This window comes from Protomyctophum parallelum (genome assembly GCF_964188405.1).
Source record: "Protomyctophum parallelum genome assembly, chromosome: 16".
Lineage (NCBI taxonomy): Eukaryota > Metazoa > Chordata > Actinopteri > Myctophiformes > Myctophidae > Protomyctophum > Protomyctophum parallelum.
Window position 1 is genome coordinate 29,341,999 of NC_139711.1, and position 72,089 is coordinate 29,414,087.

General features: G+C 42.6%; 2 protein-coding genes across 2 annotated transcripts; one reads left to right on the forward strand and one right to left on the reverse strand.

Annotated features, from left to right (window-relative positions):
• Positions 1 to 41,823: 41,823 nt before the first annotated feature.
• Positions 41,824 to 42,486, reverse strand: LOC310873707 (syntaxin-12-like; the record flags this gene model as incomplete). Its single annotated transcript, XM_083786256.1, has 1 exon — positions 41,824 to 42,486. The coding sequence occupies one exon, from the start codon at positions 42,484 to 42,486 to the stop codon at positions 41,824 to 41,826; it is 663 nt and encodes a 220-aa protein (XP_083642382.1).
• A 4,036-nt stretch (positions 42,487 to 46,522) lies between these two features.
• LOC310873643 (exportin-4-like) lies at positions 46,523 to 49,975 on the forward strand (the record flags this gene model as incomplete). The annotated part of the gene is made up of 1 exon (XM_083786192.1): positions 46,523 to 49,975. One exon carries the CDS (start codon positions 46,523 to 46,525, stop codon positions 49,973 to 49,975), a length of 3,453 nt encoding a protein of 1,150 aa, XP_083642318.1.
• Positions 49,976 to 72,089: the final 22,114 nt, after the last annotated feature.

The window sequence follows — 72,089 nt, forward strand, 5'->3', positions numbered from 1 at the left end:
AGAGGAACATCACATTGACAATGTGATTTAGTGTGCACGCGTTTGTGTCTGACAGGGTCTGCATGTAGTCTGAAATGTAGTCAGACCACCTGCATGTATGCACATTGCACACACACACACACACACACACACACACACACACACACACACACACACACACACACACAGTAAGCTGGGTGTCAGCACTTTTAGTGGTCGGCTAATAAATATAACCACTGCCTGCCAGTGCTGTCAAAGTTACTCTTAAACTTATTACTTATTACTTAAAAAAAAAAGTAATATAGTTACACTATTTATTACTCCCTGCCAAAAGTAACTAGTTACTTATTACTTTACTTGTTACTTTTTTTCTCACCCCTAGTAATTTTGTCCCCAAAAGTCTTACATAGCATTTTCCGATTTGATTTTGAGACATACAGATACCGATCTTTCCCGATCCGATCTTTATATTATAACACTTACTATATGCCATATCACAATAGAAAATATCCTAATGTATGTCATTTGAATTATTGAAAGGCAAAATGTGACTATACTTTACTCATTGTGTTTTTTCTTTCTTTCTATGAAAGCATGGAATCAGATTTGGATGTTATAAGCAATTCTGTTGCAGGGATCCCCTGGAACACCCTCAAGGACCCCTTGAGAACCCCTGGGCTAGGGTGTCAGTACATCCAGAAACGCCACTGCTGAGGACCATTAATAATATATTTCTTCCATGCCAATGAATTACCTGATTTTAACATACCATGATGAGAGCTGGGTTTCCCTAATGCCAATTGACATTAACACTTTGATAAAGACACTGCCTGACAGGTATCCAAACCTTGTTAAACAGGTACCAAACAGTGGCAGATACAGAACATGCCTATGACAGCACCTGGAAAAATCTCACTGTGTCTCGTCTGTGTTTTAGATATTATAATGGCCGGTGGATGACGTCAATATGACAATTGAGCAGTTGAGACGAATAACCAATATATTGTGCATCTGCTTGCATTCGCTCATTTGTTTGTCTGTGCGCGTGCTCATGTGTGCTTGTGTAGTGTTACGGAATTATAGACTTACAATCAAAAAATGGAAAGAAGTCGAAGTCCAAATCAAGTAAGAGGTCAAAAGTGTTGAGAACACAATCACTGGTTTATTACAAGACCGGTCCTGGAGCAGCACAACACCTGAGCATCATGACAACTCCCAATTACAAGTTTTCATCCTCTCTTATACACTCCGAGAGGCTTCAAAGAATAAAAATACACATGGCTGAGAATACAACAAGACACTTCTTCAACACATAGCCTTATATGGTTTAACACATGTCCTTGTATGCTGTTGTTGCAGTCTGCTAGTCTAAACACAAATAGGTTGTTGACTGCTGGTAACAGGTGGAAGAGTATTTTCTTAGTTCTCAGTTAGCTCACATATACTGAAATGTCATTTTCCCATTACAGTCCCCCCTCTGGCCATATGTCATGGCCATTTGGTAGTATGACATTTTAAACAATTTGAGTTTATTTATCTGACGACAAGTCTAGGCGAAAACCTTCTTTATTTTTCATTTATTTTCTTTAAGGAAATTCCTAAACGGCCCCCAAGAGAAGTGTACTTAGTTTCTTTCCCTCTCTGTTTTTTCTTTTTGAGCGACCACCTTCTGGCCTGAAGTCAGATAATTACAATGTGTTTCTATGACGTAGCAACAAATGAAACACTTTAACTCGGTTAACATAAATCTGTTAACTTACACATTCTTCCTTTTTCATCTTTAAATAAAATCAACTCACATCTATAAAGAAATATATCTCCAAACACCACTCATAAATCCCAAATAAAATAAAATCAACTCACATCTATATAAGAAATATCTCCAAACACCACCAGTTTTCTAAATGAAATTAATCCTTATTAAAAACTATAATAAGGTTAAACCATCTTCAGGAATACTTTCGAACACTTGGGCACCTCTAGAAAGAAAGGTCAACATATCCAGGAATATATATATATATTTTTTTAGGAGTTTGAGACACATTCAGAATTTTATTTTTGAGAGATAACCACATCTATAATTAAAAGAAATTGAAAACTAGACACATCTAGGAATACTTTTTAGAAGTTTTTAAAACACATCTAGAATTTAAATTTGGGAAAATACCACCTCTACTATCCTCTTCACACGATATTACTATTGCTAAAAGGTGGTACCCATCTTGGTGTTATCGGTTGGACTACCTCAGGTGCTGGTCCAACAATCCTTGATATCACTGCTCGAATACATGCTGAAATACAGACGAACACTAGCAGTAATACGATCACAGTTACAACAATTAGAATTAATGTGTGTGCCCATGAGTTTTCAATTTTCCCGAACCATCCTTCAAAGACTCCCCAAAACATCCCTCCATGATTTTTGTGCAATTCCTGTATGCCAGTCTGGGTATCATTATGGAGTGCGGCGAGTGCTTTTGAGGGGTCAGACACATAACTACAGCATTCTGTCCCAATAACCCGACAAGCTCCTCCTTTGCTGGCTAAAATTACGTCCAAAACCATCCTATTCTGTAAAGTTATAGTTCTTATTTCATTTACTTCAAGTGCCAAAGCTGACACAGCTGTGTCTGACGCATTCATGTGTTTCTCTAGGACGTTTGACAAAGCGGCAAGTTCGTTCTGTGTATTGTAGACTCCATAGTTGGGGATTATCACACCTAGCACTCTTTGCCACCATGTAAGCGTCCGTTTTTTTCTAGTTTTCCTCATATGTTGAGAATATAAAGTTTGGATCTCTGTCTGATTCACTCTTCTAATCATTGGGATCACATGGGCCAGATAACACAAGCCTTGGCTATTAACAGGGAGATGTGTGTACGCCTTTGCTCCACACACCGCATAAATTTTTTCTGGTAAATAGGAAGGATGCCTCAGATCTGTTACCATTATAGATTCACTTTCACAAGAACTTCTACCTATAGGTACATTAATTTCGTTCACCTGTCCTGTAAAACAATACTTCACATTTGCTGCCTGTAGAATGGGCATAGTTTTGCATGCAGATGAAAACCGGAAAGTAACATTATTCTTTTCATGCTTAGATGTTTTTCCTGTAGGGTCAAATTCCCATAGTACATTGTTATCACCTAGATTTTGCCAATTATATTTTATCCATTCATTCCTTGACAGTGGGACACTCATCCACAATGGTGCATTTGTACTTTGTGGAAGATGTTGACATATCCAACAGTTTGTGTAATTCATTTCTACTGCGAAACTCAGCGTCATTGACATAGCCAAGTTAGGGTGATGGATGTCCCGGCCGACTCTGTACAGTACTGACCCTGAGGGGAGCTGTCGTTCTGATCCCGGATCCTCCCCCCTCTTCCACACCCACACTGCCAGGCACAACGTGAGGCCGGCTGCCCTCATGATCCAGGAAACCTTGGAAGGATTATTTGTGGATGAGTATATGGGTGTAATTGTCTTTGCATCCCCAGTATACTCACAACGCAGCCCCATACTGGTCAGTGTGGGTTAGTGGATGGGTGTCGATCGAATCGTCTACAGTGAGAGGCGTGGACCCAGGTATCCCTTTCTGCAACCTTTACTGCCGTTGGTGTGATGAGAAGCACTTGGTACGGGCCCAACCACCGTGGTTGATACCAATGTTGACGGCGAAGGTCCTTTATCACCACCCAATTGCCTGGCTCCAGGTCATGCAACTGGCCTTCTCTGGGGTCCGGTAGCGCCGCTTTCACCTTTGGATAAATATCCCTTAGGACTCTGTTAAGTGCGAGACAATATCTAATCATCTCATCATCAATATTCATTAACGTCATTTTACTCTGTGGAAAAGGCACGTTAGTCATTCTCATTGGTCTTCCCATCAAAATTTCATAAGGGGACAGACCAAGTGTTGCATGTGTACGTCCTCTCATGTACATCAAAGCCAGAGGAAGTAACTGTACCCATGTCAGATTTGTTTCAGCCATCAATTTAGTCAATTTACCTTTCAGAGTCTGGTTAGCCCGCTCCACTGGGCCAGCTGATTTTGGATGATAAGAACAATGTCTCTTTAAATCAAATTGAAAATTTTTTGCAAGACTATCTATCACCTTGTTTACAAAGTGAGATCCATTATCCGACCCTAGTTTACTACAAAGTCCCCATCTTGGGAAAATATGTTTCAATAAGATATCGGCCACTGTTTTTGCACTTTCGTCACGGCATGGATAACATTCCACCCACCTTGAGAACATGTCCACAATAACTAGAGCATATTTGTAATGCTGACATTGGTTCAATGTGATGAAATCCATCATGAGATATTCAAAAGGACCATCTGGTTTAGGTTGAGCTGACATGGGTACATTTAAACCGCGTCCAATATTATATGTCATGCAAATTACACATTTTGAACAAAACCGGTCAGCGTAGGTTGTAAACCCCGGGGCAAACCAGTATTTGTTTACAAGGTCAGTCATCTTAGTTTTAGATGAATGATCTTGTCCATGTGAAAGTTTAGCTAAATAAGGGAACACGCTTCTTGGCATAGCGGGGAGGCCAGAAGCGTCCACCCATATCCCAGTGTCTGTGTCCAACATGCACTTCCTCTTCCACAGTGCTTTTTCTCGTGCATCTGCTCCTGTCTGTAACAAAGATACATCGTTAATAGAAAAAGGGTCCACTTGAGCTGGGAGTGCTATCATTTGCAACACAGGCGCCACTGGGGATATGGCGGTAGCTTTCGCAACTTTATCAGCAAATGCATTGCCCCGTGACACGGGATCTGATCTTTGCGTGTGAGCTTGGCACTTACATACAGCTATTGTCTTAGGTAACATAATGGCTGCTAACAAATTCCTTACCAACACATGGTGTGCAATGGGCTTGCCTGCAGATGTGAGGAATCCTCGGTGCTCCCATATTGCATGGAAATCATGACAGACACTAAAACAATATTTACTGTCTGTATAAATGGTCACTGTCTTATCCACGGCGAGAATACATGCCCTAGTTAACGCAAATAATTCTGCAGCCTGACCTGATAAGTGTATGGGTAGTTTAGCACTTTCAATGATCGAGATGTCTGAGCAAACAGCATAGGCCACTAATGGCACTCCAGATTCTCTACACCGCTGTGCCGAACCATCCACATACAAGATGATGTCTGAATTTGGTAGTTCACTGTCTGTCAGGTCTATTCTCGGTTTTGACATGACATCCACTAATTGTATGCATTCATGCGGGTCTCCGTCTTCATCTGTAGGAAGGAGAGTAGCAGGGTTAAGGACTGTACATCTTTTCAATGTGACATGAGCCATGGTTAATAACACATTCTGGTAGTGTAACAGGCGTGCCGGCGTCAAATGTGCAGTTCGTGCCTGCGAAATCAATGCATGGACTGCATGTGGAACATGGACAGTCAAAGTATGCATTGCGACTATGTCAGCTGTTGCTAATACAGCTGTAGTTGCCGCCTCGACAGCCCTAAGACATGGGACTAATCCCCTTGCCACACTATCTAAACGTTTAGAATAGTACCCTACTGGCCGCTGCCTGTCACCATGCGTCTGAGTTAAGACTGCAGACATGAAACCATCTCTCTCTGCAACAAACAAATGGAAAGGTTTGTCATAGTTAGGCAGTCCAAGGCATGGGGATTTCGTTAAAGCCTGCTTAAGGATTGTTAAGGCACCTGTGGCCTCAGGTGTCCATTCTAGGTGGTCCGACATAGCTAACTTCTTCCCACCATAGATCAAGGCAGACAATGGTTCTATTATTTCTGCAAAGTCCTGGATCCATGGCCGACAATAACCTGCAACACCCAAAAGGGACATCAGCTGTTGTTTATTTGTGGCTCGTGGAATAGCTAAGATAGCACTTACCCTCTCTGGCCCTAAACTGCGTCCATCTGGTGTAATAATGTGACCTAGGTATTTGACCTCCTGTTTTACTAGCTGGAGTTTATCTTTGGAAACTCGGTGTCCGTTTTCAGCAAGGAACTGTAACAGAGCAATAGTGTCTTGCTCACATGCTTCCTTTGAATCACTACATAAAAGCAAATCATCCACGTAGCCTATTAGAATGCTTCCCTTAGGGGGCACAAAAGCCTCAAGATTAGTTGACATTGCCGCTGTAAATAGCGTCGGACTTGCTGAATATCCTTGTGGCATCACAGTCCACGTCCATTTTTTACCTTTAAAAGTAAATGCAAACCAAAATTGGCTGTCTGGGTGAACTTTCAAACTAAAATAAGCATTAGCCAAGTCACACACAGTGAAATAACATGCTGTAGCTGGGACCTGTGACATTATAGTCACCACGTTTGGAACCACTGGGGCTGGTGCGTACACTGCCTCATTAATTATGCGTAAATCCTGTACAAATCTCCATGCCCCGGACGGTTTCCGAATCGGAAGAATTGGACTGTTTACTGGGGAATCAGGACATTCTATGATTGCCCCTCTAGCCACTAAGGAAGCATGCACCTCTGCTATGCCTTCTTCAGCGTCTTTAGGTAAAGGATACTGCGCCTTGTATGGCCTATATGTTGATTTAGGAAAAACAACAACAGGCTTGGCATTCTTGATACACCCTATGTCATATTTGTCTTTTGCCCACAGAATGTCTGGCACTTGTGCAAGTAATGAAGATGTCCACTCTGTGGCATCTTCTAACACCAATAATGTCCCTGACTGCTGCTGTGAATCAGTACTGGTTGATGTCCTAGTCAATGTGCAGTTTATATTTATAGGGGTACAATATGTTTTCATGCTAGGTGAAAATAATGTCTCTGTGATACTTTCCTGCCAATCTTGAGCTTCAAACACTAATTGCATCCATGGGCCTATGTCACTCCATAGCCCTTCTGTAGCCTTTCCTAGTGGCATGTATGCGACTCTTCCTGTGTAATACAACCTCTGAGTCTCAGTTAAATCTAAGCACACAGCACTAAACTGGCTACTAGTATATATGTTCCCTAAGTGTATGTCATCTTGATTCTTGTCATTGAACCAGAAATTCTCATAAGTCAGATCTCTTGTAAATGGTGATAAATGCGCAATGCAACTCAATAGTGCCGGCCTGGTGAAACCTTCTGGTATCATATTGTGTAACTTGTTAGACAAGTTTTCGTCAAAAAGGTCCCAACAATAACTATAATCAGTGGGCTTACCCCTTGTGACGGATAAATTGTAGAGTCCCAAAGCTGGGCATGACAACAGCACGCCATCACTGGAACACTCCAATTTAACACCAAATCTGCAAAGAAGATCACGTCCCATCAAGTTAACAGGGCATACAACAGATGACAAAAATTTATGCTCTATTGTAATGTTACCATGCCTTACTGATAATGGGTTTGTTATTGCTTCTATACATGGTTCACCAGAAGCCCCAATTGTAGTCATTGAGTTACAGGAAAGGGATGCATTAGGCATCTCTTCCCTTCTTATTACTGATACACTGGCACCGGTGTCAACAAGAAAAGTCATACACTCACCATTGACAAGTAGATTCAAGACTGGCGCCTCATCTGGGGTGACTGAAAGTTGCATGAACTGACTAACCTTTGATGCTACCTCCTCCCTAGTTCCCCCTTCAGCCCCCCCTTCCGTATCCTATAGGCGGTTTGGATTGGTGACTGTAACATTGTCACCTGGCCCATGTTGCCACTGACCGCGGCCTTCTTGGGCCCTCCCATTGTCTCTCTCTTGTCTATTCCAGTTGTCACCCTGCTGTCTTTCTCTGTCACCTCTCTCCTGTCTATTCCAGTCGTCACCCTGCTGTCTTTCTCTGTCACTTCTCTGGCGGTCGCTCCTCCTTGTGTCCCCATTGTCACTTGAGCTGTGCCACTCAATCTGTCGCTGTGGACCCTGCATGTCACTGTCCATATAACGAGACTCATTGCTTCTCGCATTCCAGGATGGTCCCCCCCTCTGTGAGGAGTCCGCACCTGGCTTGTCACCCCGTTCTAATTCAAGCAACCATGCTTTCATGTGGATAGGGCACTCTCGTGTTTGGTGCCCCTCCTCAGCGCAGTAGCGGCAAACAAAGTTCGTGGCTCGCCAGCCCCTTTGCTTCTCTCCTTTCTGGTCTTCTTTCCTCGATCCTCCTTTTCCTTGAACCCATTTTCGGCCCTTGTCAGTCTTTTTCTGAGTCTGTTGTCCCCCCTGTTGGGTATACACCATCAGCTGTGCTGGCTCCAATTTCTTCTTCCTCCCTTCATCCTGAGGCAACGCATACCGCTCAGCATGCTGAACGTGAGTCCACACATCCCCCAGGGGGCTAGTCTCCCAGCCGATACAGGAAATCATCACCCGATTGTGGATTGAAGGGAGCAAGCCATTTACCAGTGCAGTCTTTAGTAAATCACTGTAAGAGTCATTGTCTTGGGGCACTCCACAGCACTTCTGAAAACAATCCTCCATCCGACTCCTGTAAGTGTCACAGGACTCATCAAACAGTTGCTTTGTACCGTGAATTTTCGGCCAATCTGTACGCACAGGGAAAGCTGCTCTCACTCTGCTAAAAAGGCCATCTTGATTTTGTAACTGTCCAGTGACAATGTCATCACGTTCCCCGTTCACATCAAAATTTCCCCGGAGACGCTGCCATTTCAGACCAAAGTTCTTGCGGAATATTGACTCCATCTCTCTTGCTGATGGGCCATACATGTCAATCAAGTCCAATATTGCTGTGCACCATTGTTCCACATCAACCCTAGGGTTCGGCAAATCGCGGACCAAATCCTTGAACTCATCTGGAGTCCAGTTCCGTTGAACCTGTACTAATTCAGAATAAGCTGCTATCTCTGCTGCGTCTGCACCCGCACCCGGTCTTGGATGAGGGTTTGGGTACGGGATTAATGGTAGCTGCAATTGCTGGTGTTTCGTATCACTCCGAAGTGTCATTTTAGTGTCTTTCTGCAGGGTGAGACCTTCCACTCTCTTCTCCAACTCTATCACCTCCTGCTGTAATCTGCCCATCTGTTCCCCCTTCTTGAAAATGTCAGCACCCGATAGACCTCCTGCTCCATTCTCCCCCACACCAGGGTGACCTCCTGTTGCTCCCCCGACCCCTTTCTCTATTTCAAACCCAGGGTCGGGAGTCACAGGACTAGCTGCTGCATTGTCTGCTAAAAAGCCTGCTTCGACATACAGGTCCCCTGCTGGGTTAGGGGGAGGTTGCGGTTGTGGTCCAGGAATAGCTGGGGGTTGTTCCGGTTGCAGTTGGAGTAGGGGCACACCTGGGAGTTGTTGGTCGGCTTGCGGCAGGACAGCTGGTGGGTTCTGCTGGGCTGGCAGCTGGGCACAGGCATATGGTGGGGGCTGGAGGGTGTCCTGTCTAGTCTTTTTTAATCTTTTACGTCTGCTCTGTTCCTCATTCCCCCCTTTATATAATAAAGCTTTGATCTGCTTCCCCTCTCTACACTCAGCCTCTCTTTCCCATTTTCTAAAACTATCCCAGTCTATGAATTCTTTTTTCTTTCCTGTCGTTTTATCATACTGCTCTAAAAAGTCCCTACACTCCCTTAATTTAGAGGTACTCAAAGTCCCCATCAGTGGGAATTTCTCTTTACTTAATCTGTGCCACAGTAAGGTTTGTTCCAGGATTCCCAATCCCCATTTAGCCACCATAAATTCTGCCGGGCCTGAAAGTGTCTGAGGCATGGACACCCCCCCCTGCTGATTGCCCATGTCACCGTAGACTCAGGGAAAAACACAAAAGAGAAAAGAAAAATAAATTAGAACAGAGTCAACTATCACTCAACACCAACTTATTTCTCCACAAAAGAGAAAAGAAAAGGAAATTAAAACAGAGTCAACCACTACTTATTTTTCTTCTCTTTCCACACTTTGTCATGTGCGAAATCACAGATATCTGCAGCCCTAGTGACTCGCAGTCCTAAATACAGATTTGTTTGTTCAGCCGTAGCTTTCTACAAGATGACCTCGTTCATTCCATGCATCTCAGACACACGTCATCCTTTACAAATCCTATAGTTCAGTTTCTCACACGTATAACACACTTCCCAATCTACTATATATATATATATATTTATGCTCTTTTTTTTTTTTTTTCTTTCAGGAGATAAATACATACATATATATCCTTTAGGATATTTTTATGTTAATACTCCATTCCTAAACAAGCTTACGTATCAGTGTATGTCCACAATATTTACGTATTCCCAAAACCTTAAATCAATACCAGGAATTCAATGAAATTGAATACAACTCTTAATTTTAACCAAAAAAAGATTATTCGTACCCGCAGAGAGTACACGTTGGATTTGAACCACACTATATTCGAACGCACCTCAGAGAGAGTACACGTTGGATTTGAACCACACTATATTCGAACACACCTCAGAGAGAGTACACGTTGGATTTGAACCACACTATATTCGAACGCACCTCAGAGAGAGTACACGTTGGATTTGAACCACACTATATTCGAACGTACCTCAGAGAGAGTACACGTTGGATTTGAACCACACAATATTTATATCAATGCAATATTGACAAAGGAAATTTCCACCATTTTTGATTATTAATACTATACGGCCTAAGTCTATGGATTGCAATCTCAACACTTTTTCTTACCTTAAAAGTCGTGGTCACTGTCCCTCCGCACCCTTCAATTCCACGGAACGGCACGTCACTGTATTTGAATAAGTACGTATTTGCCTGCTGCAGCTGATTCTATGAGAAAAAAGGTGTGCGATCGGACAGACTAACACGACCCTGCTCGCAGCGCCATATTTGTTACGGAATTATAGACTTACAATCAAAAAATGGAAAGAAGTCGAAGTCCAAATCAAGTAAGAGGTCAAAAGTGTTGAGAACACAATCACTGGTTTATTACAAGACCGGTCCTGGAGCAGCACAACACCTGAGCATCATGACAACTCCCAATTACAAGTTTTCATCCTCTCTTATACACTCCGAGAGGCTTCAAAGAATAAAAATACACATGGCTGAGAATACAACAAGACACTTCTTCAACACATAGCCTTATATGGTTTAACACATGTCCTTGTATGCTGTTGTTGCAGTCTGCTAGTCTAAACACAAATAGGTTGTTGACTGCTGGTAACAGGTGGAAGAGTATTTTCTTAGTTCTCAGTTAGCTCACATATACTGAAATGTCATTTTCCCATTACAGTAGGCGTTCCTGACTGAGCGCATGCACACACACATGCACATGTCTGCGCACGCCTGTTTGTGTCCTTTGTTACAATTCAATTATTTTCATTTATACCACGGCGTGGCATGATCAATCATTCACACAATCCAATGCCATTCCACCAGAATCAATCATTCACACAATCTGACGCTGTGTTTCAAACTCATTTTCCTCCAAATCAGAGGGACTGAGCAGCATGCACTGGAGAGCAGCTGCAGGACACGACGCGTCGCATGTGGAGAGACATGCAGGCTGCAGCCATTCCTCTAAACAAAAAACAAAGAAAAAGCAAACTAAACGTAACTAACAAAACCGAACGGGTGACAATAGATTTGTTCTTAGCCACTTGGAATTCACTGTGACAAGTAGCTGATCTCATATCGCATAGTGGATCAGCAGTTTTGGCTGTCTTTCAAATGTTTTAAAATGTTTCACCTATAATAACATGCCTTAAAAAGGGATGTCAGTTTGAAAAGTGCATAATGGAGATTCATTGTATAGTGCAGTGCTTGACATGCTCCCATGGCCAGAACAGACGTCATGTTTTGTACAGTACATGAGGAACCTGTACCATCACCATTATTAATATTTCTGAATCATTACCCATGAATGTAATGGCCTTGGAGGAGGACACTTTCCTCAGATTCCTCTGTACAGAACAGATGTCAGACAGAGCACAGAGAGAGTACGTTCCTTATTTCAAAGAGTCTTTGACAGCACTGTGGATTTTGTGAAGATTATGAACCTTCAGTCTTTTTTTGTATTGTTCAGTCCTGCTGAATCAACCTGTCCTGAGCTCGCTCGTTAACACATCTGACAACCATACTGGAAATGCATCTCAAATGTCTCAGGTTGATCTTGTGGTTCTTCAGACTCCATTTTAGCCCATAGCACTTGCCTAGCCTCAACTTAGATAGCATTCTATGTAGACTTAGATAGCAGTTTATGTAGACTTATAACATTTTATGTAAACATAGCACTATATAGTATATACTGTATGCATAGTTTCATTATATATATATTCCACTGTTACGTTCTTAGCTTATACGCATGATTCATGATAACTACTTTAGTATGTATTTTGTATGTATTGCCATGCTTTTCTTGCTTAACGTAAATCGCTCTGGATTAAGAGCATCTACTAAATGCCTATATTGGAAATTGTTCTCAACATGGGGAGGGCTGGGGGAACCACAGCTGGTCCTTAAGTGGGTTCCAGGGTGTCCCAAGCTAAATTCGTAAACATAGCATCAAATATAACTACTTTATCCCGATGTATAATCAGAATGAGATTTATTTGTCACATCAGGTGTAAATAAGTGGGTGGTTTATTTAATTTTTCAGGGAAGAAAGAAGCGGTTGCTGCTACTTAAATCTACAGTACATGAATGTACAGTAGGCTACATGAGGTTCTGGTATTGAATCTACAAGCTCACAACGTGCTGCATCACTACAGTATGTTGTGTACACTATGTTGTGTACATCTGCACATTTCTACAAGTCATGTTGATTTTTGGTAGAAAATTTTATACTTTTTGAGCATTGAACAACAGCTCTTCTCTTCTGGAAGTCCCTGGCACATAATTATCTTTTCAAATGGGGGTCAGTGGCCAAATATACTGTATATTCTCAATGTTTGAGAACAACAGAGGCTAGGACCATAGCACCAGTGTGCAATTGATCCCAATTGATATCCAGATGAACACGTGACATTAAACTAGCTTTGAAGTGTTCTCTCTTCTCCACACATAGGATACTATTAGTATCCTAAATTGAAAATATATTTACTATTTACTGAAGAGCTGGAGACACAGGAGTTAGCTCTGTTGTTAAACAAACACTAATACAGTATATCTAACTTCATGTAATGTACACACCTGTTTTGCACCTTATGTTTAACCTCATGTACAGTGACTGCTAGGTTTTGCACCTAAATCTTTTTTTTTTTTCAATTTTCTTTTTATTGAAGTTTAATCAGTTTAATTATGTCTAAGCTTATGTACAATACATAACTGTTGCTTTTTATACTCGCTTAGACTTAGAAAATTGGAACACTCAGTGGTAGAAAGTACATTTACTTAAGTACTGTACTTATTTACAATGTTGAGGAATTTGTATTTTCAATTTCCAATACTTTTACTTTTACATTACATCTCAGAGGCAAATATTGTACTTTTACTAGACTACGTTTATTTTAAAACTTACTAGTTAGTAGTTACTAAAAACATGTATGCATTACCCACTTCAGCCCTACATTTCGGCCATTTGAAAATAGCCGATCACAATGTGTCGCATTGTGAGCTTGTAGATCACCTATTTTCAAAAGATTTCTTATAATTTTATACATTTAAAATTGAAATATGACATTCTGCATAAAGAGTAACTTTCTACTTTTGTTAATTTAAGTACATTTTGATATACCATACCAATACCTTTGTACTGGACTTTTATTTGTAAAAAGTAGTATTGCAGTAGTATAATCAATATTGCAGTATTGATACTTTTACTTAAGTGAAATATTTGAGTACTTTTTCTACCACTGGGAACACTGCGCCATTTAGATGAGAGAGTTGTGACAACTCGTTCACTTCATGGGGCCATGCAGTCCAATGGAAGCTCCGTGCGGCTATCAGGGTTGGCTATGGGGAGCCGAATAGTTACAAAGTCCTGGACCGGAAGTTGACAGAATGCACTGAACTCAGATCGTTTTTAGTATAACAAACATTACGTTTATTATGTTAGTTGTTACTGTACAATACTTAAAAACAGTTGTCATGTTGCACACAGGCCTACAATTGCTGATATCTGCACCGCTCTCATTGAAAACAATGTATTTCAAACTCCCACTTGTCACTCTCTAGGCTGCATGACCAGCACTCGAGTAATGTTTTCTGCCCCCTCCTAGTCTACACCACTCTGCCCCCTCCTAGTCTACACCACTCTGCCCCGTCCTAGTCTACACCACTCTGCCCCCTCCTAGTCTACACCACTCTGCCCCGTCCTAGTCTACACCACTCTGCCCCCTCCTAGTCTACACCACTCTGCCCCGTCCTAGTCTACACCACTCTGCCCCGTCCTAGTCTACACCACTCTGCCCCGTCCTAGTCTACACCACTCCGCGGTCTCCTGGCGACCCTCCTTGCGCCATGCCAGCTGACACCCATCTCATTTAGGTCTTCCTTGAAGGAATGTCTCCCAGGTCTTCTTTAGCCTCCATGTCTTTGTTCTGCCGCCCTCTGGCACCCTGACCTTGGCCACACTCACTAGCGGCTCTCTTGGCAGTCGCCGTATACATCCTTCTCCTTTCGGAGACCATGTCAGACAGCAGTGTCACCCCTGCCATTCCCATCACCTATTCAGTGGCAGTGGTGGGTAGTAACTAAGTACATTCACTCAGTGCTGTACTGAAGTACAATTTCGAGGTATTATTTCTTACTTTACTGGAGTATTTCCGATTTTCAATCATTTAACTTCTACTCCACTACACCTCAGAGGCAGAAATTGCACTTTTTACTACACTAAACATTTGAAAACTTTAGTTACTAGTTACTTTTTGATACATTTTACATTACATACATTTGGTACATTTTGATTATTATTACAAACTTACATTAACCACTTCAGCCCTATGGATACTTTGGATATTTGAAAATACAAGCTCACAACGCGGAGGGCATACGTTAGTCAGACATACCAATAGTCTGACATACGTGGCCGGTTAAGACACCACCCGTGGCTCCGACATACATGGCCCGGTTAAGACTCATGTGGCCGGTTAAGACTCACCCGTGGTTCCGACATATCAGGCGCAAACAAATTAGTCAGCTCCATATATGGGCACCAAACGGGGCCTGCCCATATATGGGCATGTACTGATGACATCAGGGATCTCTATATGGGCATATAAGGGACAAGGGCTGACAGATACAGATCAGTCGGTTGGCAGTGTGAGCGACACATAGCACTCCAAGGGGTCGATTTAGGACTTCTATTTTACTTACTTCTATATTACTAATCTAATTACAGTATTATGATCTGGGGGCGTGTAGTATGTCATATTGCAATTTTGGGCATGTTAAGAAGCGCTTTTGACACCCCGCGGAGTGCGCAAAACGGCCTTGAATTAGTCATGGGTGTGTTTAAGGCGTGTTTGAGACGTACCCAATCAACATGTCCGTACTATTCTCTTTACCAGTCAGCTGATGTCACATACGGAATGCGCACTTTGGGGATCGTGGTATGACATTTCTTCAGGCTGGCACCATAGAAGACATGACATGCCTTTGTCACATTTGGGTTAATTATTCCTATTGCACTGCATGCTGTCACCTTTATGCCTCAAAAGAACAGACCCACCTTTCAGATCGGAATGGAATTGCGAGTAGATAGCAGCATATTGACAAATTGGCAATCCATGCGTAATTAATTAATTCGATAACGATAGAACCATGTACCATACAGCGAATGAAAGCAAGATTCCTAAGGAATATGGAGATTTTTACATTTAATAAAACGGTTGAGAAATGAGAGAACCATGAGTGTTTATAGGCTAATATCAACGTTTTTTTATGAAAGACCAAACGGGCTGTGAACTTGAAGAGCTCAATCACCATCCCGACACGGAAGAAATATAGCCTAGTGCATGCATGTATATGCACTGTTGCACTTGCACACAGTAGCCTACACACGCTCTTTATTTGTTTCTATTGAAAAACACCAGTAAAATAACGTTTATTATATTTTATTTCATTCAAGTCACGACGAAGGAATGAGTTGAATGCGTGCTGCGTAATGCTGTGGCCCCGATGGTATGGTCTTCGCTGAGTTCGCTCGTAGCATTTTATTGAAGAAGACTTGAATCGGGTGTGATACAGCATATGAAAGCACATTTCCCACGGATTATGGAGATGTTTTTATTTATTTTTAAGGTTGAGAAATGAAAGAATTATGGCCGTTTCTAATCTCAACATTTTTTTTAAAAAGACGCAAAACTGCCATGTCTCATAGAAACAAGTAAATAGGTATATAAAAATAAGCGCATATAACAGGGGTCTGTAACCTATTTTAAATGAAGTGCCATGTTTTTATTTTCTAAATGGTGAGTCTGCCATATCCAGATTAATTTGAATGACACCACATTAAAATAAAAAAACATATTTTGATTGTCCACAAATATAAAGTTCTTCCTTCTTTTTAAATATGTTCTTGCACATTGTTATAATGATCATTATATATCCCCCTGCAGTCAGAGTTCATAGTTTTAATGAATGAATGTGATGCATTGTGAGCTGGTATAGATCTGCTATTTTCAAAAGTAATCTTTTTATTTAATTTTTGGATTAGCTGTCCTTAGTTGGGCAAATGCATTCATCTGGGGATCATTGACATCGGAATGTGCTGTGTGAGGATCACTGGTTTAAACAACATTAGGAGAAAAGCCCAAATAACCACTTTAGAAACAAGAAAAACAACCACACAGAAAGCAACTTTACAGAAAAATAAGCCGCTTATAATAAACAGACATGGCAACACTCTACCAGCCTTCCAGAGCCGCTCAAGTGTCAAATCAAACAGTGCTTTTTGCGTTTATGAGGTGGTCAGACCCACGTCTAATCGTTATGCGCTGAGTGTCTTTAGGTCAAGGGGCTTAATAGCAAATTGCGCAAAGCGAAAATAATTAACATATGGACACTCCCACAATGCTAAAATATTCAGGACCGCGGTAAGCCATAATGTGTGTGCGTTCTACACGGGTCAGTGCGTTCAACACGGGCCGATATGCCTTTCATAATACGAATGTGCGCAGAGCGAGGCCAATTTATGTATTTCCATTGGTAAAACGCACCTTCAAAATCTACCCACAAATCTCCAGTGGCATAAAAAAGCATTTACATGCTACTGCTTTTTATGCTATATCTTATTATTCTTCGTTTGACCTGCAAATGACATATCTCATCTCATTATAAAAAAATATGTTTTTTCTCCCTGGCTTTTAACTCCCTAGTTTTCACCACATGAAGAAAAAATGAATTCTATGATGTGACAATATAAAGTTGATACTCATTCTGAGAAAAGAGGATGAGATAAATGACCCAAAGTGGTTCCATTTAATTTATTATTGACCGTTCTCTTTTGAGAGGCTGGTTGGCAGCCTGGTAGGATAAAAATTAATTTTATGTTTAGTGTGAACTTAACTCGAGTTCAAGTTCTTTATTGTCTTGTTGACACAGTACAGCCGTTAGCAGTGCAGACATTCACATTATTTTTTAGAAAAAGAGGCAGGTGTGCTTCCTCTGAATGCCTTTCTGTTCAGGTAGTAGGTGCTCAGCTATAAATATAACTAAAGTAGGTTCAAAATGCCACCAAAGTGGAAAAAGTGACACTCTAAATTGGCTCAGATACACATTCTTATTTAATGAGAACACTTGCTGCTCTGCAGCCGAAACACGTGGGGTTGAAGCACCGAGTTTTCCACATGGAATTTTTAACCTATTCACATTATTTTATTTGACCTTTCCTTGACTGTATGCACCCACTATCTCCAGTTTTACCTTAGTCTTATTTTCTGTCATTTGCAGCGGAACCGCTACAAATAGGTTAAATAACACATAACAACATTAACGCTATTGTCCTTAGGGCAAAAATAACCGATCTACAAGCCCGCAACGGACGGACAAACACACTTCTACGGTACGCCTGGTTCGCCATCTAGGCATAGTGCCGTAAAAGAAAAAGTGCCAAACTAAGATATTTAAAATGTTCGCTGTGTTTAATCAGCCCCTCTGCATGCAAAAACATTGCAAAATACAGAAGAAACGTATACTTTGACCATATGGGACCTTTATTATAGCACAATTACCCATTTCTTGTTATAGCTCAGATTGATGCCTCAGGCAGCTGCGATGTCTCTGTAGACTAGAACGCACATACAGACACAGTACAAGCATGCAACCTTAAATATGATTACCTAGCATTCACAGAGTGCTCTTAACGGTCCACTTTTAAATGAGCATATCGTCTCTGTCATGTGGAAACCTCATGATAATGTCCAAATCTGTTACCTTTCCAGATTCAAATTAGCTAGCTAGCTAGTAGTAGCTTCTGCTACTTTTGATGCTTTTGTGTCACACTGTAGTATGATCAATGTAGGGCATAGGTCATTTACGAAAAAACACAAAAACTGTAGATAGGATAAGGTTTCTGCCCGACAGCAAAGATAGCTTCTATATAAACACTTTTTCCCAGAGGGACTACACTACAGTACAAATAACACATTTCCAAATGAGCCTGACATAGATGTATTAGAAGGGTGCAGAGGTTAAATTGCAAGACAAAGTGCAGTTTGCAGTGCGTGAGCACTAAACAGTAAACAGTCATAGCGTTGGTGTAGCAAAGCAGATCAGGGGGTTGTGTGTCTGTAGACACCACCCAATGGTTATTAATGAGCACACATGGTTGCTTAACCTCCAACACAACATACTCACACACTATTAATATATGTTGTGACATCAACATTTCAGGACAGCAATGTAATGCACTTTTAGTTTTTGTTTCTACACATTTGTCATTTTTACGGTAAACCTAAAGCCTAAAAATAGCAGATCTACAAGCTTGCAGCGTGACATGTTGTGAGCTTATAGATCAGTTATATTTCAGTGCATGACACTGGCACGCAATACATACATCTTGTTTAACGGCTGGCACACCAGAGAATGTAATGTGCGCGTGATGCACACACGATGTGCATAACGAGCGGACTACACAAGGCTTTTCAAAGCGTGCGCATGCATGGAATCATTGATATCAATAGGATCTTTTTAGATGATTAAAGAAGTCTTATAATGGTCTCCATCCAGTCATTATAGCTACTGCAGTTCATGAATGAAGCCACAAACCACCAGTGGTGGAAGAAGTACTCTGATGTATTTTACTGAAATTAAAGGACTTACTAAATACATGACTTGTACTAAATACATTTTATTTTAAATGCAAAGGTATTGGCATCAAAATATAAATCAAATACCAAAACTAATAGTATAATTATGCAGAATGTCTGTCTCACAATTTTGTTTGGTCAAAATTGTGAGTATAAAATAGAATTTCAGACTGAACTTAATTTTAACATCACAGGTGGGTGGATTTATTTTTTGTGCGTTAATTGGTTAAAAAAATCTTCGAAGTAACATAATTGCACGTTTCTTTCCACTGCTGCAATTCACAATGTGGAGTTCAAGGCAATCAGGCAATCAATTAATACAGTTGCAACCATACTAACTATATTAATGGCAAGTATTTCATACAGCTTAAGTAAAATAAATCTGAACTATCCCTTTAATGCCAGAGCGATTTACAGTAAGCAAGAACAAAAACATGGTAATACTGTACATCAAATACATAAACATTGTAAGCTAAGAACCATGGAACAGTGGAATATCTGTATAATGTAACTATAGAGTGGTATGTCTACATAAAATGCTATTTATATGCTATAAACAAAACAACGCTATATACAAAATATAGGAGGAGAATATACGGTAGGAATGATTAATTCCTGGTACAGTCATTGCAACGCATCGTGCATATTGAAGTTATTTGTCATATCTGCACTGTGCAATTTATGTCCACAAAGCCTAAAAAGGGAAACAGAAATGTAAATTGTATTTATAAAGTATGTTCCAATGTCAAATGCCCAAAACACAATTAAATTGTTAATCAAAACTATTTGTGACAATTAAAGTTTGTGATCGTGACAGCCCGGCCTTGCACGCATGCAACACGTTATCTGTCTGATCTGTCAATGCAGTCTGCAGTGTTTGGTTTAATAAGAGCCTGTGATCCACACTTTATTACGTGCTGCTTTATATGAGCCATGCACTCACTCATCTCCCTCAGTCCCTCATGAATGTGATCAATTTCCCCAGGAGGATTAATAATAAAAGTAACCTCTAATCTTCAATCAATCGTCTCACGCAGATAGTCTAATTACCTTCTGTCAGTGACTCTTCAACCCTTAACCCATTAAGACCTGAGGCCATTCCACAAATGCCTGGCTTCTATTTTTGTGCCAAGGAGCCACCAAAGTGATATGCATTTGGCCCCCGGACCCTCCCATCTGAATATTAAGTTGTGGCTCTGGTGAGGGGCCCGGAATGAGTGCAGGACTGAACACATAAAAACTTCCTTTAGGAAGAACAAATGTATGGGGCACACAAAATAGTCAATTCTGTGCCCCATACGTTTGTGCTTTCCAAACGGGGTGTTAACACCCAGAACTCCCGGGGTTATTTAATCCATTAAATCAGAGCGCCCAGCGATTTATAGCAGCGGAGCACATTTAGCGATGGACTGGATGCTATCCCGGATGTAGCTGAAGTAGCTTGATGTAGCCAAAACCCTCCCGAGGCAAACAACAACAACGGGACGTATGATTAATTCTAACGTGACTGGCGACGGGACCTCGATGGGCCGTCTAACACACAATCTTTGCTTCGAATTGGACGGAATTATTTAGATCAAGCGTTATTCACGTTTTAAGATTTTCAATCTCATCCGCTAATATGGGGGGGGGGGGGGGGGACGACATTTCCGATGACGTCCCACAGGAACAGACCCTCCCAGCCTGTGGAGCGATGCAATTGGTTTTGATATCAATAATCTCTGTCCTTTTTATCGATCTCCGTCCTGAGCGCTGGGCGTTACTTGACAACGTTGACTTTGACAACATGACATCAGACCCTAACAAACTGTGTCGTCATCATAGACTGGTCGTCATCAAACAAAATACAAACAAACTGTGTAGTCAATGAGTGGGATTGGCGGTGCAACGTAGGTGTGAGGGCCACATACTGTAGTGGCCCAAGATCTAGATAGAGAGAGAGAGAGAGAGAGAGAGAGAGAGAGATGAGTACTCTATCACCCTTGAGGCACCAGCTTTCTTCAGATAAACAAGGCTGCAACTGGTAATTGTTTTGTGCACGAGACTCCCCAAGGCTTGATGGGCAAAAAAAATAATCAGCATAAAAACATAATTAAAAAAGTTCCTGTGAATGTGCTTATTTACATGATGAGAGAGAGAGATGTACAGTATAGGATAAGATAAACTAGTGTAGTGAAAGTATAGCCTGAGGTGTAACATATGGTGTGGATGGCTCTCTGTTTCTGGCACAACAGCGCCCCTACTGGTACTAATAGTCATACTGGTGCTCATTATCCGGGTCGAAATACCCGAAAATGACCACACCCTTTTTAAAATGACCGCTAATTAAAAAAATAACAGCTATTAAAATAATAATCATTGAATAAATAATCTTGAATATAATTATTTTAGCTCAATTATTTGGTTCTGGGAGTTCCTGGAACAAAATATGTCGAGATGGGGGCCGGCGCCCTAATACATAATTTTGGCGGTCCTTGACAAAGATTGAGAACCACTGATATACCGCTATAACAACGTTCGTTTTTCTGAAAACTGTCATAGACGTATAGAATTGGCTTCAGATCTTAATAGTATAAGACCATAACACTGTGACACACTCAGACATCGTCAACAAGATGCGTAACACTGTCCGTGTTTCCTGGCCTGGACCACAAGGGCTCACTTAAAAGCAGTGGTTCTCAAAATTCCAGCAGGAGAGACCTTCTAACAACACCCTTTTTGTTTCAACCAAAACATATCAACTCCTCTACCTTTAAGACACAGTGCCATATTTAGTATGCCACAGAAAAAAGGGGAAAAAAACTGTCCTTGAGTCTGTAAACTAGATCTGTAGCATTATGGTTCCAGTTTCTGTTGATGGCTATAAGTGTGATATCTGCAGGGCTGTGATGGGGATGATTATACTGTACCAGCACGTCGTTGGAACAATTTCTGAAAAAGTGTCTAAAAATGTGTGTTTTTGTGTATCCGTCCTTTTCAAGTGTGTTCTTACATGGCCACAAGCAGCCAGTTGGTCAGTGTCCCATTTCCTCCCCCCTTCTGTGGCTTTCCAGCAGCTTTGCCAATTGCAACTGATTGTGATTTTTGAGGCTTCATTCATTCATAAACTGCACACAGTAATGTACTATCTATCTGTGTTTAGTACGTCTGGCCATGGATTCTTCTTTTTATTAGTTTTTAGATTTAGATTGTATATAATAACAGCACCACTTGCAGCCAGAACAGGTCAATTGCAGCTGATTTCTTTCCTTTTAGGTGACAACCTTTTTAATAAACAGACAAAACAGACAAACTGACATACAGTATACTCTTTAACAACCCATTAAAGACCTGAGGCCCATTCCACAAATGCCTTCTAAATCAGTAGAGACAATCAGCTGACAAACATTAATAATACAGGGGTCATTGACTGCTTTAAACAACAATAGGAAGCAAGCCCAAATAAGAAACTACACTTTAGAAACAAGACTCCAGGCCCAAACCCTGCAACCACCAATATTTACAAACAGCAAGCCCAATGTCGCTTATAATAAGCAGACTTGGCAACACTGGCAGTGAGGTGCAAAGCCTGGACCAATAAGACACTGATTGAACTGATGAAGCATTTACTGTAGGTGTTATTGCCTTGTGGCTCAGCTCTTATTGTGTGTGTGTGTGTGTGTGTGTGTGTGTGTGTGTGTGTGTGTGTGTGTGTGTGTGTGTGTGTGTGTGTGTGTGTGTGTGTGTGTGTGTGTGTGAGCTTGTGCGTGCGTGCGTGCGACATGTGGCTGTGATCAGCCAGCCTGCCACCTCCAGCTCTACTAGCATCTGCATCGATTCTGTCTCCCGGCAACCGACGTGATGAACACACACGTGTACATACACGTACATGCACACGCATGCTGGCACTTGTGTTATACCCCTGAAACAGGGGAGAATAGTATGAAACAATACGCAGACGTGTTCTCTCATTCAAGGCTTTGTATTGAATCAATTATAAAATAATCAAACAATAGATAAACAACATACAGCATCTTCACGATCAAGGTACGTACGAATCATCATCACCACTGAAATGAATAGCGTGGGGGCTAGTGCTCCGGTTCGGTCTCTATCCTGTATAGCTCTATGGAGTAAATACTACAAATGCTATTCATGTTCTTTCCCCATCAAAACACATAAAACCCTGAGTGCAGAACTAGCATGAAACGGTATGTATCCACAGCAGGATAACGTTTTCCCACATGATTACCTGAAACAGGGGAGAATAGTATGAAACAATATGCAGACGTGTTCTCTCATTCAAGGCTTTGTATTGAATGGAGAACGGTGGCTGCGGTTCCCCCTACAGACAGACTGAAGGCATGAGCAGTCGATCGATCTCACAGGCATTACTAGTCAATTCTGTAGAAATACTACAAGTAAGACGCGCAAACGCGTGAAGCGAACGCAGCTTGTGTGTGTGTGGTTGTGTGTGCGTGTGTGCGTGTGTGTGTGTGTGTGTGTGTGTGCGCGTGTGCGTGTGCGTGTGTGTGTGTGTGTGTGTGTGTGTGCTACAGCTGCGCCCTGTGTGTGTGTGTGCTACAGCTGCGCCCTCTGGTGGCGGGCGGGTGGTGTAACAGTGGGACAGACACACACACAGACACACAGACACACACACAGACATTCAGCCCTTGCTGTCATAGTAAGTGGCTCACTGCGTTCGCAATCATGCAGAAATATCATTCTATTACACTTGCAGTGCGAACACACAAGAAACTATAACACATTTTAGCTGGGGGAGGGGGGGGGGGGGGGGATGCATAGTTAACTCTTAATCCGCCCCCATTAATTAATAGCGTACTGCTATGGTTTTATCCCGCGTAACACTTACTTTGAAGAGCCAAATATCCGTAATGGCATGTTACAGTGACAAACTGCTGTGTGGTGTCTCATGTTACAGTGACAAACAGCTGTGTGTGGTCTCATGTTACAGTGACAAACTGCTGTGAGTGGTGTCTTGTTACAGTGTCATGTTACAGTGACAAACTGCTGTGAGTGGTGTCTTGTTACAGTGTCATGTTACAGTGACAAACTGCTGTGAGTGGTGTCTTGTTACAGTGTCATGTTACAGTGACAAACTGCTGTGAGTGGTGTCTTGTTACAGTGTCATGTTACAGTGACAAACTGCTGTGAGTGGTGTCTTGTTACAGTGTCATGTTACAGTGACAAACTGCTGTGAGTGGTGTCTTGTTACAGTGTCATGTTACAGTGACAAACTGCTGTGAGTGGTGTCTTGTTACAGTGTCATGTTACAGTGACAAACTGCTGTGAGTGGTGTCTTGTTACAGTGTCATGTTACAGTGACAAACTGCTGTGAGTGGTGTCTTGTTACAGTGTCATGTTACAGTGACAAACTGCTGTGAGTGGTGTCTTGTTACAGTGTCATGTTACAGTGACAAACTGCTGTGAGTGGTGTCTTGTTACAGTGTCATGTTACAGTGACAAACTGCTGTGAGTGGTCTCATGTTACAGTGACATGTTACAGTGACATGTTACAGTGACAAACTGCTGTGAGTGGTGTCATGTTACAGTGACAAACTGCTGTGAGTGGTGTCTTGACCGGTTGTTGTTTTCTCGGTCGGTGGTGGAAAAACCCGACCGCGAGCATCACAGCGCCTGCTACAGGCCGCTGAAAATGCATGTCTGGGCCAGAGAAACGGCCCCTCAATGTCGTTTCTGAGATACAGAGCTTTAAATGCAAGGTTTAGAATGGAAGTGGATGTGCGCATTTTCAAAATGGCCTACTTGATGTTGATTGATTGAAATATTTATTAACAGTTTGTAGAATTTACAGTACATTTTAAGCACAAACTCAATACAAAGACTGTCAACTGTGAGTGGACGACCCAATTAAGCATTACACTTGTTTACAACAGGGTCCACATTGTTCAATTCATCAAAACATTTAAAGACATACAAACATTTAGAGACATACAAATAGACATTTCTATGTAGCTAAAGAACAGAACAGGAATTCATCATATGGGAAGCAAAAAAGGGAAAAGATACAATATACAGCAGGGTTCCCCAATAGGCGGCCCGCGGGCCATTTGCGGCCCGCGGAGCGCCCCCTTGTGGCCCATGGAAGAATTTAAAAAAATAAAATAATAAAATAAAATGTTTTCTTTTTTTCTTTTTTTTTAAAGGGTCCCAGATATAAATGGCATTAAATGGGGGTCAGTAGCCTATGCATGTCAAACTGGGCATCCTTTTCAAATGGGGTCTTGCCCTGAAAATTTATTTTCAGGGCAAGACCTCGACCTCGCGCGTGCAGACTCGGCCCCCAGCCTGGTACGCTATAGTCAAAATATGGCCCTTGAGGAACATTTTTTGGGGAACCTTGATATACAGTGAGGGAAAATGGGGTGGGGGGGTGGGGGGGATTCAGATTTTACAGAGGCCAGTTTCGAATTGCAGCCATCCGTAGGTGCCCTTTGAGAGCGGTTTTGAAGGAGTCAAGGGATTCACATGTCTTAATGACTGTTGGTAGGGCGTTCCACATTTTGGTGGCATAGGAGCGAAAATAATTTAGTCCCTTGTTTGTGCCGAATCTGGGTTGTACATGGTTTGTTGTTGTGTTAGCGACCGGTGGCTAACGATACAATCGGATCAAAACATGGATTAAATAATGTAAACCCTGGAACACGAGAGTCTCGTGTTTGGCGGGCTAGGGTACTAATTTAACCCTTGAAAAGAATACTAGATATCATAAAACTGTAAAATCATTGACAAATTACAGTATGTCCTTACAATGGAATGACAGAAAAGAGGCAGCATCAAAAACAGAGACTTTTGATATCCACACACACAGAAATTCCCTTATATACTGTACAGTACATACATCATGCGCACACACGTAATGATACACACTTTATACAAGTGTTCAAACAAGCGCGCACACACGCACACACACACACACACACACACACACACACCCTTGACAGTGAGGCAGAACAGCATAGAGAAAGGCAGAGCACCAATGTTCTTTTGGTCGTGTGTTATTGGATTTCTGAGTTCCCTCCCTCTCTGTCTGTCTGTCTGTCTGAGTCAGTCAGTCAGTCAGTCTCTCCTTCTCTCGCTCTGATATCATTCATTTTTATGTCTGAAAGTGATATGATTTTAACCCTGCTTCTGGTCAGACTGAATTAACATTCATATACCACTATATATGATCTGACATCATTATTACCATATTATATTACTAAATTATCTTACACTATTGCATTTATTATTATTATTATTATTATTATTATTATTATTATTATTATTATTATATATTATCTCTAGTTTGAACTTATGTCTTTCAGAATAACAAAGGGTAGCCTACTGCACAACAATGGGTACTTCAGATTAATCTGTTGACGCAATAAATTGCTACTCACACAGGTTACACTGTAGCTTTTTGCTAAAGTTGATTAAGCAATAAGCATCGGTGGGAATCTTGTAGTCTTCTCATAGAGATATTCCAATGAAAACACTGACACATTCAACTGCCCATATGGCACAGTTTTTATCCCATATCTACAAGACGTAGAGTCTTGTAGATCAGGGATGAAAAAGCGATCAGTGGATGGATCGTTGTGAAGAATATCTATGATTTTTAAATGTAAGTGTAAGTAGCTTTGTGTGTGCCTGGGTGGCTGGCTGGGTGGCTGGCTACCTATATGTCTGAGCACGGAAATTGCATTTGGTGTCATTGTTGTGAAAACTAGGGATGTCCCGATACACTTTTTTCCTTTCTGATCCCAATACCACAATTTCTGAGTTAGCCGATACCGATACTGAATACCGATACCAGAGAATAATATATATCATAGGAAAAAAAAGGAAAAAAATCTTATTTTGAAGTCCACCGACTGGGAATAGTGTTTATAGCTATAGCTATATATCTCACGTTGTGTTTATATCTATCTAGCTATATATCTGATGTTATGTTTATAGCTATCTAGCTATATATCTCATGTTATGTTTATAGCTATCTAGCTATATATCTTGTGTTATGTTTATAGCTATCTAGCTATATATCTCATGTTATGTTTATAGCTATCTAGCTATATATCTCGTGTTGTGTCTATAGCTATCTAGGTATACATCTCGTGTTGTGTTTATAGCAGACTCCTCACTCAAACGTGCACTTGCAGTTTGGGCAACTCCAAAGCAAACTCCACATGCCTCAACATTTTATTTTCCTGCCATAGTGTCAACCCCTTACCACAACCCCTTACCGCAATCCAAAATATAATACTGTAAGTGTTAGGCTGCATTTACGCACCTGCTTGTCATTAATGCATAACAACCGTTACTGGCCATTATTTTTTATCATAATGGAGAAATCTTAATCATGCCGGGCATTGGGACTGGCTGTTTGAAAACCTACCATGACCACTGAACATTTGAAAGTGAAAAATGTTGAATAATATCGATTAAAAAAATGTAAAATTAAAATACTTCAGAGGGAGGTCCGAAGCCAAATACATATCAATTTGGAGTGTCCTTGCCACGAACAAGTTTGAGAACTGTGTAGAATCGGCTAACTAACACTGAGGAATTGAGAGTGTACCATGATGCACTGTCAACAACCATAAGGTTGTTGCAGTGCAAGGCCGTTATCTTCAGTAGTCCCACAGGTGTGAGTGAAGTACCGGTACTGTTGTGCTCGGTCCCTTATCCCTGCTTCAGTCCTGCTGGGTACCAGTACAGTACACTTCCCTCATGGACACGGTCCTCCAAGGACCTTAAGCCATTGATCATGGAATTCAAAAAGCACATCAATCAGGTCTCAGGTGGATTTTGGGGGGAGGAAGCTGCAACAGAGGTGGGTTTGTCCCCTTCTTTCAAAATGAGAATCCCACCCTCCCTCCCTTCCCCTGTGCCATGCTTATTATCAGTGCATTCCAAGGTTATTATAGTTAATTGAAACTAGCAAATAAAACTAGCAAATAACTAGTGGTGGGCATAGATTAAAAATATATATCTTGATTAATCTCACTGCAATCCTGGAGTTAATCTCGATTAATCTCGATTAAAATGGCTCATTTGAACTCTGCCGAAGGCATTCAAAATACATGCGCTACCTAAATAATGACCAGAAGTAAGTCCTTGTGAACAGGTTTAGACCAGGAGCCCTAATTATGGATACAACTAGCCTATTGATACCTTATATTTCATATTGTGAGTTTGTAGAACTGTTCAGTGTTGCCAAGTCTAGTCATTATAAGCTACTTTGGACTTGTCTATCTGTAAAGTTTCTTTAAAATATTGGTGGTCCTTGACATGAAAATGCTTGAGAACCACAGTCAGCACTATAGTTGCTTATTTTAGACTTATTTTCTGACTTTTTCGGATTTTCTGACTTGATCTGGCAACCCTGGTCACAGCCGTGTATGTTGTGATCATATTGTGATGCATGGGTGGTGGTTTAGCTTAGCACAACAGCTAACATGATGCAGCAGGCTGCTGCCTGGATATGGAATATGGATATGGACTTATGGCTCCATCGCTGCCTCTTTCTTTTCTAGTAAGTAGAACTTTTTGTTGGCATGGCTGTTTACCGCTCCTCCCACAGACTACACAGGGAGTCAGGGACGAGTCAGGGGGGCAGTCAGACAGATATTTTGTAAAGCCACTAAGGAAATCGTAGTTCATATAATGGCCTGTTGTGGCGCTGTCATTGGACCCAGAAAAACCCATAGCCCCATAGAAGTCCATGTATTTGGGCCCAACTTCACCTAGATTGTATTACCTTAATAAACATGGACATGAATACTTTCTGCTTCCAGTCACTAGTTTAAAGTCTCATTTCTAATGTCATAATATTCTTTTTGGAAAATTATGGTCCCATTAATTAAAAAAATGACCACAAAGTCGCGTATGTTCTGAGGGGCGTGGCTACCGTTACAGTCTATGATCGGGATTCCCCTCCCACTCGAGTCAAAATAAACCAACGGAGAAGAAGGGGGGAAGTCCTGCCTCGTTGTCTGGGCCAGCCAATGGCCAGCTGGGCCAAAACGGAGCCAGCCAATGGCCAGCTGGGCCAAAACGGATCTAGAAAGATGGCGACTTACAGTGCAGGAATAACTTCATTTTACGTCCATGTTAGACCCGGGGAACGCTTTGTCCATATTTTTTACAGTCTATGGGACGAGTGCACTGACTCCGTCTCCGTGCTCCGCCTCCACAGGGCGCTCGGAAATACTACACCGGAGTGCACTCGCCTATTAGTTTGCATTGCAGTCAGTGTCACACACACCTCCTGGCCGCTGCAGACCCAGCTCCATACCCACTACAACTGAACACTACAACTAACAACAACAACAACAGCAATAATAATAATATATACACATACTATTTACCCTGGATATGCGTGTGTTCACGAGGTGGAGCCCTCCGTTCATAATAATAAGTCTAAGTATTAAGATTATAAAGATCACGTTTGGACCTTTTGACTGCCAAGGACATTCCCAGCCATTTCCCATGATCGCGGACGATGGTTTCACTCATATATGTATATAAAGAATCAACTGACTGAGAGAAAATGCTAATGTTACTGCCGTCCAAATATTCCAAATCTGAGACAGTTTATTTAGTTGTGACGACACCAAGACAACTCCCTGACAATATCGCTGAGACAGTAGAGTTTAATTGATATTAATTAAATACTGAATACATTTTACCCATTCTTGACATACTGGTTTTTTAAATATTCCTAAAAAAAGACGTGAGATTGGTCCAGTGAAGAAAACAATTATATGGGTGTATGGGATAATTTCTCTATCACACTATCACTAAAAACGTGTGAAATTCACCCGAACACCTGCCTGTAGAAAAGAAACAGGGATGTGGACAGGGAAACAAACCTACCTTCTATGATGTCACTGAGCATCATGAAGGTACTGAAAGACCCACCCACCTCAGACATCAGCAACATTATGAAAATTGCAAAAGATATAATCTTCCGGGTGAAAATCACCCGTGTTTAGTGTTCTCGGGTTAAAAGGAGCATAATTAAATGTATACCATTCGTCTATCAATGTTAAATAATAGCCTACTGTACATGCCTATTATATTTGGGGTAGCCTATAAAAGAAAAAAAAAGAAAAATCAACGACCGTTAATTAACCCGTCTGGGAAATTAACCATTACCGACACCCCTAGCTCGAATGTTGATTTCCCCTCACAACCACTCTTGACATGAGGTGCACTGGCAGAGTTTAATTAAATTACACCAACATTCTAAACATGTTTGTGGTTGGCTGACATTAGGACTTATGTTTAATTGAATTTCAAACAAAAGTATTTGATGAATGATGTGGTATGAAGGTTGGGGTAATGGGGTATAGTTCCGGCAAGAACTTCAAGTGATGACACAAATAAATAAGCAGATAAAATTTCAAATCAAATTGAAAATGATAAATCTCCTGGTTGGCTAACTCATTTACTACACATCGCACAATCTTTATTGGCGTTTTTCTCAGAATTGAGTGTAGGATTGAGGTGATTGAACAGAATGTCGATGTTAGGAGCTCAATAAAAAATCTGCTCTACGTCGCGGTTACAATATTAATGCTTCAGATGAAAGTGAAAGTAACGATAAATGATAAATAGTTATGGCCGATGTTTACTGCCAGTTCATCCGGTGTGAATTTCTGGGTTTTCAAAATAAAACACACCTTTTCTATGGCCAGCAGTGAGGACCATTTCACTGAGCGCAACCGCGGCAGGAGTTTTCAGTATAGATGGGGTTCAGAGGGATTAAATCAAATTATATCAAACAGGGGTCCCTAATGCTGTGACCTTCTTAACCTTTTTAATTTGAAAAAACTGCAGTTTGATATTGTTTTGTATTTCCCTGTCTCGTTGAAGGCTTTTTACATTTGAGCCCTTGACTTGGAAGTGTGTTTTGAAGTTTGCCCTTGATGGGCCCTCTTTTCATCACGTAACTAACTGATTCAATATGATGAGAGAAAGAGAGAGAAAGAGAGAGAGAGAGAGAGAGAGAGAGAGAGAGAGAGAGAGAGAGAGAGAGAGAGAGAGAGAGAGAGAGAGGGGGGGGGGGAGAGAGAGAGAGAAGAGAGAGGGGGGGAGGGAGGAGGATCTGCAAGGACAGAATATGAATGGGAATAATGCATTATGGAAAGGAAAAGAAAGACATTTCATAGCCAGAGTGTAAAAGTGCTCAGGGCAGCCCGCTGCACACATCAGCCAAGGCTCTGTACTGTAGTCTATGTGGGAGTTCTATGTGAATGCTGGCCCACAGGCAGAAAATACCCCAGTAAAAGAGATGCAAGGCATGTCTCTCTCTCTGCGTGCGTGTGTGCGTGCGTGCACACGTTTTCTTTCCTCTCAATATGGATGCTGGCGTTTAAATGGTTAAATGTCATATGACTGCATAACAAATACATGTGATTGAGACATTTAATTGTGTTTTGGGCATTGACCATTCGTACATGACATTTGAACAAAATAAAATAAAAATAAAACAATATATACAAATATGTCAGTTGTGGAAATTATACTCCAACACCATTTCCTTTGGAATGAATGAATTAATAAATGAATGAATGAATAACATTTTGGGATCAATAAAGGTCTGTCTATCCAATCTCTCCCTTTATCCCCCCCCCCCCCCCCTTTCTCTCTCTGTCTCCCCTCTTGCTCTCTGATGTGCTCCTACTGCTCTCACTACAGGAATGGAGTGTGTGGGGGGTGTGGGGGGTGGGGGGGGGTCCATAGCGGTGGGTTGGGGGGCTCTCAGTATTAATAAACATCTTGTCACTCACAAAGACACAACACAGCGGCCGATTATCACAGATACATAATTCATGGGTATAGTGCTCTCTCTTCTTTTTCAGCAAGGATAAATATGTCATTTATTTAAAAAACCCGATACGCACGCACGCATGCACACGCACTGTCACTCGCAGCGTACCCTCTGATCCCTACACTCATGTTCTCAGTCTGTCGGTGGTTGGGTTGGGGATGAGTTTACGAAGCGAGAAAATGACAGTGTGCTGTGTTAGCGTAAACGCGAACACCGCGGGCTAAGCTGCGTCCTAGCTCTGAAGATGCCACAACGCTAATCTGTTCACAATAGTTGCATGCGCACACACACACACACACACACACACACACACACACACACACACACACACACACACACACACACAGAAAAGTGTTGTTGTGCAGCATCATGTGCTGCCAACAAGCATGAGTGTCATCATTGTAAGCGAGGATAACGTCGCTGTCGGACAGAAACCTTGTATGTGTGGATACAGTTACCTGTGTTCCAATGGCTCTAATGTAGTTATTAGTCACAAGCTCATGCCAATACTTTTAATTGGTTCAATATTTCATTAAAAAAACCCACATACACACTTTAACTGACAACAATTTTCCAAAATAGCAGATCTACAAGCTAATTCTGATGACACTATTGTCATGTCAAAGTAGCCTGAAAACAGGGAGATATAAGGTTTCCGCAGCACAGCGAGGATAAGGGTGTCTGCCTCAGCCTGTGAAGGTGTTTATTTCATAAGGATTACCATTGTGTCTCGTCTGAGGCAGAGTTTTTGGGGGGTTTGGTTGGAGAGCAGAACAATAAGCATTTAGATTGCATTATACCCCTGCACAGAAACTGTTGCTGTAGTAGCGGGTTATTCACAGCCAAGTTATCAGACAAGTTTTTTGTTTGTAGTAGCTTGTTATGTTTGATATTTTTTATACTTTGTTTGTCTCGTTTTATTATTATTATTATTATGTTCTGGTAGGCTACTTCTGGTCTGACATCATTGACAAACCTCGTCATCCAACCTCGTTGTCCAACCTCTTCATATCCATCCTCTATTATCCAACCTCGGGCAACGAATGCCTAGTGATGATCTACACTGATTCTACAGTATATTTATGTCTGGTTGTTTAAGACAGTGGTTCTCAAAGTGGGGTCCTGGGACCCACAGGGGTCCAGGGGTCATCACCATCAGTTCAACCACTTTAACCATAATATTTTATACTTTGGATATTCAAAAATAGCCAATCTACAAGCTCAATCTACAGATAAGCTATTTTTCAAATGTTTTGAAAATTCTTGAAAACATCTCTTCCGGGGGGTCCTGTTGGCACAAAATCTTTGGGTGCAGCGTATGTTCTGAATTGTTCACAACGGGAGTGCAGCGTTTTTGTTAACTCCAGCAGCGTGACGAGTGTTTATTTCTCGTGCCGCGTTCACGTGTGGTGCTTTGATCTGCTTGCCGAAAGAAATATGTTCAACTCAGACGGTTGTAAGCGTAAGCCTGGGTGTTTTCGTGGACACGGCCCCTTATTGTCCAACACTGCTGAATTCCAGTTTGCTTTACCTATTAGCTCGTTTTTAATTATAAAAATTACATTTCCTATAATCCCTCCAATACACTACAAGATTTTTGAGAAGATTTTGTTAAGATAAAAAAGGCTAGCCTACATGTGTGTGTGTGTGTGTGTGTGTGTGTTAGAGGTGTGCATTGGCACTGACACTGCCCCCAAAATTCAATTTGATTACAATTCACCAGGTAACGATTCGGTTCTACGATGCATTGCAATGCATCACACTTTTCTATATTACTGCACAACATGACAAAATCAGTCAATACAAAAACATATTTTATTAATTATTTTACTGGGTATATATAATATTATATACAGTATTATAATTAGCATTATTATATTTAGGCTTCGATTAACGATTATGTCACATAGCTGCATTCAATGTATTGCATTGCTGCATGGCCGAATCACAATGTATTGCTGAATCGATTATTGTTGACACCACTAGTAAATGCAAATGGTAAATGGTGCATTTATATAGCACCTTTATCCAAGGTGCGTTACAGAGATTTGTCCATTACATTCACCCATTCACACACTGATGCAAGAGCAAACCATGAAAGGCACCAACCTGCACGTCGGGAACAATTGGGGGTTCAGAGTCTTGCTCAAGGACACTTAAGACACTTAAGACACTAAGGCCCTCATTTATCAACGCGGCATACGCCAAAATATGGGTGCACGCCGGAATTACCGCAATTGTCGGCATTTATCATTTCCGCAAAACCTTGAACTTGAGCGTGTGCCAGGACAAAAATCACGTCAGGTCGGGAGCTGTCGTAGGCTTTGTCCTCAGCTGTTTTTCTGTCGTAGAAAAGCGGAGCAGCATTGTTTGACCAGCTGACAGGCTGTCACAGGCATCTAAACATATGTATTCACTACTAAAATGTTAATATAAAACAATAATATTAATGTGATATTTAAAAATATATATTTAGGCATAAATGGACTGCACGCCTTTATTTCCAAGTGACAATGACAAGCATAGGCCTATAGCTTGCCTATATTTGCAATTAGGCTATAAGCCTATAGGTGTAAGGGGCTTAATCATTCATAAATAAGTGCTTTAACAGTCATTCAGATGAACGGCAGATCTGGTCATCTGGGTCAGGATGAGCGATTATGCGAGACGGGACGGGACCGCGGCAGGCGCCGTTTAAACAGCGACACCAGCACCAGCACACACCAGCCTTCATCCATACTGTATGTTTATGATGCAGTGGCGTACACAGACATTTAGAGGGGCAAGTGAAAAAAGGGCACCTTGTGCAGTGCGTGGAACAGGACGGTTGCCTTAATAGTGTGAGATTTATAGATTGTGGGTCCTAAATAATACATTTTAAGCTTTGTTCAAGAATCAAGAATTGATCAATGTCACCATGGTCCACGTACATTTTTTTATTTTCAAAAGGGCACATTGCTGTCCAGAGGGCAAGGGCAGGTGGTGCTCTAGCACCCCCTAGTGTCTATCTGTGCACGCCACTGTTATGATTCATTCATCAATCACTCCATAAGCGTTGATTATTTAATGACTGCCTTGCCAGCTAGGTTATCTCTCATTAACGTGCGGTGCAGGGCTGCAGGCATCACGACTCACCCACCCACAGCATGAACACAGCAGTGTGCTGTGCAGTGTGTCAGAACAGTAGCCTACAAACGTATTCCATTCATGGCGATGCAACAGTGATGTGTCATGTAGCCTTGGTGTGTGCGTGGACATGACAGCCAGACAAGCGAGGTGAGAGGGAAACATGTGTGTAGGGTAGGCCTACAGCTACTATTTAATTCATGCAGGTGTTTGTTCGTTCTTTATTTATTTAAGATACAACACATCAGTTGGGCTTGCTAGTTGCGTACGTGTGTGTGTGTGTGTGTGTCTGTTTCAAATTTGGGGCAGATTTTACACAATAAATGACGGCCTAACTCGCGTGAATGCGTACTGTATGTGCGTGCGTGTGTGCGTGCGTGCGTGCACATGTCTGCATGCGTGTGTCCCTGCATGTGTGTGTGTGTACGTACATGTACCGTCATAGCATGAGGAAGTGACTCTTGCAGCCCGCCACTGTGTGCTGAAGTGAATCTTTGTTTTGTTTATTTTTATGTTGTTAAATGATTGGTCATACTTGGTCTGCCTGTGAATGATAATCAAGAGCTCCTGAACGGCCTGCCTTGTCAAGTGTATGCATCTGTCTGTCTGACACACGTGCACACACAAACACAGTGTTACCTGTAGTCCAACAGTGCCCCCTGTGGGTTAAAAATGAAACCCTTCTTGGTAGAGTGGTGAGAAAGATTGATGTGAATTGTGAAATGGTTGAACTGTCTGCAGCACACATAGAAAAATAATGCCTCTTCAATGGCTCTTTGAAAGGCTATAATTTAACGGTTCTACGAAGCACAAGAACCATTGCATTTAGTGAATTGGTTCTTCATGTTCCTCATGAAGAACCAATTGTTCCTCATATGGTTCTTGAGAAGTTGTTTTAATACTGTTGTTAATACTTTTCATTGGTTCAACATCCTATATTAAAATTGTCTAGAGGGTCAACAGATGGTTGTTCGGCAGTGGGTGTATGTCACAAACGTAACATGCAGACCTATGAAGCGCACCGTTGCGGTCTAGGTCTACGTCAGGTCTATGTCAGGGTCCTCCGGGGACCTCAGGCACACCATTGCTCCAATTCTCACCAAACTGTTCAGGGGTCTGCCACGACAATAGACACTTCCATAAATCCCACCCCAAAAGCGATTATCCAATGCCAATGCAAATAGTTTAGCAACAGTTGCTAAGCTGGGCAAGCTTCCATCACCTCATAGCTGTCAACAGAGACTAAATGTTTTTATAATCGTCATGGGGCCCGCCCCCCCCCCCCCTCCACCCACACTTATTTGTAACACTTTTTAAACGTATCACAGTGTTTAGATTATAAACATCAGAAGAGCATGTTTAAATGCCATGATTGCACTGAGTCATCTGGTACTCCTTAAACCAGGCTAGTCGCTTTGGTGAATTTCTGATCAGTATTATTATATGTCACAAACAACTACCATGGAATCCTGACACTCTTTGAAGTTGTGGACAACATCCTGCATAACTAAATTCATGTGAGCTGTGCGGTGCAGTGAATATATAAAAACACTAGTTCTGTCGGCCTTGGCAGGTTCTGTGTTCTGTCGCTGGGTCAGTGGTAGGTTTCAACGGCAGGCTGGCATCGCTGTTGCCAGCCAGGGTGTTCTTGCTGGTGGTGGTTTCATTGTGAACAAGTAGCCTAAGCAGAGTACAGTACTGTATGCATACCCTACCTGGCAGGTGAAAACAAGCCACCAGATTAGCAGTTGAATGCCTGATCTGCATGTGTACAAGAGGACAGGCAACGCGTTGATTGAGTTGGATACTATGTCTCCCTCTAACATTTCTTAGTATTTCTAGTTGCCTGTGCATGCCAATAATGGCATGCACAGTAAAGTGCATAGCCTACTGCAGGCCTAACCTCGCCTCACCAGGCTTTCCACCACCTCGGAGGAAAGCCTGGTCTCTGTTTCAAAAGTCCGTATGATCCTCTCGGGAGCGGATGATATCGTTACGTCATGATGTAGTATTGTTTTGTAGTCGACAGGCAGGAACAGCAGGCGTCAACTTTATTGAGGGAAAAGGAAGGCTCCTTCCTTTTCCCTCAATAAAAGCTCTCGTAGCCTGTAGCTTTTATTGAGAAAAAAGGAAGGAACCTTCCTTTTCCCTCAATAAAGTTGACACCTGTTGTTCCTGCCTGTCGACTACAAAACAATACTGCAACATGACGTAACGATATCATTCGCTCCCGACCGGATCATATACCGAAATGAAATGGTGCCCAGGCTACTGTAGCTGCAGGCCTTGTTGACTAGATTTAGAAGACATTTTGAAGAACATGCATCTCAATGGGTGAGAAGCACAGCTTCCCAGACAAAGAGTAGGGTGGGTGAGGCATCAGCATTTATCAGCATTACAGCAGTTTATAAAGACCGACACAGACACTTTCAACGTGGCAGACCTATGCTGCCCATGTCATTATGTCCGGATGGCTGCCGTGTTAAACCTATGCTGCCCATGTCATTATGTCCAGATGGCTGCCGTGTTAAACCTATGCTGCCCATGTCATTATGTCCGGATGGCTGCCGTGTTAAGTGGAGCCGTGTGCATTTTTTTCCAAAGCATGTTTGTTTTAAGGATAAATCAATCGATTGTGTTCCGTATTGAGTCAATGGAGCTACCATAGTATACTTTAAGTTCATATTCGTCGGTATCACAATAAAAATAATACCATGAATGTTTTTAAAATGTTGTTTTAATATTTATCAATATCAATGTTTATCATAATTTAGCAAATTATCCGGGGCCCCACAGGTTGGGAATCGCTGGGTTGAAAGTTGTGTGTTTTTGTGACTCTGTGCTCCTTGGTTTATTTACAGTTATCTCCAACTTTCTGTTTACTCTCCAAGGTCTTTAACTGCTTGGCTGAATACACAGACAGCCACATTATAATAATCACTGACAATGCGCTCTCTCTCTCTCTCTCTCGGTTGCCCACCCATCGTCTTCCTTAACGAGGGGCAGAGCCTTTTTTACTTTCCTCTCATGAGCAAATCAATGCCCAAATAAAGCAGGGGAGACCATTCGCCAGGTCGACTGTGTTGTTAGCTACGCTAGCTCGCCAAGTGCTGGATCAATTTGCGCCAAATGAGTCTTACCTCTCAACCGTATCGAACAAAACAGCGACAGAGGAGAGGGAGAGAAAGAGAGGAAACATAAACAAACATTTCAATCTCCCTGTGCGTACAGACAAACAACCCAATCTTAACTGATTAGGTTGGGAATTGATGTTAAAAAAGTTATGAGAATGTTTCTGAAACTTTGGTTTGGAGTGCTCCTATGGGTACTCAGAATTTATGTAGCACGGTATGTATGTATGTATGTATGTATGTATGTATACGTATGTATGTATGTAATGTATGTATGTATGTATGTATGTATTAGGGGTGTAACGAATACATTTACACATTTACATTCGCGAGACGATACGTATCACGATACATGGCTGAGGATACGTTACATGGACGATATAGGTTCATTATGGCGATCCGATCTGATATGATTTAATGATTTGAAATCGATACAGTAACTATTTAAAATACATTGACATTATTTTAAACTAAGTAATTAAACCACTCTTTATTTTTTCTTCAAAAAATTGCTAAATACCACGCACAGAAATGTATTATTGATACAATCAATAATTTGCATAGCAAAACTATTTAATACAGATTATTTGCATTGCAAAGTACGATACAAAGTCAATGTTCCTGTTTTCATTTCGATATACATTTTGCCAGTTACTATATCGTTACACACCTAGTATGTATGTATGTATTTATGATTTTCTTTAAAGGTTAACAATTTATCGCACATTCATAAAAACCTGTTAAATCTGGAAACTGACAGTAGGCTACATGCAAATTGTCAATATACATTAGCCATCCACAGAAAGAAAAAAAGTTGCCCGCTAGCTTACTTGAGTAGAGAATATATATATTTAACTTTTTACTTATAGGAGACCCTCCTATATACAGGTTTAATGTTTTTTTAGTTTGTTTTAAAAACGCCATTGACAATGAAGGGAAAAGTTACGTCATCATATTGTCTCTTTATTTTTAATGGCATTTAATGTTTGTGTTGGCACCGTTTGTTTTACATCACCATTACATCACCGAATCAACACACAAAACAACCACTGTATGATTTGTCAAGTATGATGTAAACCACTGCAAGGCAATCTCAGATATGTCAGCCCACTTAGAAACTGGCCTGCAACTATTGCAAAATAACGATGCGGGCATAACATCTTAAAATAATGAGGGCTGGAATAGGCTATTAGTAACGGAAGGCAAATAAGGGGAAACTACTATCCACATATCTATTGGAAATGTGTTTCTATGAAAACACATATTTTATGTAATCTACATAATTAATTCAATATGCTTAGGGGTTGGTTGCAAGTGAGACCAATCCATGAAAACACATATTTTATTTAATTTACACAATTTCTGACAGAGATCTGATTGGTTGTCCAGAACTGCCAATCTGCCCATATATGGAGATGGCTGATGTAATCAGTATACGCCCACAATGTGCGCCCGCATCTGTATTATGTTGCTCATGGATGGACAGACAGACAGACAGACAGACTATCCATTTTTATCCTGCAGTTCTTTCTATCATGTGAGTGTGACATTTAGTGCAGAGGCTACTCGATGGTGAATTAGTATTGTAACATTCTCCTTGGCTTTGACTGCTTCAGTTTTACAGTCTATGGTTCAGACAGAACATCGGACATATACTCTCAACTCAACTCAACTTTATTTATATAGCACATTTAAAACAACCATAGCTGCCACAAAGTGCTGTACAGTACATAGGTAAAACAGTAAACACATAGACTAAAAACACAGAATACAAAGACAACACACAAAACAAAAACAAAAACACCTCGGCGTGGTGGAAGGAGGTGGTGGGGGGATCTTTGCCTTTTTTCCGTTGCTCGTTATGCAGGCCACTGACTAGCTCTGGTCCATAGCTCTAATGCATTGCATTTAGAGAGCTGGACCAGAGGTAGCCACTGACTATATGTATCCAGCCAGGTCGGTCATTCGTATTGCGCTGCGCACACGCTTATGTAAGCGAGGTGCTAAGCAAGGGTTGTTAACTTTTGGTAGATATCAATCAACCCACCTTGTCTTTATCACGATTGAATGGTCAAATTCTATAGTCGCACCGGTGCTACAAATTTAATTTAAAAACTCGCACAGTGCTATTTTAAGTAGCAAATGCGAGCACCTATAGTCGCACTGTCGAGCCCTGACTGTACTTAGTGAGCTGCACGAGGGAAAATGCAACCACACTTGCAATATCCGTAATTGCACCTTTCTAGTTGTTTCATATACTTATGGTGTTGCAAACAAAAACAGATATAGATAACCTATTACTAAAGAGAGAGCTATGGTGGATTCATTATCTTGGCACCCGTAGGACCCAATAAAGAGTTTGATATTAGGCCATTTCTTTAGATACAGCCACTGGAGGTTTACATAGAGTTCATAATGTAGCTTTAATACTTTTTCAGTGTTTTCTTTCTGTGGTTTTTCAAAGAGAAAACAACAGATTTTTGAAACCGTTAGATTGTGGATACTATATGAATGTCCCAAAAAATAGGGGGACCATGTTTATTTGGCCTTAGAGCCAATGGGTGTTGACATACTGATATACTCAGCTTTGTCTATTGTGTTTTTAAAACTTTCTACTTTCATACACTTACTAAAATCATATTGACATAAAAAATAATGATGTATATTTGTGCACTAACTTTGATCATGTGAAGAAATGTTTGCCAATCATGTTTCTAATCAGTTGTTTGAGCCACCCTAGTCTAGGAAAATTGGCCTCAGATCCTGTGCAGCAGGGGCGTGGCCCAGTGCGTTGCGTTTCAAATTAAATGCGAATCAAAAGACAGGGGCGGGTTCCACATGGAGTGGGCGCTACATCTAAATAAGACGGAAGGGAAATAATTGCTCCTTGAGCGGTGGTGGCCTACTACAATTCAATTTGGAATTGGATTCCCTTTGGAGTGTCCGCTCAGATTCTGAGCGCAACGTACTTCCCTCACAGGGATACGGTCCTTTTTTCCCAGAAGTCTTTCTCGCCCGCCTAGTGGCGAAAAATAAAACTTCTGGGAACTTAGATTAGAGCCACCCCACAACACCAGATGTGGCTGATGGCTCTTTTGTCCACATAATTTCCTGTTATCTCATTTATACTTGAGAAAGACCAATACGGGTCGAAACATTGTATGTCCTGCTGTGATTGTGAATAGATTTACCTGGAGCATTACAAAGTGAGTTGCGAGCCCTTCCTTTTGTTCATGATATCTGTTAGTTTAACAGTTTGGCTCAGCACCAAGATCGGAGGATGTGCAATGTTTTATCTTATTCTGCAAACAAAAACAAAATCATGTAAATCTTGGGATCCGTTGCGATGATTGACGATGATGATGATGATGATGATGATGATGAGTCTGTAGGTTTGTACCGGGACTAGTTCCCTCCTACCAGTGGAGGGGTCTACCAGAGACTAGAACATGGCTACATAATGTTGAACGGGACATCTGACAACTGATTTTAAAGAACCCCCATTTTGGGGGGATCCCAATCTCTACTGTATAATTGTGTTAATTGATTAAGATATAGATGTTCTATTAAGATATTTGTTTGGCTTTTTCTGACATTATTGATAGGTCCCTTTATGCAAACAAGATGATGCCAACTATGACGAGCACGATGGAAACAACTAAAGCTAAGATTAACTTCTTCTTACGGGACTTCTGCTCGTAGCCGGCCGCTCTCCCCAGATGCTCCGTACCTAGTTCCACGTAAACCTGAGCATTCTCCACGTTTGCTTCAATATTGTGCATCATCTCTCCCTGATCGTGGACCATCAGCGCCAGCTCCTTGAAGATGTAGTTTACATCCATTACGTCAGACTCCAGCTGCCTTATGTTGGCCTCTCGCTCCCTGATGCGCTCCAGGTCTTTGTCTGTGATGGCGGCTTCCTGCATCCTGGTCTCACCACCGTCCTCCTCCTGGTTGTAAAAAGACATAAGATGTCCATCTTTATCTTCAGCTGACAGGAGGAATCCGTCCCTCGCTCGGGCGACAGACTCTTTTTCCTTCTCAGCTGCACGGCGCTGCATGGTCTGGAAGCTGTGGAGTGCTGTGGAGAAGTGGTCCATCAGACGATCCCTCTGGATCTTCTGTCGCCTCTGTTCCGATGGCGGAATTGAGTCTTTCATGTCTTGCAGGTGTTTGTTAGTTTCTTTTGCCAGTTGGTTGGTGTATTGTTTTATCTGACGCAGTCGGTCTTGAAGTTCACTGGTGTCCTGTTCGGTCCCTAGTTGGTTTACCATTGCCTTGATCTGAGCAGTATTCTCTACAATGGTTTGGACGTTGGAACTGCATGTTTGAATAAGGGCGTTTTGGTGGATGTCGGACATGCTTGTTTGAATAAGTGTATTGGTGTCCTGGGGCACCGCTACCTGGCACATTGCCTGTCGGAGGAGGTTTTAGCGGAGAGGAGGATAGACCTTTCAAGAAAGTTGAGATGGAGACAAAGATATTTGGCTGTTTCACTGAAAATGTTGTCTTATAAGTTACTGTTTTATAGTGAGCTCACAGATTATGTCATCCGTAATATATGGAGATCTCTGATTTCTGTGTCAGCCATGCATAAATATGCCACAGAGCTATGACCATATATGGGCATAAATGGGGCACAGGCAGGCTGATACAAAGATCTCCATATATGGGCACAAAAGGGACAAAGACAGACAGACACCCAGATACAGAGATCTCTATATATGGAGATATACAAATATGGGCACCGTTCCCAATGGGCATCAATCATCCCAACATATTAATAATCCATATAGCTGCAAGCAGCAATAAGATCAAGGGTCAAGCCAGAAAAGCAACAAAGCAATACAGAAAAAAAGCTATACGCAATATGCACATGAGCCATAGAAACACATGAGAGAACTTGAGAGAAAAAAGACAAATCAATTAACAAATGATTACTTTAAATAGCTGGTTGGGGACTGGAGATGTCACTTTTTTGTTGCGCTGATTGGCTGAAGGGGTTGTCTGTCAGCACTGTAATCCCACAGCCACCCATGCATTAGCCACTCCACTCAAATGAATGGAAATGTGATTTCAAGGGGGAGTGGTTAACCAGGCTACGAACATCTTTGACGTTGTCAAATCATAATGTAATGTAATATTGACTATATATATGTACTGTGTATTTTATTCACTACTCTATTGTAACGCATTGTATTGTTGTTTTTGTTTTATTGTATTGTTGATCTATGTGATGGTCTTTTATTTATTGTACAGCACCTTGTAACATTTGTTTTGAAAGGCGCTTTACACATACATTTACCTTGCCTTACCATATAATTGACTCATTGGGAGATCTAAAGGCGAGAGGTCCTTTGACGAATGACTGTGAGCTTCAGTTCTTGAGCGATTCTCACGACCCTCTACCATATCGCTGAATTTCGTGGGAAAACGACAGCCAAAACTGAACTGCCAAAACTGTAAAAAAGGAGGAACCCGTACGTTTCACCCCTTCGGGCTTGACCCCTAATTATAAGTATACATGAAAACAAAAACTAAAATGGGGACATTTACAAGAATAGGATTGCCTTCCTGGAAAGTGCAGGTTATAAAACAAATAATTAACTCAACTTAAAATGCTACTAATATAATGCAATATGTTAAATATTTGTTCTGTGTTCGTTATACTTTGTTTTCTTTTTATGTGCTGCCAACGTGATTTCATGTGAAATGACTTCATCATGACTCCATCATGTTTTTAGTGAATTACTTTATTTATTATGTTGGTTAGTCATGGCTCCCAGTTCTCATCTGATGTCGTGTGGAAGATCTGACTGCTCCAGACCGCAATGAATAACAGCTAGCTTGCACAATGTCTTTAGACTAGGACATAGGTCTAAGATGTACATGTTATCGACAAATTCAGCATGAACTGGATTGTCTGTTGTGCCTGTATCCTCCTGGATCCGTCTGAATCCTCCAAAGAGGATTGCGTGATCGCCAACCATGGCCATATTAATTATCCCAAGTGTTCTATCCCGTTGGGATCAACGTTCTTCCACGAGTGGGTCTCTGGGTTGAAGCTCCACAGATCATTGTGGATCCTGTCAAAGTTGTAGCCACCAAATATGTACAGCTCTCCCTTGTAGGCAAAGACTGAATGGCAGGTGCGTCTTTCTGGAACAAGCTGTGCCCTATAAGATGTGCTCAGCCAGTAGTCTGTCTCCATGTCAAACACTCTGATGCTATTGTAGCAATGTTCTTTGTCATCTTGGCCACCAAAAACAAACATTTTTGTCCCGATGATGGTGGCAGAGTGATGCACTGAAGGCTGCGGCGGAATGCCTCCACTGTAAATTAAGGACCAGACCATTGTGGAGGTGTCCAACTTCCAGAGGTCATTAGTGGGTCTAGTCAGCCGGAATCCTCCATGGATATACATGGACTTCCCAAAGACACAGGCTGAGTGGCCGCACCTGTCCTCTGGAACAATCCCAGTAACCTTGGGCTTGAACGTTCTGTGGGTGTTGACGTCAAATGCATGGAGCACGTTCCAGTATTCAACTCCAGAGATGACAACCCAGTCCAACACCAGTCCTCCCCAGATGTAGATGATATCTTCTATCAGCACAGCTGTATGACCCAAGCATGTGGGGAGGACCTCAAAGTCCATTTCTTCTCTTCCATTTATAAATAGGGGCAACTTCATCCATTGCAAAGACACTGAGTTGAAGATGTCCACATCGCTGTTCACCATTCCATATGCTCCAAAGGAATACACCTTGTGCCCTACAGCTACAGCAGCCTCTCAGAGGCACTCCTTCCGGGTGCACCTTCCAGGACAACATTTCATCCAGAAATCCTGTTTCTCCTGAAGGTGAGGAGTCTGGAATGTTCTCAATAGTGCTCCATGGAACTCTTAGACGTACAGTTTAAAATTGAGCTAAACTGATCACTCTGATGTCACTAGGTCCACCATGCCCAAACATGGAGTTCCAATTCAATCCCCCAGTGGTGGTGCCATGTCAGGTGACATCACGTGACCATAGCAACCTGATATCAACAAACATGGATCATTAAAGGTCCCTCCAGTATCGCATGAGCCGTCCAACCAACGGACGTCAAACTCGACATGTGTGTCATCGAGGACCTGAGGGAGTGCAGTGCCTGGCATGAAGTCAGATAGGCGGTTGTCCAGAATCCGCTCATCCGACCGAGATGCACAGATATAGGCATTCTAGAGTTCCAGGCCTGAACACCTTTGAGTCGATTTGCACAGCATTCCGAGCTTGTGGATCTGCTCATTTTGATGCTTATGTATGACACTGTAGTGAGGGGCACTCGAATCATCATACATCATCACATTCCGGCCAATCACAATTATTGTCCTCACTTTTTATCCTCAAATCCATGGTACACACAGGCACAGACAGCCAGCTATAGGAGGGGCTAGAACCCTCAAAAATAATAGTGTTACAGTATGCAAATATTATACTGTAGACAGTATAATATTTACATACTGTAACACTATTATGTAGATGATCAATGTGTGTTCCCTAGAAACTGCTTCCCCTCAGTATTCCTCCACTCCTCATCGACTGGACTCACAACTTTTTGAGTAACAAGAGTTCTGGATGCTACACTGCGGAGCTACTGCGAACCGTGTGAGGAGTTGTGAACACCTCACGCTGCGAGGCACTGTGAGCTTGCAGATCGGCTATTTTCAGCTAATGTTCCCCACAGAATAGGGATGCTGAAAAAACAAAAAACAAGTTACTATCGCGAAGATCTCCCCACCCTCCAGCAGTAACTCTGTTGACTGCTCAGGGGTCCCGGACCCCTTTTCTTACTGTTTTATATCAGAATGGTCAGAATTGTCTTTACGACCACAACTCACGCGAACACGGTTCACATTAGTATGGTCTGTCCGGCATGGACACGCTTATGTCTCAGCATCGTTTTAACAACCCTCTCTGGCGACATTGTAGCCTAGGTGCCGCTACGCCAGCGCAAGAAGAGTCCTTTTTTACCCCCCTGGTTGCCCCCGGACCCGACGTTGAGAACCATGTTGGCACAGCAACACAAATGTCATGGACTTGGTCAGTCCAGGAAGTCGATGGGCTAGCTAGTTCGACCAATCAGTGAAACAGATGCCTCTTGATCTCCCTAATATGGCAAATTCATCGCTATAGCAACCCCAGCCGGGGCAGAATGTGGAAATACCCCTGCCACGCAGCAGTCTTCAAATGGTCATCGTGTAGGAAAGGAATTGCTATCCAACTATAATTTCTGTGTCTAGCATGGCGCATCATTGACGAGACGTGGATCATGGCGGCCGTTTGCGCACCAGAAGTGATCTCACAGCTGGAAAGTGCTGCCAAAGTTTTAACAGCCCCGCCGTCCTTTGTCAGTGCAGAACAGAGGCAGCATGCCGAGCACATATTCCTCTCCTTCAGGAAGTCACAATCACCCTTTGATGTCTGCAAACACATTTTAGAGACCAGTCAGGTGGACTATGTGTTGTTCCAGGCTGCTACAGCCATCATGGAGGCTGTGATCAGAGAATGGATCTTGTTGGAGAAAAACAGCATTGAGTCGCTACGAACGTTCCTCCTCACCTACATCTTACAGAGACCCAACCTACAGAAGTATGTACGTGAGCAGATCTTGTTGGCGGTGGCGGTCATTGTGAAGAGAGGCTCCTTGGACAAGTCCATGAACTGTAAGAGCATCTTCCACGAGGTGGGACAGCTGATCAGCAGCGGGAACCCCATAGTGCAGACACTGGCCTGCTCCATCCTGAACGCTCTTCTCAGCGAGTTCTCAAGCTCCAGCAAGACCAGCAGCATCGGTCTTAGCTTGGAGTTCCATGGCTCCTGCAAGAGACTCTTTCAGGAGGAGGACCTGCCTCAGATCTTTGTTCTGACCATGGAGGTGCTGCAGGAGTTCAGCCGCAGGGAGAACCTCAACACCCAGATGTCCTCTGTGTTCCAGCGCTACCTGGCCCTGGCCAATCAGGTCCTCAGCTGGAACTTCCTGCTGCCCACTCTGGGGCACTACTACATCGCCATGTTCGACTCCACTCCGAATGTGATGCTCAAGCCCACAGAGTTGTGGAGGGAAGCCTTGCTGGACAAACGCGTCATGGACCTTTTCTTCACCCTGCACAGGAAGGTCCGGGAGGACATAGACATGGCCCAGGATTCATTACAGTGCCTGGCCCAGCTGGCCTCCATGCACGGTCCCATCTTCCCAGACGAGAATGCCCAGATCTCATATCTGGCCCACTTGGTGGAGGGTCTGCTTAACATGATCAATGGAATTGAGATCAAGGACTCGGAATCGGTTGGAATCTCCAACATTATCTCCAACATGATCACCACGTTCACTCGCAGCATCATGGACACCCTGCCCAGCGAGCTCTTCACCTCCTTCATCAACTGTCTCACGTTTCTCACATGCTCCTTTGGACGCAATGCCGCACTAGAGGAGGCTCTGCAAAAAGACGATGCAGTTTTCATGGAGGCCTATGACAAGCTGTTGGTGTCATGGCTGACCCTGGTGCAGGACAAAGACTATTTCCCCCGAGGCTGCTTCGTCCAGCCGGCCGTCCAGGTGTTCAACTCCTACATCCAGTGTCACCTCTCTGCACCCGATGGCACGCGCAACCTGTCAACGAACGATGTGTCATCGCATGCTGGGGAGAACATTAACGAGCTGCAGGAGGATGACAGGGAGCTGTTCTCTGACCAGCTAGCCAGCATCGGCATGTTGGGACGCGTGGCTGCTGACCACTGTATACCTCTACTTATCAGTTTGATGGAGGACAGAGTGACACGACTCCATGGCCAGCTGCAGAGGACCCAGCAGCATCTCATGGCCTCCTCTGAACATGGCTCAGAGGACGGCAAAGTCCTGGACAACCTTTATGAAGATATCCACTGGCTTATACTGGTCTCAGGTTATCTATTAGCGGATGACCCCCAGGGTGAGACCCCCCTGATACCCACAGAGGTGATGGAGCTCTCTATCAAGCATTCAACGGAGGTGGACATCAATACCAGCCTGCAGATTCTGGTCTCGCCGGGGGAGAAGGCCTCTTGCATCCCTGGCTTCGACCGCACCGACTTGGTTATCAGGCTACTGTCTTCGGTGTTGAGGATATCCGAGGTGGAGTCGAGGGCGACCAGGGCCAGCCTGATAGAGCAGCTCAGTCCTCAGATGGGCAAAGACATTGTGTGGTTCCTTCGACGGTGGGCTAAGACCTACCTCCTGGTGGACGAGAAGATCTACAAACAGATCAGTACCCCTCTGAGCATGGTGTTTGGCGTGGACACAGAGGGAGCCCAGTGGATTGTGGGATACCTGTTGGAGAAGGTGATCAACAACCTATCTGTGTGGAGTGCAGAGATAGAGTTGACCAACTACACAGTGGAGCTACTGGTCACACTGGTTGGGAAGAGGGAGAGCGCTAACATGGTGGTTCAGTGTGAGAACTGGTGGAACCTGGCCAAGCGATTTTCTAGCCACAGCCCTCCCTTCCACCTGCTGTCCAGCTCAGTCCAAAGAACCCTTATGAAGGTGCTGGTTCTGGGAGGAACCGCACACATGGACTCTGATGCAAAGCAGCAGTACTGGTCTGAGGTGATGCACCCTCTACAGCAGCGCTTCCTGAACCTTATCAATCAGGAGAACTTTTCCCAGATCAGCCAGGAGGGGGACGTCAAGCAGGAGATTATGGCCACGTTGGAGTCCCTGTGTGGCATCACGGAAGCAACACAGATTGACAACGTGGCTCTGCTCTTCTCCTTCCTCATGGACTTCCTGTCCAACTCCATCAGCCTCATGGATGTGTACCATGGCAATCCAGAGACCATCAACCTCATCATCAAGGTGTTTGTGGAGGTGGCTCACAAACAGATCTGCTACCTGAGCGAGAGCAATTCTATGAAGCTGTATGAAGCGTGCCTGACGCTGTTGCAGGTCTACTCTAAAAATAACCTAGGCATAAAGCGGACAGACACCACGGCTGAGGAAGACCAGTACCAGGACCTCCTGCTGATCATGGAGCTACTCATCAACCTGCTGTCCAAAGAGTTCATCGACTTTGGCGACAATGACAGCTCGTTCCATAGTCAGGGGCAGGGCCTGCCGGCCTCCAACCGGACCGTGCTGGCGGCAGACGTGGTTCTGTATGGTGTCAGCATTATTCTTCCTCTCATGTCTCAGGATCTGCTCAAGTTCCCCTCCCTGTGTAACCAGTACTACAAGCTCATCACCTTCATCTGTGAGATCTTTCCCGAGAAGATTCCTCAACTACCCGAAGACCTCTTCAAGAGCCTCATGTTTTCCTTAGAGCTGGGAATGACAGTGATGGGGTCAGAGGTCAGCCAGCTGTGTCTAGAAGCCGTCTCTCCACTGGCAGAGCAGTGTGCCAAAACACAGGAGAAAGACACGCCCCTCTTTGTCACCACGCAGCACTTCCTGAAGTTGGTGTTTGATATGCATCTGCTGCAGAAACACAACACAGAGATGACGGTGGCCGCCGGGGAAGCCCTATACACACTGGTGTGCCTGCATCAAGCCCAGTACTCTGAACTGGTGGAGACTCTGCTGGCTTCCCAGAGAGATGCTGTCGTTTGCCAGCGCCTGGCAGACGCCTTCAACAAACTGACGGCCAGCTGCAGCCCGCCCACCATTGACCGCAAGCAGAAAATCACCTTCCTCAAGAGCTTGGAAGAGTTTGTGTCCAACGTGGGAGGTCTCCTCTGTGTCAAATAACCTCTGGAAACCCACTCATATACCCACTCGGCACCCCCTGAAGAACTATGGGTAGAAGAGACGAACGGAAAAGACAAACCCACCACTACATTGTCAGCTACTCTGAAGTGAAAACTGTCCACCTTTCTTTTTTGAGAGGCGCTAACGCCCAATACATACACCGTAGAATTTGAAGATTACGTCATATGGCAGCCAAGTCTATGGGATTTTTGATGTTTGTATAGAGCACTTATGAAGTAAATTGTCTATAGAATTTAATATTTGTTTAGAGCATGTATGGGCAACTGATGGACCGGGGGCCACATGCGGCCCCCACCGTCACTTAATGTGGCCCTCACGTTAATATCAGAATACCGATATATTATTGATTTCAGCTGTTACAATTCCAAACAAGCAAAAATGACCCGCTTTAATTACTTCAGTCTAAATTAGTAGCTTGTCTTTTTTATGTCCAATGTTTTTTTATTTAGTTCATAAAGTTATTACCATAACTATAATTAAAGGCATTTGAAAATAAATAAAAAACATATTTTGCAGGATTCCAATTAAAAAAACAGCAAAAAGTTCAGGATTTCAATTGAAATAATAGCCAAAATAGCAGATCTAAGCTCAAAACGTGCCGCAGTGTGACGCATTTTGAGCTTGTAGATTGTCTATTTTTGCTACGACAGTAATACGCAATGTGGACATCTGGAATGACCTAGTGTGGAACTATAGTGGCTCTCTCCATCGTCAAATTCTCCCACCCCTGGTTTAGAGCATTCATGAATAAATCATAAATTTTTGCCAGCCAAGTCTATGGACTTTAATGTTTGTTTAGGGCAGTAAATCACAACGTAAGGTGTCATGTGGCTGATATAAATAATACATCTTACATCTAACTAATTGTGTTTCATACAAGAAACAAGCCAGGATGGATACAGAACAGAAACAGTACAACTGTAACCAATGTGGAAACAACTTAGTAAACAACAGTAAATTGAAACCGCACCGGATAATTCGTAGAAGAAAGAAAGGAGCCAGATTGTTGGCTGTCTCATCATCATGTAGTAACGTACGTGATGTATAAAAGTAAAAAAGGCTCCCCTCACTTCACACAAGTGTGATGTTTATATAAAAGGCACACTAAAAACAAATCAGCAAAATCCGATAATGTCTTTATAGCAAGCAATGCCTGCAGGAGGTCTATTACAGAAAATAATCTAAAATAAATCACACCTGTGTGAAGTGAGGGTGCTCTTATCATACATCGTCATACAGTACATCACATTCCGTGCTCAGCCAATCAAATCATCGCTATGGGGGGTACACACATTTCTCAGCCAATCAAATCATCGCTATCGGGTACACACAAGCACACAAAGCTGGGCATATAGGAGGGCCCCTCAATAACAGATCTAAAAGCTGACAACGCCTCTCGATGCAACAGGTTCTTCTAGATCAGTTATTTGTTTGCTGATGATGTAACAAATCTCTAGCAAATAGCAGCTCTGTTTGGACCCTCTAGCTCAGAGATGGAGGGATGAGGTCCCGCTGTGTTGAACCGCTAGAGTCTGCAGTGGTTTGAAAGCACTGCAAACCACAAATTGATTTTAAACGCCCAGAATAGTCCATGGAGAAATTATTGATTTATGAAAGAAATGAAAACATCCATAACTTATTAACTGCACAATACAGGTTTGCCAGTGCTACCACTTGCTCAATGATATAGGCAAGTCATTTTAACCTTATTCATCCACACTAATGCTCATTATAAGATAGCACCATATCTGTCTTCTCACTCTGTCTCTCAAAGGAGGGCTGTGAACAGAACAATGACTACATGCAATCTGTCTAAGAGTGAGGCTGTAGTTTAGCTTGGAATTCCCATCGCCAATGTCACTGGTAGGCAGGTTCCACAGTCCAACCCACCAATGAGACACAGAGTGAGTAGATGGAAATAGTGCCATATAATGCGCATACATGAGGACCAATTGTATGAAGATAAGGTTGAAAGTTGATTACGTCTAAGAATTATAATGAATGCATGTAAACATAGAAATAAAGCCATTAACAGAAATAAAGGTCTATGTTTATGTTTACGATCAATAAATAGCTGCCCCATAATAACAAATAATTGCAGATGGCAGAATACCCACCAAGGACAGCGATCCTGGAGTCGGACTTATGGAGGTTTGAAAATCCTCCTTTCAACTGGTTTGCACTATGATTATATTTGCAATCCCATAGTTGGAACGGTGGGGCGTTGCTATAGGAAGCAGACAAATGTAAAAAGCTTCCGTAGGCCTCAACCGTATATAGTATACGTTGGGGTATGTATATATAGAGCGAGATACAAAATTGAATAATAGAGAAAATAGCCGATCTACAAGGTCAACGCACGTTGCATCACCATTTTTGGTTATTTTTTCAATTTGAACACTGACACGCTAACATTTTGACACATTTAGAAACATTTTGCCTAATAGGCATGCTACAAGGTTATTTTGATTAGCATTCATTTTGAGTTAAAGTGTGATATTAGAGACTGTCTACATTTCCCAAAAGGACATGCATGTATTTAATCCAGTCTGACTAAAAAAACATCCGCACTGGCCATAACAAATGCATGATCAGAGGGGGGATATCAAAATCCCCCCCAACAAATCTAACCCTGGGTAGAAATACTGTTGTTTCTCATTGCATGTGAAACATGTTCCTTCTGCAAAATGTGTGCGTGCGTGTGCGTGCGTGCGTGTGTACATGCATGTGCATGTGTGCGTGCGTGCGAGCATGCGTGTGCATACATGTGCGTGTGCTGTGAAAATGAAAGCGGAGAACAGTGCAGATATTTACTGACATTAAATGGGTCCATCTTTGGGCGCTCGTCACGGGCAGAAAGCGCCAGAGGAAGAAGCACTCCCCTGGGCCTGTCATTTGATTTGGGAGATAGTAACACCACACAATAAACGGATCAATTTACCCCGGCGTGGCCCGGCCACCACTCCGGGCTGTAGCTCTCTGCTTTATGGAACCCAAATCTGCCCCGCTTGCTTTGCACGCTTTTATTCCCACCCTCCCTCTCTTTCACTCTCGTACGCCTTCCATCGCTCTGTGGTTCGCTTAATGGAAAGGCTGGTGAAATGTGTGAGAGTGTGTGTGTGTGTGTGTGTGTGTGTGTGTGTGTGTGTGTGTGTGTGTGTGTGTGTGTGTGTGTGACTGTGTGTGTGTGTGAGAGAGAGTGAGAGAGAGAGAGAGAGTGTGTGTGTGTGTGTGTGTGTGTGTGTGTGTTGAGGATTCTCAAGACAAACAATTGTGTCAAAGATGCCTTTCTCTCTATTCGGCCCATTTGCTCTTCACAATTCTGTGCATGGGAATGTGTGCTTGTGTGTGTTGCCCGTCTACAGTATGGGTTTGCACACTGGTCACATGTGATGTGTGCGTTTAAGACCTTTTAGTCAAATTGCATTTTAAAAATGTAAATTTCCCTGTGTGTGTGTGTGCGTGCACGTGTGTGTGCGTGGATGCATGCATCGGCCTTGCAGTATGCCAGTTTGTCAGTTTAAAGTTATCTCAGATGTAGTAGTCTCCTGTACATACACGCATGCTGACTGAATTGTATTGTATATGATTGAGGTCAAATCACATGTGAAATGAGGTTGTAAAAAACCCCAAGATGACACCAAGTCATATCAAATCCATAGATCAACTGATGGAAGAAGTACTCAGATTTGATATACATTTATTTTGCAGTCAACACTAAACAAAAACGAAAATTCCAAGTTTTATTCACAACATCAACTTTGTTGGGGTTTTCTTTATGTTCATGTAATAAAGAAACTGTAAACAGTTGGGGAAGCTACTTTGACTATAAAGTTTTACAAACAACCAATTACGTATGCCATGCCGAAAGAAGCTCACCTACAGCACAGCGGCGCTCTGGGGAAATTAGCAATCTCAGAAGTTTACTTCAACTTTGTCACATCATGAGCTTTACAGCAGATACTGTACAAAGTAGGGATGCACCGAAAATTCGGCCACCGAAAATATTCGGCCGAAAATGGCTAAAAATGTATTTTCGGCCTATTCGGTTTCGGCTCAAATAGGCCGAAAATATATCCGCGAGAACGATATTTGATTTATTGTGGTGTATCCAGGATTTTTAGCATGTTTTAGATGAAAAGAGAAGGATCCGGGCACACAATGTTAATAAATGAGGAACGTCTTTATTAAATTAAAAAGGCAACTGCCGTGGAATTTAGCATTATGGCTCAAAACAAGATGAAATAGGCATGATCAGCGCGTAATAAATCATTAATCCAGCGTCGCGCTGAAGAAAACAGTGATTAAAGCTTTACCAGGCCTCATTAGCCCTCAGTAACTCCCCGCCTCCATCATATACGGGCCCTCGCTGAAAAACAAAGTCAGCTCACAGACAGACCATGTTTCAAAATGGTCTGGTACTTTCTAGGGTAGAGCTCTGCCTCCCAAGCAGACAAGGAGTTAATGAACTGCTGGACTTTTGGGAATGAAACAATGCCACGCATCTTAGTTCAAACTAGCCTGGAAACCAGACAAATCTGCCAGGGAAAAGAAAAGAAAAATCCCTGGGGAGATTGGTGTGGTCTTCACCACAGAGTTGTGGGTGACCAATCAGAGCCCACTATTCAAGTGCGATTTTCTTTGCTGTGACATTGGAAACGGTTTGTAACCGCCCCTTGGAATTACATATTCCACACCGAAGTTCCAGACACAGTCTGGCCATGACAGGCTAATTGAATGCTGCATAGACGCGTCTACTGACCTACCGCAACCGTCTCTAGGGCGAAACGTTATCTTGTGATGTTTGAGAAATTCAGTAGGCTGCATTCTGCGTTGATCACGACTACTGTTTTGACAGCGATGACGCACATTGTCCGACATTACTAACCCTAACACGAAATCTATTATCTAACTCTAACCCTAACCCTAAACTCAGTCTTAACTGGCCATGTACTGTAGTCAGTTGACAACACGCAGTGTCGCTGGTAGCCGTGATCCACCGCACAGAATACTGAGATCTTGGTAGGTCAATAGACGGCTACTGAGAGCATGCAATGCTCTGATTAAACGTGACTTTGTCCCTTTCAATGCATTATGGCATTCAAAACGGATGTCCACAGTTAAGGAGGCTGGTACTAAAATGCTGTGCCTTCCATTCTGCTGCTTAGATACTGTATTCGGAACTACAAGTCAATTTACTGTGCATACTGGAAGCATGCTAGTGTTCTAGCAGGCGTATGGGGCAGCTCTTTCAACTCTTAACTACCACATTTTCTGAGGGGAGCATTTACCATAAATAGTCTATCTGCAAGCTCTTTTCTGCATATTTTGATACAGGATGTGCCCAATGTTTGCAATGTTACATCTTTGAAATGTGTTTCATGTAGTAGCTGGTCAAAGTCCCACATTCCTTCACGAATACAAAGTATAAATTGCATGCATGAAGACATCCTGCTAACAGACAGACAGACAGATACATACACAAGCAGAGGCACGGTAATAGTTCAGTGTTCAGAGCTTTGGCACTGCCCACTTTTGATGTGCTGCCAACTGGACCTGAGAGCACTGTGCCTCCCATATAGCACATACCCACACATATACAATGCCCTCCTTCCATCCCTGCACTGCAAAGTCCATAGAGTTCATTTGACTCTGACAGCATACTAAAAACGACGCTTATGGGTTTAGTACAAAATGTTAACATATTTGCAGTGTGTGTCAATTCCCCTTATAGATGGGGTGGTATGATCTTTGTATTGATTCCGTTTTTCTTGTGTCTGTGAGGTGACAGCACTTTATTAGACCACTTGGTATGTGTTTCTTATGTGCAATGATGTCTTCCCTTTGTATTTAGGCTTTCTTCGTATTGGTGGAACCGGGTCTGATCGCTGCACCTCATGGAATAAAAGCTGGGCTCTGGTAGTCTCGCCAGACGATCAGAGTTCTCCGACACGTCTGGTGACATCTAAATTCATTGAATGGAAAGAGTTCGGAAATCTTAAGAAATAATTGCGTTGCGAAGCCTTGCTGTCCTTCATATCAGGACGGTATCAAGATTGGTTTTCAAAGCAGCGGGCGTAGGTTTGTCAGCGGACATTCTTGTAGCTACTCTAGTCCATCAATTTAATTTAGAAAATGTTATTTAATGTTATTTAAACGGTTGTTTGGTTCATTGTTTACCTGCTATCCTATAGTTTCATATATTATTTTAGTATAATGTTAGACTGATGCTAAGTTCTTGATTTACTTGGGATCCTGAGAGTAACAAAGACTGCAGAAGCAGACAACCCGCAACACAAATTATAAGAGTAAATTCTTCAAGGCTCAAAGATACGATTTTGAAAGAAAGAAGTGCCAGATTTATTACCTCTGACTTGCCAACCGACGTGTTACCTGGGACCTAAATTGTACTATCCCGAGTATATGCTACAGTATTTTTAACCCAGGCCGTACTCTGTCATGTGCCCCTACTACTACTATGATACTCTGGCATATAGTGTAGCACTGCCTGCCTCTGCACTCTGCTGCTATTAAGTGCCATTGTGCCCAGAGGTCGAAAGAAATGAAGCCTTTGAAAGGCTTTTAAGATCTCCGAAGAGTAGTGCCTGGAAGAGATTAGAAGAGGGGGAGAAGTGAGAGGAGAGCATAATATATGGTGTTTTTCGCCGTTTGTCGGTTTTGCACCCCCTAACATATCCGATCTACAAAATCACACCACGCCATGGATGCGACAGGTTGTGAGCTTGTAGATCGGCTATTTTAGGGGCCATGACACCGGCACGTGACGGTTGGTAAATTGAGCGTCAGACTTGACATGCAAACAGGCATATTGCCGGTGAAGACAACAACCATTCAGACATGTGGGCGGCCAAGCAATTAGAGCGACAAAGAGGCAGAATGGAGTTGGCAAGCGAGGCGAGTTGGTGGGAGAGGATGCAAAACAGGACGAACGGATAGCCAGGAAGAATCAGGAGAGACAGACAGACAGAGAGAGGGAGGGAGGGAGGGAGGGAGGGAGGGAGGGACGGACGGACGGACGGACGGACGGACGGACGGACGGACGGACGGACAGGCAGACAGGCAGACAGCAGACAGAGCTAATGGGAGAGAAGGGATAGAGACTGAGAGACAAAGAGAGAGGGAGACAGAGAGAGAGAGAGAGAAAGGGAGATAAAAGGAGGGAGAGAATTGTAATGTCAGATAGGTGTAATGACATTGATTGCAGGGCAGTGAGGGGTGAAGGTGGTGTTGTTTGTTTGATTAGGTTTGTTGCGCCGCGCCGCGTTTTGCCGGCTGTCATCGCTTATCATTTAAAAGCGCTGTCCTTAATCCCTAAAGTAAACAAAAGGTCCAGGTCAAACGGAGAGAGAGACAACCGTTTATCATTTTTATTTATTTATGCATGCATTTATTTATTTTGTATGTATTTTATACTTGACCCCTTTTCTTTGTCATTTTCTTTTGTCAATGGCAAGCCTGTCTTTCTCAAATTTTATTTTGAATTTTATTTTCTGTTATTTTGTTGTGTAGTTTCCCCTCGATGGATTTCGAGGCCTGAGTTGGGTGGAGGGTGGGGGTACAACTGTAAAAGCCCAATTCAGAACGCATTGCAGAGAGGAATTGAGGGCAGAGCGGCCGAAAGGACACGCTACTCATCACGACTCCTGCCGGAATTGACACTGCAGTGAACGTTGCAGTGTTACTGTATGCGTCGCTCAGCTGCCCATGCGAAACCAAGAGTGTGGAATCCAGGGTGGCCTTCAGCGGTGCCGTTGCCATAATGCGGCAACGGCGAAGTTAGGCTTTAAAGAAAGAATGAGTGTCAATGTGTCTCCTGGTCGTATCGCCTTATTGCTTCTGTCTTTTCCATTTTATCTCATCTTCGTCGCTCTCCCTGTAGCCCGATTTAGAGTTATGTTGACACGGCGGTGGCGCTCGCCGAAAAACAGTCGATCTGCAAGCTCCTGGCGCGTTGTGGATACACGTAGGGAGCTTGCAGACCGACTGTTTTCCGGTGGGAATAAATTGAGCATGTCTCAGCAGCAGACATCTTATGGAAGCAGGGAAGGGGTGTTATCTATGAGAGAGTGGCAGTGTAGACGGCACTATCACTCCACAGTAATGGAGAGAAGATCTCCTGCAACAGAGTGATAGACGGGGTGACTTCTGAGAGAGAGAGAGAGAGAGAGAGAGAGAGAGAGAGAAAGGTGAAGTCTGGAGAGAAGCAGAACAGAAGAAAAGCAAGGTGTTAAGTCTTCACTGATAGGAAAGGATGATTGCTTTTTTTCTCTCCTTCTTTTTGGGTGGTGGGATCGAGGGGCTCAAGGAGATAAAAGTTGCTGGATGCCAGGGAGGCGAGGGGGAAGATGGGAGGCCCTTAGAGCAGAGCTTAGAGCAGCACTATGTAACTTTCCTCTTCAGCCACAGATTTAAACCCGTGCTAACATTTTCACAATTGAGCTAATAGAGCCTGCCTGCTTGCTCAGGGGACAAATGTAATCTTGACCATCAGGTCAAAGTTCGTGTCAGATACTGTGTTTAGGTGAGGCATGACCTTTGACACGATCTAAATGTCTCAATAGAAGACATTTTATATTATTAACCTACTTTACTATACAGAACTAAAACTTGCCCCTGTAAAAAGTCAAAGTCAATTAAATATAGGATTGTGACCGGCCGATGAACAAGTGGAGATGTAGACTGAATTTCATAAAATGAATAAATTAGAATATGAAAAAACACTACACTGCTGAGAACACCGCTGCAGCAAAGCTCAAAGCTCCCCTTACAATCTGCGTCTTCACATTAGGTAAACAAAGATGGCTGCACCCCAGCGAAATCAGTACTCGCTACGGTTACAGATAGCTTTTTACTTGCAATGCTGTTAAGAAATGATTAAAACTCCCCCTGTCAGGTGTAAAGGAGCAACTTGGACACTCAGGCATGAAGGAAGCATGAGTCCAAGTCCGTTGCTCTCCCCTTGTCCCCCAAATATGGGGACTAGGTTGGTGGAGGGTGTGTAGAGCCCAGGATCACATTAGATGATTGACACAGTGGTGAAAAATGGGTTACAAAATCGTGGGATAAAGAATATATTAAAAGAAAAATGATTACCTGCAATATCTGTACAATGGACTTCACTAGGATTTGGATAAATTCCACGATGTAATGCGGGAGCATTACATGATTCGTTACATGTTAAATTAAACCGGAAGCAGAAACGCTTCCGGGTGCTGTATACAGTGTGCTGTATAGAGTGCTGGATACAGTAAAGGAGCATGGTAGCTCCCCACCAGCCGCGGCAATTAATTATTGTAATTAATAAAGCAATAATAAAGCAATGCAATTTGAATGGGACACACACACACACACACACACACGTGCGCGTCCGTTAAGGACACCCCAAACATATTCCCCGTCAACAATTTCATCAGAACGCTATAGATAATTAACTAATTAATGATTACACTGCATGTAACCAAAACAACAATAATGAACCAATTGTAACTGTTGGACTAGAAAGGGATTAGCGGAAGAAGATGACAGCTTTATCAATTTTCTCAGTTAAGAAGAAAAAAGGGGGTATAGTGCAGTCACGGTGTCACCTCACAGTTAAAAGGTCCTGTGTTCCATTCCCGCTTGGGAACGCTATGGGCGATACCCTAGGTGGGGTTGGCAAAAGGGCCTTTCTGTGTGGAGTTTGCATGTTCTCCCTGTGTCCCCTAGGGTAGGTACCCTCACAAAAAACACAAGCCGTAATCCTGGTCTGTAAACTCCCCCTGGCCAGGGGGAGGCATTGGATTGCATTGGATTGGATTCCCTAGGACGTGTGGACACGTCCTATGGACGGAACCTGTTAATGACCAAATTAATAGAATAAATACAAATGTCAAAAGTATGTCATGACATCACAGGTCCTCTGAAATTGTGGGTGGCTGGCTCCTCGGCTACTATACGATGACTTTGGCTGTGGCACAATTTGTGACCAAACGTCCCAATTATGAAAAAAACATCACAATGCAATCCTCCTGGTCACTCAACAGGGCAATATGAGAGGCAGTAAACATGCACAGCAATATGGAAAAGACTATAGCAGTATTTTAATTATTTCATGATTCATGCTTCTTTCATGACCGCCATGGCTTTCAGACGTGCTCCGAGCCGGATCAATACAAATCTATACCACTTTCAGGAATGGCCATGGCCTTGTGTTTAGGCAGTGTCCATTCGTACAATCTACAGCTGCTGTGTTGAGCGGGGTCCCTCATGGCTCTATAGATCTATAAAAGCACAAAAAAATGTCTGTCTGTCCTTCTGTCTGTAGCTTAGAGTATATATTAATAGAGACGGCACCGGATTTCTCCTCCCATCCACTTGAAGCGATTTCACTCCTCCTTCCGGGTAGGAACAGAGTGCATTCTGGGATGGATTGGGCCCAAACACATGAACGCGCTGGCCGTTGATTATCATTGCACGCGTTCACGTATGAAACAGCGGCGTTCACGTATGAAACAGCGGCATTCACGTATGAAACAGCGGCGTTCACGTATGAAACAGCGTTCACGTGTCATCATGAACGTGCACAAGGGTAGTCAAGGGACCAGCGCGTTCATGTGTTTGGGCCAGCGCTGCAATACCAAATCCGGCCACTATGTCCACTTCGCCTCAGGGTTTCCTCCGGGTGCCGTCTCTATTAATATATACTCTAAGGTCTGTAGCCTACACTTCCTTAACCTGACACCGCCAGATGGGGCAGTAGAGGGTAGGGACCGTCTACAACAGGGGTATTCAACTAGATTAGGTCGGGGGCCACAACTGTAGAATGATTGTGTGTGGAGGGCCGCAAGCGTGCGCGCGAAGCGCGGATTTTTTTGGATTCTACAAATGTATTTTGTGTTCAAACACAAAGATCTATGTAGGCCAGGGGTCCTCAACTAGAAATGCTGAAGGTCCACAAATAATAAGTAGTATAAATAAGTTTTGAATAAGACCATGGTCCAGTCTCATGCGCGCGCAAATACAATTGCGGGTCGCGGGCCCCATGGGGTGGGGCTTCCCCCCTCGCCCCCCACCCCTAGAAACAACTATGGCTGATTACTGTCATTATGATAATCTAGCACTTTATATATCGCGCACATCATACCTGTAACTTTCTCTCTTAAAAAAAAAAAAAAAAAAAAGTTTTTTTTTTTTTTTTTTTTTTTTTAATTATTATTCCAAGGGCCACTAGGGGGCGCTCCGCGGGCCGCATTTGGCCCGCGGGCCGCCAGTTGAATAGCCCTGGTCTACAAAGTGCAACACCGAAAGTGAAAATATTCAAAAACTTCATTTCTATGCAGAATATTGCCAACAAATTTACATCACATCAATGGTGTACTTATGATTGTACTACAGCATTTATTTGCCAAACAAAAGTTTAATTTAACCTCTGAGTTTAATCGATTCTATGACTCTCTATGGGCAGTAGACGGTTAGCTGGGCGGATAGGGACCGTCTACAAAGTGCCACACCGAAACTGAAAATATTCAATAACTTTTATATGCAGAATATTACCACCAAATTTACATCACACAAATGTATTTGCCAAAGAAAAGGTTAATTTATATTGGCCTACTATTGGCTTTTGGTATTATTTGATCCGTTCACCAGTAGCCATAGGGTTAATGGTTGGCAATGGCCACCCAGCAACATCATCTATCCGTCTGTCCGTCCGTCCGTCCATTCATATTAGCCTACTTTTGTGCCCAACCCAATTTCCCACGATCATCTGAAAACTATTCCCTCCCTATCAGTAATGTGTTCTATTATCGCATTACCCACACTGAACATCATTTGCTGTTCATATATTCAGAACGGGTAAGGACTAGTACTGGTTAATGTTCTGTTTTCGCTCTACAGTAGGCCTAGATATCTTTGCTGAAAATAGCAGATTGACAAGCGCACAACGCATCACGACAGAGGGTAGTAATGTGCTAAATACTATATGTCAGATCACCTGGTATGGTGCTATGAAACCATCACAACGTAATATGATTATCAATTTGATCACTTCCTTTTTAGCAAGGCATTTGCCTAGTTGGACTTCTAAGCTGCCCTGTGTGCTTCTTTTAAACTTTTAGCTGCTTACCTGTGTCCACAGAATGTTTTAACTGTTTTTATTCTTAATTTTCTTGTTAAATATTTCTGCTTGTATAGCACTTTGAGATTTGTTTCAAATGTAATGTGCGTTATAAATAAAATGTATTATTATTATTATTATTATTACTTTCAACCGGGTGTCACTAGTTTCGGTATTTCTCAAGAGTTTTGAAAGTATCAAATAGAACTTAAGGGTTTATCATTGCTGTCCTATTCTCTCTCTCTCTCTCTCTCTCTCTCTCTCTCTCTCTCTCTCTCTCTCTCTCTCTCTCTCTCTCTCTCTCTCCTTTAGTAGTGAGTGAGGCTGGGCTGCTATCACTGAGTCAGCACTGTTGTATACTTCTCCATATTGATACCCCCCGTCCCCCCCGCTCCCAACATGGCTGCCCCACTAAGTGATTGACGACAGTGATTCCCGCGGACAGAATAAACCAGCGCTTATCGACATAAATCCATCTTTTGAATTGCAAATGAGACCCATTCGCCAGATTTACAGTGATAATTTACCAGACAAAATGCCTTCCTTATTTCTTTCTTTCGCGCCACAGTAAATAAAAAAATGACAGTCTTTTTTTCCGAGGCGAATGGGTTTGTGAACTACCCGAGAGTATGGGGATGGCTCATTGTTGCAGTGGTTTGCAGATGGATTGGAAGCCAGAGCCAGAGCCAGCATATGCAGCTACAATACTGTTATGTCACTAATGCAGAGCTGCCAACCTGCACACATTTTGTGTACCAACCACGCAATTCTAGGCGTATAGACACCTAGAATTGCGTGGTTGGTACACAAAATGTGTGCAGGTTGGCAGCTCTGCTAATGTCAGACAATTCAGCCACAGCCGTGCTTTAGACGCGTGGTTCTCAAACTGTTTGATGTCAAGTATCCATAAATTGAATTTGACCCTCAATTGAAAAGGATTATTTTTTTTTATTAAAAAACTATTTCGTAGGACAGGCTAAAACAAGTTTTTTAAATTAGTGGCACCCAGTAACAAGCCATTGTTCTTGCATTTCCAGGGTTTATATTCTTTAATCCATGTTTTGATCCGTTCGAATCGTTAGCTGCCGCTCGTTAGCATAACAGTCAAAGTGGGACAGTGGCCGCGGCCATTTTGAAGATGCGCGCGCATCCACAAGCACTCTATGTGCTACTTCCAAAGGCCTGTATCTCCAAATCGGTGCATTGAATGTTGTCTCTGGTGAAAACAAGGTTTTTCAACAGCCAACAGCAGGCACTGTGATACTCCCGGTCGGGTTTTTTCACCACCGACCGAGAGAACAACAACTGGTCAAGACACCACTCACAGCATTTTGTCATTGTAACATCCGGTTATGGATATTTGGCTCTTCAAACTAAGGTTTGCAATAAAACCTTGGCAATGCGCGATAGATAGATTAATTAATCCTGGCGTTCAAATGACTGTCTCAGTCCTAATGGTGCGTTCACATGGGCAGATGAAACAATGCAAAAACGTGTTGATTTGGAGCAGCTAAATGCATCGTTGCACCTTTTCAACGTCATGTCGCTGGCTTCGTTTGACAATAAATGGTAGACTGCATCATTTAATCTGCCCCGTTTGAATGCAACATTAGACTGAGACAAAGACAGAGACAAATACCCCTAAAACTGACTCATGACTTTACAGAACAAGAAGCCCAATGTCGCTTACACTTAGCAGATATGATGACACTGACCACCACAGCTTGCGACCCCCATGGAGCCCTATGTTTGGGAAAGACTTACTGGAACAATCTTAGAATCCTGTGATATGATAATCTCACTCCACTTATCATCGCTGTCAGGTATTATACATATATATGTGCAAAACAGTTAAAAATTAGGAAATTCCAATTAGATCAAACTTAGCTATTAGTTAGTCACAAGCTCTTGTTAATACATTTCATTGGTTAAATATTAGAAATAACCGATCTAAAAGCTCACAAGGCGTTGCAAGGTGACAGCTTGTAGATATGCTTTCTTTGCTTCTCGTGCTTGTTGTCACTATAATTATGTGAGTGACATTAATTTACAAAAAAGAAAAACAAGACAAAGTTGAAATATGGAGATATTGGAATTTTGCCCGACAGCAACGATATCTTCTAGTTTCTGTGTCTGTGGTGGGTGTGAGGAGCTCCAGGCTATAGGGCGGATGCACCGCTGCCGCTGTCCCCATGGGAGAGCTGCCACATGGGGACAGATGAATGCCTGAGAGGCCGATCTCTACGGGGCTCTGCTGATCAACCTCTCAGCACACGCACGCACGCACGCATGCATGCACACACGCAAATTACATAATATAGCGGGGGTATAGAGAGTCGCAGTCCCGCCCCCTTTCATGGCGACGAGCGCCCTGGAAGACATGTAATTTCCAATAATTTTTTCCCATAGACGTAAAGTATTTATTTAAAGACCTGTAAGCCTCGGTCAAATAATAATAATCTTTATTGTCCTGAAGGATATTCGTCTTCACAGTCTGTTCAACTCGGATCGTCACAACTCATGACAACAAACAAAAAATTTTGGGCCGAACAAATAATTAGAAAAAAGAAAAACAACAAAAAAGGGTTGTACCCTGCCCTTTATTTCTTCTTTCTAATTATTAATACATTTAGTAGGCTATAATTTAGTATAATCCTATGTAAGGTTTAACCTCTTCAGATAATCCTCACATAGTGTAAATTTACGAGAAATTCAAAGTTTCAACACCAAAGTAGTAGCAGTTGTGAATTAGCAAACTGGACATTTGGACTGAATGTTTTCTTTATCCTCGTGTTGGGCTTCTGTTTTCGCCAAAGTTTTTATTTGTGTTGTTTCATAAGCGCAGCTCCGTTGTGCTTCACGTTCCACACAGCCGTCTGCCTTGACTGCTGTGTGTGCTGACTGCTGCAGCCTGGTGTGGGCTAGCCCCTCCCACCCTTCACTGATGAGAAACTGGGTAGGAAAAACGGCGTTGCATTTAGGAAGGGTTTTGCAAAAATGAAACAAAAAGTTCCCGGCTCTCACAGAACAAGTCTGAGAGCAGTAACATCAAACACAAGCAGTCATTTGGATCAACATTTCCGCTATAACAATATCATAAGAGCTCATTATCTCAGAGCTGGTTTGTGGCGAATCCCAGGATCCATTTCAGCAGACCGACTGGACTAGGTTTTATGACACCATTTTAAGATGACATGCGGGCGGCGCTACTTCACGGTTATGAGACGCCATATAAAGTAAGGAGCGCTGCGCCAGAGACAGATGATAGAATCTCACAAAATGTAACTACAGCGCCTGCACCGCTGACAGGTGCATTATGAATCACTGCACATTGCACACTGTATAAATCAACTACACTCTGTTTGTCCACGATAATGTTCATACATGTCTGTCTGTAGCAAATACAATGCTGATGAATATATTGGCTGTCATGTAGAAACCTTGTATTTACATGCCCCCCCCCCCCCTCATGGTGTCACACTATAGTTGGTGCTACTAATACCGCCATGGTCTGAGATTTGGTGTAGATGTGAAAAAAGCAGTACACTTGTAACTCAGGTCTGTTGTACTGAGAATAGAGGGTTTAAGCTGTTCAAATGGACCTCTGCCTTGATTCGTTTGGATGTGCAACGGGTTGAACGAGAGTCAACTGATGCAGACTTCAGCGTTCTGCCCGAACGGCTTCATTTGTGTAGCATTAATGTTCAGAATCCCAGGCTCCGCTTTTCTCCAGATTGGAGGGCCGGCCATGCAAGACTCTGTGTAGCGGCCCGCAGACACAACAAAGGTACAGGGGGGTACTTATACAGTATAGTGCTTCATACAAAAAGCCTGCCAAACAACAAAGTGACCAATCAGTTAGTCACACACACACACTCGCACACGTCCCCATTTCATTATAATACCAATGCTAATTTGCCCAGAGCAAAAAAAAATGCCCAGAGCGTCACCCCACCATCTGACAACTGCTCCACTTCTGTCATGGCTGACAGATCTCCGAATCAATCACTCTTTTAGCGTTTCATGCCTCGCCTCCGCCGTCGCCTGAAACAGTGTCATATTAAAAGAGGAGCCACTAGGGCGTATTGTTCCGCCGTTGATGCTAGGGGGGGTTGCTAGAAGAGGTGAATAACAATCAGCGCTCATTACGGAAACCAAAAGAGGCAGCGGAGGAAGAACGCTGCATGAATTGACAAGACTAAAAACCCGGATTCATACTTAGTTGCGTACTTGTTGTCGCTCACCAAAGATACACGTTCTGAGCTTAAAGCTATTTTAAAAGATCACACCCATGTGAACTGAGTGGTGCAACTCCCTTCTCCCCCCGCCCCCTCTCTCTCTCATTCTCTCTCTCTCTCTCTCTCTCTCTCTCTCTCTCTCTCTCTCTCTCTATCAGGCAACAGTGCAGCACTATCTCTCTCTCTCCGTTTCTGGCACAACAGCGCCCCTACTGGTACTCATAGTCATACTGGTACTCATAGTCACATAGGTTAACACAGACATACATAGGTGAACACGGACATTGCTGTTCCTTGGAGTGGTTGCACCACTCTAAAAAACACAAGCAAAGAGGCCAATTCTTGCAATATAATCAGAGAAATGGAGAATGAGGGAGAGATAAAGGAAGGGATACAAATCTGTTCTCATCAAACGGGAAAGGGAAAAATTGCGGAAATCAGAGGAAGCTCTCAAAAGCGAGGAGTCTTAATGCCGCCATTGGCCTCGGGATAATGGACTGTGCCGGATCCGAACTAACAGGGGTCCCATATCAAGAAATGAGACGAGTGCTGCAAATCACCAGGAATTCGTTCTCCTTTTATCTCGTTGGCAGTCTTTCGGGCTAACAGCACAACTATTTGATGTCCTGCTGTCCAGATGGTGCCAACAATAATTGGTGCTTGAAATGTTGCACAGTGCTTTTCATACAGCGAACATTGAGATCCCTTAATTTGTGTGTGTGTGTGTCTGTGTGTGTGTGTGTGTGTGTGTGTGTGTGTGTGTGTGTGTGTGTGTGTGTGTGTGTGTGTGTCTGTCTGTGTGTCTGTGTGTGTGTGTGTGTGTGTGTGTGTGTGTGTGTGTGTGTGTGTGTGTGTGTGTGTGTGTGTGTGTGTGTGTGTGTGTGTGTGTGCACGTGCGCACAAGCAACCCACAACCAAAGTGGAGCACCATGGCAATAACAGATTGACACTGGCTCGCCGTAGTTCCCTGGGAGCGAGGCAGGCGAGGAGCTTTTTAAGAGCATCCATGCATCCATTTATCTGAACAAAACATAATAACTTTAATCCAGCCGTATACACAAGAGTGCTCATTAACTCTATTTCCACCGAGAGTGTTTGAGTGACTAAAACAAATTAGCACCACAAACAACCATCAAAACACCTCGTTTATCTCCGTCTCCAAACTCCCCCAACACGCACTTCAACCCCCACTCGCAAATCCCACAATACTACCCAATGAACAGGAAAGCAATACAACAAAGAATACACTGCATGGTGTGTGTATGTGTGTGTGTAAACATAAACAAAAGCTGTTATCTTTTTTTTTTTGTCCATGACGGATTTATCCAAGAAGGGTCCCCTCATTTGCCCGGTTGACTTGAACCTTTCTGCCGTGAGGGACCAGAGGACGAGGCAAACCAAAGCTGGGATCAGGCATCAAACTGGAAAGTGAGCACATAATTACACCTGATTTGAAGTTCTGTTTTCTGGTCAGACTTAAGCACAGGAGACATACAGTAAGCACAGTTATTTGTTAAGTGTCTGGCTCAGGGACACTGATTGATCAAACCTGGAACCTTTTCTTCCCTAGGAGGCCTTTCTACCACATGTATCTGTTCAGCTGTGGTCACCCCATATGCCCAGCATCAGTCCCTATAGTCTACATGTATGTGTTCAGCTGTGGTCACCCCATATGCCCAGCATCAGTCCCTATAGTCTACATGTATGTGTTCAGCTGTGGTCACCCCATATGCCCAGCATCAGTCCCTATAGTCTACATGTATGTGTTCAGCTGTGGTCACCCCATATGCCCAGCATCAGTCCCTATAGTCTACATGTATGTGTTCAGCTGTGGTCACCCCATATGCCCAGCATCAGTCCCTATAGTCTAGTCAAACCAGTGGTGGGCAAAGTACTCTACCACAGTACTAGTCGTCAAATATTACTCAACTACAAGTGAAAGTTCTGTCCAAATTGTACTGGAGTACTTGCTTTTTAAGTACTCAAAAGTATTCAAGGTAGAAATTGCAACATGTTCTTTTTAATATCAATGCATTGCTGTCTTGAAAGTCAGACATTTTCCAATAATATTTCCCGAAATATTCAAAGACATCATTAATAGTGAAAAAAGCAGTGCTTCAAGCTCATGCGTCACAATTTGACACTGTATAGATTGTAGATCTGCATTTTTTCCACTATATTTGGAAGTGTAGAAGTGTAGACAGACTGACAGAGTACAATGTTTGAAATGTAGTGAACGTATCCAAAAGTATAGATACTCAAATACGTGCTAAATATACAATACTCAATGAAATGTACTTTGTTACTTATCCACCACTGTGCACAACTCCTTGAGTTACTTCACCATGAGATGAATTTCATTCATGTCAGGGAGGCAGTAAGTAAAGTAAAGTCAGTGTGTGCAAGATAAAAGAATGTGGGCGAGAGGTTTCCTAGCTCAGGGGCCTAGAGAGAGAGAAAACACCAATTAGAGAGCCAGCTACTAATGAGGTCTGTTATACACAGACACACATGTACATGCACGCACGAACACACACACACACACACACACTCGAGTTGCAATTTTTAACATCTCTTTAGTTTTGAAGGAAAGTGCCTCGTTAAGAAAGTCTCCAGATAGCTGTGCATCTTAAAACTGTTTTGTGTCCCTCCTAAGATAGACGATCTGTACATCTGTACAGAACTGTACAGTGTCTACTGTGTCTATATACTGTATATCCTTATCTGTCTTTGTTACTTTACTGTCGCTTTGTCACACATCAAACTACAAATGACACACTACGTGCACGCACGCACGCACACACGCACACACACACACACACACACACACACACACACACACACACACACACACCCACAAACTTGTGAGGACGTCAACATTTTTGTATGGCAATTGTATACTGTAAATGCCATGTTGTTGCCATTTTAACCCTAAACCTCTGGTGGTGTAGGGGCAGCGGTGGGGCAGCGGTGGCCGAACGGTTTGCGGAGCGGTTTGATACCGGAAGGTCGCCAGTTCGAATCCCCGTACCAGCACGTTAAAATTACCACCGCTGAAGTGCCCTTGAGCAAGGCATTGAACCCATACCATGAAATGTTCTATGAGCAGGGTGTGGCTGTAAACAAGCATCTCGAGCTTAGACCACTTCCCTGGGTAAACAAATAACTTTGCTTAGCTTTGCTTTGTGGCGCACTTGAAAATCGCTTGTAGATCGGCTACTTTCACTACAAAACACTAGCATGCAAATACGTTAAAATCAACTCCAAATCTAGGCTACTCCAAAACAAACTCCTGAACCTAAGCACTAAATGCCTAGTCCTAACCTTAAATCCCAAACTGAACATGTTCCCAATCGTAATCCTAACTCTACAAACTAAACTAAACAAAATAAAACACTTCTCTTGTGAGGGCCAGCCGGAAGAGAGAGAGAAAATGTATCTCAAAATTGTGTACCGTTATCAAATTCTGCTAAATTTGTGAGGGACATTCGTCTCTCACAAGTATAGTAGCCTAATGCGTAGCCTAGTGCACGCACGCATGTGCACACACACACACACACACACACACACACACACACACACACACACACACACACACACACACACACACACACACAGCTAGATCTAGCAAGTCCAGCTGGCTGTTGTTGTCACTATGACAGCAGCCATCCATTCATCTGCTGTCAGTGACGCCTTTCAATCAAACCTCCGTCATTTCTCTTCATTCCTGTCCTCCCCGCCTGGTGACTCCCCCCCACCCCCTTCATCACGTAGAAAAACTGCGGTTTTGTCCCATTCTATAGAAATACAGGACTGCCTTTATTTTATAGCGGGGGGAGAAGGACTGCAGGGTCAGAATGACATTAGATACAATCGTTAATAATAATGATAATGAATTGCATTTTTATAGCGGTTTTCCAAGTGCTCAAAGCACTTTAGAATGGTTTATTTCATACATTGGGAGGTGAAGCGGCAAACAGTCGACGCCAGCGTCCTCACTTTCCACACCAATGGTGACAAGCTCAAGACGACCAACTCATTGGAGGCAATGTAGGGTTCAGTGTCTTGCCCAAGGACACTTCGACATGTGGACAGGAGGAGCCGGGATTCAAACCGCCGACCCACGGATCATTGGATCCGCTCTACCTCCTGAGCCACAGCCGTCCTTAGTTCTTATTCAGTCCACATCCTAGCTCCATCCATGCCGTATGGCAGCAGTGCTGCAGGAACTACTCACTCAAGTAAAAGTAGAATGCCATGCCATAGAAATAATGTGTCTGCGAGTTAAAGGCGTATAAATTAAATAAAAAGGAAAGGAATAGTAGAAAAGCATTGGCATCAAAATATATGCTCAGTTCCAAAATAAAAGTACCCAAATGTATGAAATGTATATAAAAAATAATAATTAAATAGTCAATCTACAAGCTCACAAATGTGAGCTTGATCTATTTTCAAATAGCCTAAGTATAAAATGGGTCTTAATTGGTGTATGTTTTGTATTCATATAAATCTGCAAAGTGACTTGTAACTAAATTGTTCAAATAGTAAAAAGTACAATATTTCCCTTTGACTGAATATAAAGTATAGGGCATAGCAGTGGTGGCCATTTTGTGATGCCACAGATAGAAATCCCATTCATTTCTCCCATAGAGATTTGTGAAAATACTTTCTACTAAATACTTTATAAATTAGTTTAAGCCTCGAGGCTCCTTGTAAATCATGACCATAAAGCATTCGATTCTGTGTCCAAAATATATATTATTGAATATTAAATTAAATTCTTATTCGGATCTCAATAATCCCCATTAGCTTAGTTTATAGGAACATAGTTTAAACATCACATACAAAAACATCTCTCTCATTACTATGAGTTTTGTAAGTATTTGCTTTTGATAATGATTTGTTTAATATTTACAGATAACAAGTTCCACTAGCTGTTGGGTTTTTAAGTATATCAAAATTTCGTTTGGGTTGTTCCAAATACCTGTCTGGTGTGATATCTATATCTATTTAGGCCTGAATTAAATAATTGATCAAAGAGGCATCCCCTCAATAATCTCTGGAAACCCCTATAAGAGTCGGCTAGATGTTAATTCCTCTACAGTTAACCATGCCAATCTGTGGTGCATCCGTGCAACACTGGTTTTAAAAGAGCAATCAAGTGCTAATCCTGCAGCTCCATTTTCTGCTAGCGGTTGTTTTTTAATATCCCTTTTAGCGGTTTTAAAAATGTTTTTTTAACACAGAATCAAATGTTGTACAGTCATGATTCACCAAGCCATGATTGGTTCCAGGCTTAAAACAAATGGAAATGCAAATTCTGGAAATCTCAGTGGGAAAAAATGTATGGGTTTTCTATAACTTTATTTATATAAGACCTTTTCAAAAACAAGTTCACATAGTGCTTCATATGTGGCACCACAAAATGGCTGCCACTGCTATGCCCTATTAACAAAAATGGAAATACTCCAGTAAAGTGAAGGTGCCTCTGACCTTTACTGACTACGGTACTTGAGTAAATTAACTTAGTTCATTTCCGTCACTGTCTGTCAGCGCACCACATCTCAGCCACTACCATAGCGGCCTGTCACATGTGTGTTTTGCATCAGCTGCATCACTATTAGTGTGTGCACTGATCCTTCTTCAGGTTATTTCAATGGCATGTAGGCTGTATTGGTGCGCAGGCAGCACAGTGGACAGAGAAGGCAGAGACACCAATTCACTAATATACCTGTAT